This window comes from Zingiber officinale, chromosome 1B (assembly GCF_018446385.1).
Source record: "Zingiber officinale cultivar Zhangliang chromosome 1B, Zo_v1.1, whole genome shotgun sequence".
NCBI classification, from domain to species: domain Eukaryota; kingdom Viridiplantae; phylum Streptophyta; class Magnoliopsida; order Zingiberales; family Zingiberaceae; genus Zingiber; species Zingiber officinale.
The window spans coordinates 78,116,996-78,189,084 of record NC_055986.1 but is presented as its reverse complement, the minus strand read 5'-3'; the positions used below and the strand labels follow the sequence as shown (position 1 = coordinate 78,189,084).

Here is a 72,089-nt window from a genome sequence, read left to right as displayed (position 1 = left end):
TATGTTATGTTACGATATGTCATGATATGCTCTTGACATGATACATTTGTCTTTATGCCTTATGACTTGTGATTTTAATATGCTTTACGGTTTTTGTGAGTAGGAAAGGAACTTACTGAGCCATGAGTGCTCACAGCTTACTTTCTTGTACCACAGATAAAGGCAAGGAATGGTTGTACTAGGGGAGCAGCAGGAGGGCTAGAAGGATGTGTGCGGTAGTGGACTGGCTAAAGGAAAAGACCTGCTTTTTGTTTAATAAGAAATATGCCATGTTGATGTTTTTATTTTATAACTCCATGACCTTAAGTATGTCTTTGGGTATTAAGACTCAAAAAAATTATGATAGGTATGCTATGTGGTTCTTTGATGTCTATGGTGATTTTTAAGTAAGAAAAAGTTTTTAAATTCTCTAAGTAAGACTTCCGCTGTGTTAAGTATGTATGTGTCGCAAGTAACCCCCGTCGCCTTAGTAGGAGGGGTGGGGCGTTACAGCTTCTCACATTTGTACTAATATGCAGGCCCTAAGAAATAGCAGGGCATTGTCAAAGGGTGAGGTGGACCTACGCGTAGGCAATGGAGCACGGGTTGCTGCTATTGCTGTAGGGACTTATTTTCTATCTCTACCCTCTGGGCTTGTATTAGAGTTGGATGATTGTTGTTATGTGCCTGCATTAACTAAGAACATAATTTCAGTTTCTTGTTTAGACAAGAAAGGTTTCTCTTTTATTATAAAGGACAAATGTTGTTCTGTTTATTTAAAAGATATGTTCTATTGTAGTGTACCTCAGATGAACGGACTCTACATTCTAGACCTTAAAAGCCCTATCTATAACATAAATACCAAGAGGTTCAAGTCAAATGACCTGAACCAAACATATCTCTGGCACTGTCGCTTAGGTCATATAAATGACAAGCGCTTATCCCAGCTCCATAAGGATGGTTTGCTGGACTCATTTGATTTTGAATCTTATGAGACGTGCGAGTCATGCCTACTAGGAAAGATGACCAAGACTCCCTTTAGTGGGTACAGCGAAAGAGCGACTGATTTGTTAGGACTTATACATAGTGATGTATGTGGCCCTTTCAATGTCGCTGCTAGAGGCTGTTATAGGTACTTCATCACATTTACTGATGACTTCAGTAGATATGGTTATGTGTACTTGATGACACATAAGTCAGAATCCTTTGAAAAGTTCAAAGAATTCAAGAATAAAGTACAGAACCAGCTTGGCAAGAGTATTAAGATACTTCGATCAGATCGAGGTGGAGAATACCTTAGCCATGAGTTTCGTGACTATCTAGCTGAGTGTGGGATTCTATCCCAACTCACTCCCCCTGGAACACCACAGTGGAATGGTGTATCCGAAAGGAGTAATCGTACCCTATTAGATATGGTACGATCTATGATGAGTTACACAGATCTTCCGACAAACCTTTGGAGCTATGCTCTAGACACGACAGCTTTTATACTCAACCGAGTTCCATCCAAGGCTGTGATAAAGACACCATATAGGATATGGACTGGGAAAGATGCCCAGGTGTCTTTTATGAGGATTTGGGGTTATGAGGCTTACGTTTGACGTCAAGTCTCAGACAAGTTAGGACCCAAATCTGACAAGTGCTACTTTATTGGATATCCCAAGGAAACTAAGGGATATTACTTCTACATTCCCAGTCAGCACAAGGTAGTTGTGGCAAAGACTGGGGACTTTCTAGAAAGGGACTTTGTTTCTAGAAAGACTAGTGGGAGCACGTTCGATCTTGAAGAAGTTCAAGATGCGAACAATAGCACTGAAGCCTCGATGGAAGTTGAACTGGAACCACAAAGTGTTGTGGATGATGTTGTTCCACAAAGAGTTGAGGAACAACAACCGGTTCAAGTAGACATACCTCTTCGCAGGTCTGATAGGGTACGTCGTCAGCCTGAGAGATATTCATTTCTCTTGTCTGACCATGATGACATTGTGCTTATAGAGGATGAGCCTACTACCTATCAGGAAGTTGTGATGAGACCAGATTCCGAGAAATGGCTAGAGGCCATGAGATCCGAGATAGAATCCATGTACACCAACCAAGTATGGACTTTGGTTGATCCACCTGAAGGGGTAAAACCCATTGTGTGTAAGTGGGTGTTTAAGAGAAAGACTGACATGGATGGACTTATCTATAAGGGTCGCTTGGTAGCTAAAGGTTTCAAGCAGATTCATGGTATTGACTATGATGAAACCTTTTCTCCAGTAGCGATGTTTAAGTCCATTCGGATCATGCTTGCTATTGCAGCATACCATGACTATGAGATATGGCATATGGATGTCAAAACCATGTTTCTGAATGGAAACCTGCTCGAGGATGTGTACATGGCACAACCTGAGGGTTTTGTAGATCCACAGCATACTAGCAGAGTATGCAAGCTGCATAGGTCCATTTATGGACTAAAGCAAGCTTTTCGGAGCTGGAATCTTCGATTCAATGATGCAATCAAACAGTTTGGTTTCATCAAGAACGAAGATGAGCCTTGTGTCTACAAGAAGATTGTAGGGGACATAGTTGTCTTCCTCATATTGTATGTGGATGACATACTACTCATTGAGAAGGACATCTCTTTGCTACAGTCTGTCAAGACTTGGCTAGGGACATGTTTCTCAATGAAGGACTTAGGTGAGGTATCCTGCATTCTAGGGATACAGATCTATAGAGATAGATCTAAGAGATTGCTTGGCCTAAGTCAGAGTACATATATTGACAAGGTACTCCTTCGGTTTGCCATGCAGAACTCCAAGAAGGGATTTCTGCCGATGTCACATGGCGTGAGTCTTTCGAAGACTGAAGGTCCCTCTTCTAGAGAGGAGAGAGACCGCATGGATCAGATCCCTTATGCCTCAGCCATAGGATCTATCATTTACGCCATGCTATGTACTCGACCTGATGTCTCGTATGCTTTGAGCATGACGAGCAGATACCAATCAGATCCAGGTGAAAGTCACTGGATAACGGTCAAAAATATTCTTAAGTACTTAAGAAGGACTAAAGAATATTTCTTGATATATAGAGGTAATGATGAGCTAGCTGTAAAGGGTTACACTAATGCCAGCTTCCAGACTGATCAGGATGATTATCGATCGCAGTCAGGGTTCGTATTTGGCATTAATGGTGGTGCTGTGAACTGGAAGAGTTCGAAGCAGGACACAGTCGCTGATTCTACGACAGAGGTCGAGTACATTGCTGCATCAGAGGCAGCAAAGGAGGCAGTTTGGATCCATAAGTTCATCACTGAATTGGGGTGGTTCCCAGTATCGCTGACCATATTGAGCTCTATTGTGACAACAAAGGAGCTATAGCACAGGCGAAGGAACCTCGCTCACACCAGCAGACCAAACACATACTACGGCGCTTCCATCTCATTCGAGAGATTATCGAGAGAGGAGATGTGAAGATATGCAGAGTACCTACAGAGGCTAACATCGCAGATCCCTTGACCAAGGCTTTGGCACAGAGGAAGCATGATGGTCACACTAGGTCATTGGGGCTTAGAGCCTACACTGATTGGCACTAGTGCTAGTGGGAGATTGTTAGTTAGAGCCCTAGAGTCAATCATTTGATGATTGTATTATGGACTTGTTGTATCATATTCTTATATAAATAAAAGGCATTTGTTTTGGTTATTATACTTACTTGTATTGGTGCCAAATAAACTAAGTATAATAGCGTCCTTGAGTAGAAGGTTCTCACCTATATCAATCGGTCAGTTGAACAGATAGTGAGATGATATAGGGAACACTACTCTTAATCATTCCTAGTCGAGTATTAACATTCAGGGACAATGTTAATGCAATAAGACTAGCATGTAGGTCAACTCGATGACTTGATCTCACAAGTCATGGATATAGAGATATCAAGTTGACACATGGGTATGTATTGGAGAATTTATACTGAATGACCCGCCATGAGAAAGTATCATGGATCATTATATGAGTGTCATATACTTTCTCATGTGACTATTAGTATGACTACTAGTCCTAAGACCTGAAGTCACCATGGATCCCTACATAAGGAGTTATGTACTTTGGTTTCGTCAAACGTCGCCCGTAACTGGTGTTGATACAGTCTGACCTGGATGTTGTTTTGATGTTGACACTGATTTAAGTTTGAATCAGATATTAAATTAACTCAGACTAATTACTAATCAAGGTTGACTTGGTTAACCTGATTGACCTGATTAGGAAAAGTCCAAGCGAGGAGCTTGGCACGGGAAAGTCCTGGTGAGTGAAGCCAGGCAGTGGGAAAGTCCTAACTGGGATGTTAGGCATTTGGAAAGTCCTGGTGAGTGAAACCAGGCAATTGGGAAGTCCAAGTGTGGAAGCTTGGCATGTATGGTCGGAGAGGGTTCGGTAGCACGCTCTCTGGACCTTCAGGAGTGAGGACAGCAAGCTTGGAAGCTTGACTCGAGACTCACAGTTTTGGATCGGTCTGCAGACCGATCCGGGCACAATGATCGGTGCAGACCGATCCGCTTCGCATCGGGACCGATCGATAACACTCGAGCACATCGAGTGTATCTTGATCGGTCCGGGACCGATCGATAACACTCGAGCACATCGAGTGTATCTTGATCGGTCCGGGACCGATCGATGATCCTCGATGGCGGTGGATCTTGTCGGTCTTACGGACCGATCGGTGAGTCTGATCGGTCCTGGACCGATCAAAGCGTTACCAGATTTGCGTGAAGGGGTGGATCGGTCTTGGGACCGATCAGAGCAAGCACTGATCGGTCCCAGACCGATCAGATGGGTTAATAGAGCGTGGATCGGTCTGGCGACCGATCCAGTGATACTTGTTTTCTGCGCTTTCTCTTATTGTTTCGATTCGCAATTGCTTTTACCTATTTCGTTTCTAACCATCTGCTGCAAGTTTTCTCGAAGTTTCAGGTTACAGATTACGATGTTGGGTGAATTCAAATTAAGGATCATTAGTAGAAGGCAACAAAAAGCTTTTGCTGTGTCTCGCTGCGGACAAACCAGTTTTGGTAGCAACGTCTCGTTTGCGATCTGCTGGCAGCCGTTTGGTCGAAATCAGCTTGACTTGTGCTGATAGGTTCAAGCTCAGAGGTACCAGTGGAAACGAGGATGCCATTGGTGGGAGCTGAGACAATCAGACAAGGAAGAAGTGTGATTGGCGACGTCGTGGACGGTTGCAGGGATTTGCTGCAGGTTTGGCAGAGATCCGTTACAGAGCAGAGAGGCATATGAAGGTGGAGAGGAGAGGCTCTCGTGACAAGGATTTTGTGTGCTCTTGCTGTGAAAAACTGTGGAGAAAAACTCTCTAGAAGATTGAAGCAGTGTGCTTGTTCTTCGCTGATTGTGGCTGTGAGCTTCCTTTGATCATTTCATTTGAGCCACTACTGTAAGTCTTGTGCTTAATTTCTTACTGCTCTTAAAGACTTTGTGGAGAGGTTACTCCACCGAGAAGGAGAATCCTTTAGCCGGATAGCTTCCGGGGTGTGATCTACCGAAAGATCAAGAGGATTCGTCCACCTTACGGACACGCCGAGGAGTAGGGGCAAGTTATCCCCGAACCTCGTAAATCTCTGAGTTAGTGTGTTGTGCTTTCTTGTTTTAGTTTTCTATTTCCGCTGTGCTAACAAAGTTCTTGAAGAAATTTGTGTTTAGTGTTTTTCAAAGAGGCTATTCACCCCCCTCTAGCCATCTAAGGTCCCAACAAGTGGTATCAGAGCCTGGTGCTCTTCATTTCGGCTTAACAACCCGAAGAGCAAAACAATGGCCATGAAGGAGGGATTTAGCACCAACCGTCCACCTTACTTCGAAGGAGCAGATTTTTAATATTGGAAGGGCCGCATGGAGTACTACCTCAAAACCGACATAGCCATGTGGTTCTCAGTCAAGGAAGGTTTCACACCACCAAAGGATGAAGAAGGTAAGGAACTCGAGTCGTCAAAGTGGTCTACCGAACAACTCCGCAAAGCACAAGCCGATGCCAAGGCTATGGTCACCTTGCAATGTGGAATCGCCAAGGATCAACTCGTCAAGGTAGGTCCGTTCTCAAGTGCAAGAGACCTATGGAACAAACTCATCGAGCTCCAAGAGGGAACTCGAGATTCTCGGATTGCCAAGAGGGACCTATTCTTGAATCAGCTCCAAAATCTAACCATGAAGGACAATGAAACGGTGAGTGAACTTCATGGGAGATTCAAGGAGATCATCAATGGTCTCCACTCCGTGGATGAACGGGTAGAAAACCGTGACCTAGTAAGGTACGCTCTTAAATCTTTTCCTAGGAATGCCTTGTGGTCATCCATGGTAGATGCCTACAAGGTATCCAAGGATCTTTCCATTGTTAAACTAGATGAATTTTTCTGTGAAATGGAACTTCATGAGCTTGCTAACAAAGGTCAAAAAGAGAAGGGTATTGCTTTATTTGCAGGACCAAAGAGCAAGGATGGAAGAAGGAAGAAGGAAAAGAAGAAGGAAAAGGAGATTTCCTCATCCACCTCTTCTTCTGAATCTGATGATGAAAGTGGGTCATCGTCAAGTGAGATGGCAAACTTCGTAAGAAGGATTATGAGAAGAAGCCGAAGATACAAAGGAAAAGGTAAAACTAATGATCAAAATTTTGATAAATCTAATATTACATGTTATGAGTGTAGCAAGAAAGGACACATTCGGAGCGAGTGTCCGAAACTAAAGAGGAAGGAGGAACGAGCCAAAAGGAAGGAGGAAAGAGCCAAGAAGAAGAAGGCTCTCAAGGCCACTTGGGATGAGTCCTCATCAAGCTCATCGGAGGAAGAAGAGAAGATGGAAAAGAGCACTCGGCAATTGGCACTCATGGCAAGGGAAGAGTCCGAATCCGAGAGAGATGACTCAAGCGCTTCAACCACGGCTTCATCATCTTCGGATGATGAAGAGGTAACCTCTTCTCATATAGAAAAGTGTTATAAAACTATCACTCACTTATCTACATTGCTTAAAAAGTCAAAAACAGAAAATAAATTGTTGAAAGAAGAAGTAAAAACCTTAAGGACCCTTAGGGAAGATGAGGTCGATGACCTACATCTAGAAGTCCTTGAGGATGAGAACAAGGCCTTAAAGGGTGAGGTTGAGAAACTCAAGAAAATGCTTGAGAAATTCTCAACTAGCTCTAAGACTCTAGACATGATTCTAAATGCCCAAAGGGCAGTTTACAACAAAGCCGGGTTAGGGTATCAACCCAAGGAGTCGAGTTTCATTTCTCTAATGTCTAGAACTCAAAATAGTAGATCACATGTTTCTAGAGTTCATGGAACTAGGAAAGGTATGACCAAGGCATGGGTTCCTAGGTCTTTCGTTGTAGAAGCATTAGGTCCCAAGATTTGGGTACCTAAAACCTCTATTTTTCGTGTATTGTAGGCATTGGTCGAGGGGAGCATCTATCAACTTGGTTTGTTGATAGTGGATGCTCCAAGCACATGACTGGGAACAAATCACTGTTTACTACCATTCAAAACAAAAGTAGAGGTAATGTGTCTTTTGGTAATAATGGTAGCCTTAAGGTTGTAGGAATTGGAGACATTCAAATATCCGAATGTCTTCATATCAAGAATGTCCTTCTAGTCAAGGGGATGACCTTTAATCTCCTAAGTGTCAGTCAATTGTGTGATACGGGTTACACAATTGAATTTCATTCAAGTCAATGTTTGGTTAAACACATTGACACACTTGACACGGTACTAGTAGGCACAAGGGTTGACAATATTTATCAAATATCATTTAAAAGTGCTACTAATGCTTTGATTAAGTGTTTCATGTCGAAAGAAGAAGAGTCTTGGTTATGGCATAGAAGATTGGCACATGTAAACATGAAGAACATCTGGAAGTTGGCCAACCAAGGATTAGTGCGAGGCTTACCAAGCATCAAGTTCCACAAGACCAAACTATGTGATGCATGTCAAAAGGGTAAGCAAACAAAAGCTGTCCATAAAGGTAAAAGCAATGTAAGTACATCTACTGCTTTAGATTTATTGCACATGGACCTTTTTGATTGCAGTAGTGTAATATCATTGAATGGAAGTAGATATTGTTTGGTAATCGTTGATGATTTTACTAGATACACATGGACTTTCTTCTTGAAACATAAGGACCAAACTATAGATATTTTTATTTCCTTTTGTAGAAGAACTGAAAATGAAAAATCGACAACAATTAAAACCATTAGAAGTGATCATGGTGGGGAATTTCAAAATCATAGGTTTTTAGAGTTTTGTCAAGAAAAGGGATATAGGCATGAGTTCTCTACTCCAAGGACCCCACAGCAAAATGGGGTTGTGGAGAGAAAGAACCGAGTCTTACAAGAGGCTGCACGAAGCATGCTTCATGAGTACTCCCTACCGAGCTACTTATGGGCTGAAGCTGTGAATACAGCTTGCTATGTGCAAAACCGAATTCTGATACATAGGTTTTTAGGAAAGACTCCCCATGAACTTTGGTTTGGGAAACCGCCTACAATTAAACATCTTAGGGTGTTTGGTTGTAAGGTGTTCATTTTAAATACCAAGGACCATCTTGGAAAATTTTCGGCCAAGGCTGATGAGGGGATACTGGTTGGGTACTCGCTCACCAGCAAAGCCTATCGAGTCTACAACAATAGGACTAAATTGATTGAAGAGTCCTCTGATGTAGCTTTTGAAGAAATCCTAACTCAAATGATCAATCAAGGGCTATAGGAGAATTCAATTTGAACTTAGAAATCTAAGTTTGAATGATCAAAATGAAGAACGAGTCGAAGTTGACTCTGATGTTGATGAGCAAAGACAACAAAGAACTCAATCTGATCCTTTGCCAGATATTGAGTCCTTGCCTGTGCCTAGTGAGACCACTCATGAGGCACCATCAACACCAAGACAATCTAGGATAGCCTCTAGTCATCCCCAAGACCAAATTGTGGGAGACATTCAACAAGGGGTTAGGACTAGGTCATTCTTCAGAAATGAGTCTAATGAAGTCGCTTTGATTTCAGAGATTGAACCAAAATTAATTGATGAGGCATTGCACGATCCTGATTGGATCATAGCTATGCAAGACGAGTTAGGTCAATTTGAAAGAAGCCAAGTGTGGGACTTGGTTCCTAGACCTAAGAAGACCACCATTATTGGAACTAAATGGGTCTTCAAAAATAAGTTAAACCAAAAGGGAGAGGTAGTAAGAAACAAGGCAAGACTAGTAGCCAAGGGCTATAGTCAAGTTGAAGGCCTCGATTATGATGAGACCTATGCTCCTGTGGCACGATTGGAGTCCATTCGTTCAATGCTAGCTTTTGCTGCACATAGAGGTTTCAAGCTCTATCAAATGGACGTTAAATCGGCCTTCTTAAATGGTTTCATTAAAGAAGAAGTCTACGTTGAACAACCACCGGGGTTTGTGAATACCGAAGCTCCAAACCACGTGTTCAAGCTCAAGAAAGCTCTTTATGGGCTAAAACAAGCACCTCGAGCTTGGTACGAAAGGTTGTCGACTTATCTATTAGAAAAGGGTTTTGTAAGGGGTCAAATAGACCCAACACTATTTCTTCGTCGAGATGGTGAAAATATTTTTGTAGCCCAAGTATATGTCGATGACATAATTTGTGGCTCAAATAACAAGGGCTATTTAAATGAATTTATCACTCACATGGAAAGTGAGTTTGAAATGAGTCTTGTGGGAGAATTGACATTCTTCCTTGGACTAGAAATCAAACAAACTAGAGATGGCATTTATGTCCATCAAGCAAAATACACTCAAGAGATGCTTAAGAAATTCAAAATGAGTGATTCTAAGGAAGTATACACTCTAATGGCGACGAGCACTCGCCTTGACAATGATGAGAGTGGAAAATCAGTTGATCTAACGCAATATAGAAGCATGATCGGTAGTCTTCTATATCTCACAGCTAGTCGACCGGACATACTCTTTGCTGTGGGCATGTGCGCTAGGTATCAAGTCTGTGCCAAGGAATCTCACTTAATTGCAGTTAAGAGAATTCTGAGATACCTTAAAGGCACAATTAGAGTAGGTCTTTGGTACCCTCGTACTGAATCATTTGACTTGATAGGTTATACCGACTCCGATTATGCTGGGTGCAAATTGGATCGGAAAAGTACGAGTGGGGGTTGCCAATTTTTAGGTTCATGTTTAGTTAGTTGGTCAAGTCGGAAGCAACATTGTGTTGCTCTCTCCACGACCGAGGCTGAATATATTGCCATGGGAGAGAGTGTATCACAGTTGTTGTGGATGATACACACCCTAGAGGATTATGGACTTTCTTATAAGGGTGTACAAGTGCTATGTGACAACATTAGCACGATCAACCTAACTAAAAATCCAGTCCATCATTCTAGGACCAAGCACATTGAAGTGCGTCATCACTTCATTAGAGATCACGTAGCTAGGGGTGACATTGTGCTCACATATGTGGAGTCAAAGTCAAACCTAGCCGATATCTTCACAAAACCCCTTCCGGAGAATGAATTTAGTCATTTAAGGAGGGAGTTGGGAATGTGTTTGGCTCCTTAGGTCATTAGAACTTCACCATGATCAATGAGGACTATTAAAATGACAAGAGTAATTGGGAAACTGATTTGGGCAATTTGGGGACATCTCACACAAACGATAAGGTTTAACAAATTATTTTTGTTTGCTAGAAATGGGGTGAGATGCTAGGAACAACCAATTTATTCAAAATGTACTATGCATCCCTTGAATAAGTAGGTTGGAGAGACATAAATTGAGTATGGGGAAGGTCATTACATAATTCATGTGTATTTGACTCCTAGATCTTACTCATATATTCCAACCAAGGAATCTTGGTTGGACTTTTGTCTAGAAATTATCTAATCATGATTGATGTGTTGATTGATACTTTGGATTGGTATCTTTAATGATAAGATGAGTTGATAATGTAAGAATAGTAATTTAGGATATATTTTGACAAATTTGAAACTAAACATGACAGGGTTGGATATTTCAGGTTTTGAAACTCTGAAATGTCTGAAACTAACTTGTAACTTAATAAAAAAAACTAGAATGTTAGGACTTTCAGAGCTTGCAATTAGGAAATGTTCTTGTTCGTAGATGTTTAGGTTCTGTATTCTGAATTTGAGAAGTTCTGAATTTTCAGAATTCTCGAGAGAAACGACTGCGAAATCAGTTGCTCGAATTCAGATATCAGAAATCTAAATTATCAGACACTGATCGGTCTCACGACCGATCAGGAGACTCTCTGATCGGTCCAGGGACCGATCAGGAGGATCTCACGCGACGATTCACCTCTCTGTTCGATCTCTGATCGGTCCAAGGACCGATCAGCTCTCTATGGTTCGCAGGAAGGCCCCTGATCGATCCGAGCACCGATCAGAGGGTTTCCTGATCGGTCAAGGGGACCGATCAGACCCTTCTTGTGTGCGTTAAAATCGATCCTGATCGGACAGCCGTCCGATCAGATTACACTGTGCGCTACCCCTCATTAAATCCTCCTGATCTCCTCTCTTCCCGATCTACTTCTTTCTCACAACCCTAGCCGACCGACGCCCCGACGCCCCCTTCTTCCTCCCGTATTCTCGACCCATCGTCTTCTAAAAGCCGAAGGTCAAAATGGCACCGAGGAAGAAACCCACTAGTGGTGAGGGTACCTCTAAGGAACCAACCGAGAAATCCAAATCCAAGTCCAAAGCTCCTGCTACCTCCCGACCTCAACCAGCTAGTTCGGGGAGATTCCCCAACCAACAATTTGAAAAATCATTTAAGGAGAGGACTTTCAAATTACTCCCTTGTCGATCTGTTGATAAGAAGTTCATGCAGGAATCTTGTCCCTCTATTTTAGAAACCATTGCCTACTACAAGCTCGATTCTTTGGTTTTTCTAGAAAGGGACATCAACTTTGATCTAGTATCTGAATTCTATAACAACCTTCATCAGACTCCTGATGGTAGTCATAGAACAAGAGTGGCTAAGCAAAACATTGATCTCGACATAATTGCCTTCTTTGGGTATTTAGGTTGTCGTTTGTGTTCGGGGACGGTGTTCTCCATCTATCCTGTTTTGCCTGAACCCGTACCTCATCCTCTTAATGTCTCTTCTGACTCAATCTATGAGTACTTCTTTGGTCATCCGAGACTGGATGGTTTAGATGAGTTAGATGACGACTTTCCTACATTTGCAGCCCTTAGACTCTCTGCTCCTGACTACATTCTTTTCAAAATTGTCACACAATGTCTTCTACCTATCACCTCTAAACCGTTGGCAGAAATTCGACCATATCACTGTCTGATGCTTTATGGGTTACGTCAACATCTAGATTTTGATATTATGTCGAGTGTCTATATGTCTATCATTTCCCATAGCGAACCGAGCGGCGACAACATCTATATGCCTTTTGGGCATATAATTATTGATTGGCTCGAGTCCATGGGTATTGACGTCTCTAGGGGGAGGATAGTGAAGATGGTCAGGCAGGATTGTCGACTTGGGAAACGTGCGTTTTCCAAGTCCGGAATCCTAAGTCAGGATGGGACGGTTAGGTGGAAGGATGGGAGGGCACTGGGTGAGCTACCACTTCCACGACAGGTTGCTCGTCCTCCTGCTGCTGCTGCATATGGCGAGGAGGATCCAGATCTGCGCTGGCAGATCGCTGAGCTGGAGAGCCGGTTTGACCGCCACGAGGAGATGGTGGCTGCAGAGTTCGATGGCCTGCGCCTCCAGATTGATCAGCGCTTCGATACTCTACAGAGACAGCAGTTGGCGACACATCAGGCATTTCTAGGATGGATGGCCGGCCATCCACCTCCTCAGCACTCTGCGGGCGAGCTACCCTCAGGCAGCAGCATGCCTCTTCAGGATTCCACTCTTCCAGCTGATGCTGCAGATGATCCTCTTGATGAGGATGTTGGCTGACATTCTCTATGTTTTGATTGTTTTGTTGATACTATGTCTTTGATACATTTATCTGAACTAGATGTTAGCTGTGTTTCTTATATTCATGCTATTTATGATGCTTCACTATTCATGATACACTTATGATGTTTCATATGCCATTGTTTTTCATATACCATGTTTTTTTTGTGAGGCGTTATTGGTTAAAAGGGGGGGTGCTTGTCAGTCTTATTCATTATTTTACACCTTTTCGGTGTTTGACAAAGGGGGAGAAAATAATTAAGTTTAGAGACGATTTGACCTCTTTGAATCAATAAAGAAAAAAAGAGAAAGTAACTGAGTTATATCCATCTTAGGGGGAGATCTTAATTTCCCTGAAATTATGGATATGAGAATTTTTCTGATCTAAACTTAAATTGTGTTGTCAAACAACAAAAAGGGGAGATTGTTGATACAGTCTGACCTGGATGTTGTTTTGATGTTGACACTGATTTAAGTTTGAATCAGATATTAAATTAACTCAGACTAATTACTAATCAAGGTTGACTTGGTTAACCTGATTGACCTGATTGGGAAAAGTCCAAGCGAGGAGCTTGGCACGGGAAAGTCCTGGTGAGTGAAGCCAGGCAGTGGGAAAGTCCTAACTGGGATGTTAGGCATTTGGAAAGTCCTGGTGAGTGAAACCAGGCAATTGGGAAGTCCAAGTGTGGAAGCTTGGCATGTATGGTCGGAGAGGGTTCGGTAGCACGCTCTCTGGACCGTCAGGGGTGAGGACAGCAAGCTTGGAAGCTTGACTCGAGACTCACAGTTTTGGATCGGTCTGCAGACCGATCCAGTGGCACAATGGCACGGCTGATCGGTCTGCAGACCGATCCAGTTTCCTGATCGGTGGGGACCGATCGCAACACTCGAGCACATCGAGTGTATATCGATGCGGGGACCGATCGATAACACTCGAGCACATCGAGTGTATCGATCGGTCCAGGACCGATCGATAACACTCGAGCACATCGAGTATATCGATCGGTCCGGGACCGATCGATGATCTCGATGCGAGTGGATACTGATCGGTCTTACGGACCGATCCAGTTAATCTGATCGGTCCACGGACCGATCAGGTCGATACCTGATTTGCGTGAAGGGGTGGATCGGTCTTGGGACCGATCGAGAGCACCGATCGGTCCCCGCACCGATCGATCGATAAATACGTGGATCGGTCTGACCGATCCACAGTATGGCTTGTTTTGCATGCGCTTTCTCTTATTGTTTCTGATTCGCAATTGCTTTTACCTATTTCGTTTCTAACCATCTGCTGCAAGTTTTCTCGAAGTTTCAGGTTACAGATTACGATGTTGGGTGAATTCAAATTAAGGATCATTAGTAGAAGGCAACAAAAAGCTTTTGCTGTGTCTCGCTGCGGACAAACCAGTTTTGGTAGCAACGTCTCGTTTGCGATCTGCTGGCAGCCGTTTGGTCGAAATCAGCTTGACTTGTGCTGATAGGTTCAAGCTCAGAGGTACCAGTGGAAACGAGGATGCCATTGGTGGGAGCTGAGACAATCAGACAAGGAAGAAGTGTGATTGGCGACGTCGTGGACGGTTGCAGGGATTTGCAGGGATTTGCTGCAGGTTTGGCAGAGATCCGTTACAGAGCAGAGAGGCATATGAAGGTGGAGAGGAGAGGCTCTCGTGACAAGGATTTTGTGTGCTCTTGCTGTGAAAAACTGTGGAGAAAAACTCTCTGGAAGATTGAAGCAGTGTGCTTGTTCTTCGCTGATTGTGGCTGTGAGCTTCCTTTGATCATTTCATTTGAGCCACTACTGTAAGTCTTGTGCTTAATTTCTTACTGCTGTTAAAGACTTTGTGGAGAGGTTACTCCACCGAGAAGGAGAATCCTTTAGCCGGATAGCTTCCGGGGTGTGATCTACCGAAAGATCAAGAGGATTCGTCCACCTTACGGACACGCCGAGGAGTAGGGGCAAGTTATCCCCGAACCTCGTAAATCTCTGAGTTAGTGTGCTGTGCTTTCTTGTTTTAGTTTTCTATTTCCGCTGTGCTAACAAAGTTCTTGAAGAAATTTGTGTTTAGTGTTTTTCAAAGAGGCTATTCACCCCCCTCTAGCCATCTAAGGTCCCAACAACTGGGTGGACTATAAAGGTGATTACTGGGTATATAATGAATTATGCAGAGGGATGTGAGTGATGTAGATGGGATCTATCCCTCCAATATGAAGGGAGCGACATCGATATTCTTGATAGAGTGAGACCACGAAGTGCATGGCCATGCCCAAATGAGTCAATATGAGATATTGAGCTCATTTGATTTAGTGAGTCTACTTGGAGATCAAGATTTAGATTGGTCAGAGGATGACACGGTCTATGCCTCACATTGATCAATCTAGATGTCTAGGATAGAAGGACACTTGTCATATATTGTGAGGAGTCACAATTAGTAGTCACAAGGTGATGTTGGATCTCAACATTCTTGTAACTTGGGTAGTAATGATGTATTTCTAGATACCGTTCATTACTTATGCTCCTAAATGGATTTAGGGACATTGCCAACGTAACAAGAACCTATAGGGTCACACACTAAGGACAATTAGATGGAGATTAGGTTCATATGATGAACCAAGAGGATTAGATTCATTTGATGAATCAAATTGGATTAAGAGTAATCCTAATTGGGCTAATTGAGTTGGACTCAAGTTGATTCATGTGTTCAATGAGTCTAATTTAGATTATGACTCATTGAATCAATTTAATTAAATGAATTAGATTCATTATATTAAATTGGCTTGAATTAAATGGTTGGATTAGATCAACCAAGAGAGAGATTAAGTCAAGTTTGACTTGACTTGAGAGGAAGATGAAGAGTCAAGTTTGACTTGACTTTATGCCACCTCATTGGTGAGTTGATATTGAGTGGGCCAATGATGATGCTCCACATCATCATGGTTGCTTAAGTGGGATGCCACCTCATGGGAGTTACCAAGAGTTGTGACTCTTGGCATTCCATGGAGGTTACAACTCCTCTTAATGTGGCCGGCCACATCAATTGCAAGATGAGTTTTCATTTTGTGAAGTAACTTTCATCTTCTTCCTCAAGCTCTCCCTCTCATTTCTTGGCCGAACACCATAGGTGCTAGCACACCTTTGTTTGGTCTCCTCCACCTAATTTTGTTCGTGTGGATACTTCTAGAGGGTTGTCTACTTTGACAATCTTGAGATCCGGGAAACCGTTGGACTAGCGGGATAGCGAAGAGCATCGCATCGAGGGTAACGCTCTTATCTAGTGTAGATCTAGACTTTAGAAACTGTACTCGTATTTTGTTTTATTTTTCTTCGCACGGATCCGGTGGCCAGGGGTTTCGGGGTTTCCGCGACGCGAAAAAGCGATTTTCGCAGCCCGAAAAACCCAACAAAGATAATCATCTCACAAAACTACTTAAGATTCCTTGATTGATAACTTAGAACCGGGTGAGATGGATCTAAGTTGAACTTAGTCTAATCTAATTAATCAATTTAATAATTTAATCTAATTAATCAATTTAATAATTTAATTAACTTAATAACTTAATCGATGTAATTAACTTAATAATTTAATCTAATTAATTAACTTAATAATTTAATCTAATTAACCTAAACCAATTAACTTAATAAACCATCTCACAAACACCCATAGGAATACCATGTTTGTTCATCTAGAATGTGTGAGATGGAACATTAAGTTAATTTCAGTCAAACTATCTTCTAAATCCAGTAAATTGACCCAAATCAAATACTTTCTGTAGGAACATAAAGATTTGGATCAATGGATACTCCAGACACATGACTAGAGACAGACTGAAATTCACTAAGTTGAAACTCAAGAACCTAGGGTCTGTCGTGTTCGGTAACGACGAAACCCTTAAGGTAATTAGAATAGGTAATATCCAATTAAATTTTGATTTTTATATTCGAAAAGTGTTATTGGTTGAACAATTTAGTTTCAATTTACTTAGTATTAGCTAATTATGTGACTCAGGTTACTTGGTCACTTTTTCAAAAAAAAAATGAATGCATAATTAAGAATATTAATAATCTTGAAATTACACTTAAGGGAATTAGGAAAAAGAACATTTATACAATAAACCTATCTACCTCTTCACAAGAGTGTCTTTTGACACAACAAGAGGAAACCAAGTTGTGGCACAGGAGACTGGGTCACACTCATACTAGACTCATTTCAAAAATGAGTCAAAATGATTTAGTTAGAGGTCTGCCTAAATTAAAAGTTATTGAAACTTCAACTTGGGATGCTTGTCAACAAGGCAAACAAAACAAGTCAAAACATAAGATAACCAACTTAAATATAACAACTTCTATACTTGAGCTCCTTCACCTAGACTTGTTTGATTCACACGGAGCCAAGTCACTAAGCAAAAAACCAATATTGCTTAGTAATAATTGATGACTACTCAAGATTTACTTGGGTAAAATTCATAAAAACTAAAGATAAAACCTTTGAAGTTTTCAAAATCTTTTGCAAATTAATAGAAAATGAAAAAGATACTCAAATAAAAAAGAATTGGAAGTGACCATGGGGGAGAATTTGAAAACCATAAATTCACTGAATTTTGTGAAATTAACAGGTATAAACACGAATACTCATGCCCTAGGAACCCCCAACAAAATGGTCTAGTAAAACGGAAAAATAGAACCCTACAAAAAGCTGCTAGGACCATGTTGAATGAATACAAACTATCTAACCAATTCTGGGCTGAAGCAATTAATACAGCCTGTTACATACAAAATAGAATTTTACTTAATAAATATCAAAATAAAACACCTTATGAAATATATTATAATAAAGTTCCTAACTTAAACTATTTAAAAGTATTTGGTTGTAAAGTATTTATTTTAAACACCAAAGACTATTTAGGAAAATTCACATCAAAAACAACCCCAGAAATATTTTTAGGGTACTCAACAACTAGTAGGGCATATAGGGTTTACAATAAAAATACCCTAAAAGTTGAAGAAACTACAAATGTAATTTTTGATGAAGAAAATAACTTACATAATGTAGTAAATGAAAATATCAAAATAGAAAATATTGACTTAAGAAATTTAGAAGATAATGAAGAAATTCCACTTGAACCTAGTGAATTACAAGATCCAGTTACTGACCCAACTATAAGACCAACAAGAACAAATACTAATCACCCATCTGATCAAATTTTGGGTGATCCAACTCTAGGAGTCAGGACTAGATCCTCCTATAGGAACATAAGCCAAATAGCCCTGATTTCCAAAATTGAACCCAAAACTGTAGATGAAGCCCTACCCGACCCAGACTGGACACTAGCAATGCAAGAGGAATTAGCCCAATTTGAAAGAAATCATGTCTGGGAATTAGTACCTAAACCCATTAACAAGACCATAATTGATACTAAATGGATTTTTAGGAATAAGTTAAATGATCAGGGTGAAATAGTTAGAAACAAAGCAAGGTTAGTAGCTAAAGGGTTCAACCAAGTAGAAGGGTTAGACTATGATGAGACATATGCCCCTGTAGCCAGACTTGAATCCATTAGAATGTTGCTAGCCTATGCAGCACATAAAGGGTTCAAGTTTTATCAAATGGATGTAAAATTCATTTTCTTAAACGGATTTATCAAAGAAGAAGTATATGTAGGTCAACCCCCAGGATTTGAGGACTTAGAATATCCAAATCATGTCTTTAGGCTAAAAAAGATCCTATACGGACTAGAACAAGCACCTAGGGCTTGGTATGAACATTTGTCTAATTATCTAATATCAAAAGGGTTCAACCAAGGTCAAATAGATTCAACCCTTTTTGTAAAAACCTTAGAAAAAGATATTTTTATAGCCCAAATTTACATAGACGATATAATTTTTGGATCAACCAACTCCAAATTTTTAAAAGAATTCACCATATTAATGGAAAATGAATTTGAAATGAGTCTGGTAGGTGAACTTAACTTTTTCTTAGGTTTAAAAATTAAACAAACCAAAGATGAAATTTACATTTATCAAACTAAATATGCTAAGGAATTAGTTAGGAAATTTGGAATGAAAAACTCAAAAAATATTAATACACCAATGGCTACTAATATTAAAATTGACTCAGACCTAGAAGGTAAATGAGTAGACTTGAAATACTATCAAAGTGCGATAGGGAGTCTACTATACCTAACTGTGAGCTGACCAGACATTCTTTTCGCAGTAGGTATGTGTGCAAGAAACCAATCTTGTGCAAAAGAGTCTCACTTAACCTTTGTTAAAAGAATACTTAGGTATATTAAGGGAACCCTAAATGTAGGATTATGGTACCCTAGATCTTGCACCCTTGATCTAACCGGCTATTCTAACTCAGACTATGTCAGGTGCAAGCTATATAGAAAAAGCACAAGTGGTATCTGTCAATTTCTAGATCAGTGCCTAGTTAGTTGGTCTAGCAGAAAGCAACACTGTGTTGCTTTATCTACCATTGAAGCTGAATATATAACCCTAGGTGAATGTGCATCTCAATTATTATGGATAATACATATCCTAAAAGACTATCAACTAGAATAACATAAAACAAAATTTTCAATTGATAATATAAATTCAATTAATCTAACCAAAAACTCAATTCACCACTCAAGGACTAAACATAAAGAAGTAAAGCACCACTTTGTAAAGGATCACATAGCTAAGGGTGATATTGTACTTAACTATGTTGAGTCAAAATCAAATTTAGCTGACATATTCACAAAACCCTTACCTGAACTTGAATTCAGTTCACTTAGAAGACAAATAGGGATGTACTTAGTAGAATAGAACTCATTTTCTGCTTACTATATTTTCTCAACTTATTTTCAAGATTGGTTTTTAAAATCCTAGGAAAAATATTTTTCAAAATTCTAACTTTTATTAGTTTTTCAAATATCTGGTTTATCCTAGGAACTTGCCCCCTAGAAATCATGTACCCCTAGTTTCAGCCAGAGCATCTCACAAGCACACTAGGTTTAACTTGCTTGTGTTTGAAAATACTTAGAATGGTGTGAGATGCATAGGGTATTGCCTAGACTTAAGAATGATTATGTCAGTGCATCGACATAAGTCTGGGCATTAAATAACAAAAATACATTAATCAAGTTAAGTAATCCTGTCTTAGTCAAATCTAACTGGATCACTAACTTAACTTGACTACCCAAGTGAAATTGTTGCCCTCTAGGTAAACATCTAGTAGCTAATGGTTAGACATGTGGCCAAGAAAATTAAAGTATTGAGTTTACTCATGCTTGGACTATAGGACATTTTGAATGTTTTTTGTGAGGGTGGCCTTAGCTAAAATTATTTCAAGTGAGGGTAAAATTTAAGCTAAATTTAAATCAACTTTTTAACCCCAAAAAGAGTTCTCCTATAGATTTTTTTTTTTTACATTTTATACTTTAAAGTTGTATCATCTCTTTACAAACTGTTTAGCTAAGTTACTTTTCAAATCACAACATTCCCTTAGCTAAACTTATTTCGAAAATTAATTTTTCCTACTAGAAAATTTCCGATTTAAAAGCTAAGGTTGGTAGTTCAAACTCCCCTCTTTTCAAAATTGACTAAGTACCTTTCAAAAAGTTTTTCAATATTGACTAAGTACTTTAAAATTGACTAAGTACTTTTCAAAAAGTTTTCAACATTGCTAAATATCTTTCAAAAGTTTTTTCCAAATTCATCTAAGTACTTTTCAAGCTTTTTTCACTTAGCTAGAAGTATTACAAGGAAATTGATTTTAAAAAGCTAAGTGGTTAACAATATCTTTCTAATTCTCTATTTTAACGTTCTAAAAAGATTTCTCAAAAAAATGATATTCTTAGCTAAGACCATTGCTCACTTTCCTAATTTTTTTCTTTACTTTCTTGCCTATTTTGATATATGGCAAAGGGGGAGAGTAATTCAAAATTCAAAATTGGTAAAAGTAATTCAAAATTCAAAATAAAAGGGGGAGTTTTTGTAAGCAGCTATTAAGGGGGAGTTTTGTATTATGCTTGTGCTATTTTCAGTTATGCATGCACTGTTATCTTTACAACACTTCTTTATTGTGTCTTTTTGCTTAACTTTGAATTTTAGTTATCATAATCAAAAAGGGGGAGATTGTTGGTGCGGGAAGCATCCGACGATCGAACTCAAGTTTTGATAATGGCAAATGATTCAAAGTTAAGATTATGTGTTATCTAACATGTGTGAATGAGGCTTTTCAGGAAAGTCCTAACTGCGGTTAGGCAGGAGGAAAACCCTAGGGGGTAGTAACCCTAGGTACTAGGGGGTAGTAACCCTAGGTCCTAAGGGGTGGTAACCCTAGGTGAAGGAAAATCCTAAGGGGTGGTAACCCTAGGTCCTAGGGGGTGGTAACCCTAGGTGAAGGAAATCCTAAGGGAGGTAACCTTAGGTTTTAGGGGGAGGTAACCCTAGGTGGCGAAAAACCCTAAGGGTGGTAACCCTAGGTCCTAGGTGGTGGTAACCCTAGGTAAAAAGTCTAGCCATTCTGGAGGACCAGACTGCATTAGGTATGCTCTCTAGAGTGGAGTAGGTGAGGACGCGCTCCCCGGAAGAGTGAACAGTAGGCGTCAGTTCGACCTAGGGTTTTCGGTCAAAAATTCGAAGTCAGAACCGGACAGTTCGTGGCTGTCAAACCTTTTTATTATTGTGTGTGCTAACTTTGTTTTGTAGGATATGTGGTTAGTTTGTGGACTAACATGTTTTGCTTGGATAAAGGAGCAAGATTTGCCTCGGATGAACAGTACTCGAGGCGCCCTCATGGAGCTTGAGGTGCCTTAGGTGCAAAGGAGCAGAGGTTGCGTGAAGTGGAGCTGGAGGCACCCTCATGGTGGCTTGAGGCGCCTCAGACAGCAGGTTGGAGGCGCCTTCAAGGCTTATGGAGACGCCTTCAAATGGATCAGTGATGACTTCTTCAGCATCTATCCGCGCGGCTGACTCGGCTCGTTGGAGGCGCCCTCAAGGGGCTTTGAGGCACCTCCAACAACCTTTATATGGGGTATTCAACCAGCACCTCAACCTATCAATTCTAAAGTGATTCATCCTTTGTGTACTGTTCAAGAAATGACCCAATAAAGCTATGACAAGTCCCCGACAACCCGGAGCTTCGAGATTTCGAATTTTGTTATCGATATAACATTTATTGCATTTAATTGTAAACACTTATTGTACTAAATTTGCGATATTATAGCTTTTGTCCACCGAAAGCGATCAACGATCGTGGACCTTGGAGTAGGAGTCGCCCAAGGCTCCGAACCAAGTAAATCTTGGTGTCTTTGTGCCTTGCTTTTATTTTCTATTCCGCTGCTTTACTCTTATTGATTTTCGAATCCGAAACGTGTAAAAGCTACGAGCGCTATTCACCTCCCCCCTCTAGCGCTTCTCGATCCAACATTTACTTCTTCTTTCGAGTTGTATCTTGTTGTTTAAGTTGTACAAGGTTTTTCCACCTCCGGATTATTCCGAGAAGAAGTGTTTTTGATAGTGGAGAGTGTGCTCGTATGTTGATCCTTAGATTAGTCACCTCATCTTGAGGTAGATGCCAAATAAATATTCTTGTTAGCATTGGAAGTTTACTTAGAGTTTATCTGCTGCAAAATCAACATCTACAAAGCAAGCGAGCTATTCACCCCCCACCCCTTCTCGCTCCAAAGTGACCCAACAACCATGAGTTTTGATGTTTGAACAAAGAGTTTAAGTTAGATTTACCCTTATATTTGATATGTGTATTTGAGTTGTGCAGATTTGTATGATACACATATATAACTTAGCTTGATAGCTTCTGATCTAGTGAATGATGGAGCATCTGAGGGATGGTGGACAAGGTAGCAAGGACAAGCTGAGGGAAGCGTACTTCAAGGCATACGCAAAGGATGACATTGGGACAAGTCGCGTGCTTGAATGCATTTGAGGGACAAGAGCCAAAGAAAGGAGCTTGAAGGTAAGAGATCAAGGCTGCAAAGAAGAGTCAAATGAGTCATGAGGGTCAGAGTGAGAGAGAAATGTACTCGGAAAAAGAAATCTTAGGTTTAGGGTTTTATCAATCGACCAATGATGGGACCAGTCAACTGAGGCAGGGCACAGAATGTTTCTGTGCCTAATGGCTGAAAGGATCAGTCGACTGGTGGTGGTATCAATCAACTGATGAAAAGTTGTTGGCAGAATCACAGGTTTTATGGGGTACCTTTGGCCAGCACCAGTTGATTGGTGAAAGCATCAGTTAACTAGTAATGGTTCCCAAACTCTATATAATGGAGCTTAGGATGACTGATCTTGATTGGCATAATTAATAGTAGTTAACCCTAATTAGTAGTTATCAAGTTTTCCAAGTACCTTAGGACCTTCCTTAAAATTTAACCTAATAAATCAATACAAATGTCATGAATAGGAAGACTTGTTGACCCAAAGCACTAACAAAATCAAGAGAAAGGTTTTGAAGAGATAGAGAATCATCTTCTAAAATCTCAATCAAAAGCAACAAGATAAGCCTTCATGTAAACATGCAATTATACATTGGCGCAAGTTCTATGCAACTTACTTAAGAAGGAGACTGTGTCTGTAGTCATACACGAGTTGAACTGCTGTTGATATGGTAAAATCATTGATATAATATTTAAGTTAGATAAAATTTAATTTGTAAATAAAAATTGATTTGTTAAATAAAATTGAAATGTTTAACAAAATCGATATAATGTTCGTACTTATATCAAGTGTGCATTTGTAGTAATTTGGCAATAATTGTAGGTGTAGTTTGACCAATTTAATAAATGATTAACTAAGTCAGATAATATTAAATATGAAATGATTAATTTGGTTTCATAGAAGTTTTTCATCGATTGTCAGGATAATCGAGAAGTACTCATGGCGGATAACTCAGGAGACCAGCAACCTTTTGTTGTGAGTTTCATTTGGAGTAAAATCTCTATAGATATGTTGTATATAAGAATCAAACTATAAATACTTAGGTGATAATTAGACGCCCTTCCAACCTTAGCTCCGGAGGCTAATTTGACCATACTATTGGGTTAAAGTTGAAGAGGTCTTGGCAAACATAAAATTTCAAAGAGTAAGCTTTTAATGGGTGAAATCCACATAAGAGGATCAAACACTTGCAATTTAAAGGCTCAAAAAGTGAGCTCTTGGTAGGTTTGAAAGGTTTGAAGTCTCAGGAGTCTAGGAATCAGATATTTATCATGAAGTCGGAAGAGTAAGCTTCATGAAAGTTGATATGGTATATTGTAAGTGGATCCAGAGGTAATATAGGATTAATGGTCAAGATGATATGCTAGTTAAAGTCAAGATGAAATGGTGGTCAAAGTCAAGGTGAGGTGACAGTCAAAGTCAGAGTATATGCAGCTAAACGAATCACCCTCGCTCAAGCTCAATTCCTCAATCTGCAGCAATAAGCCTTTAATATGAAACTGATCGACCCGAGAGTCAGTCGGACTTAAGGGACTTAGGGCTCCACTTCAATATTAAAGCACTAGCATATAACCGATTAGCCCTAGAACCGACCGGAGTTAAGGGACCCATCTCCCCATTCTCTAAGCATCTCTCAACATACAATCGGTCAATCCCAGAGCCGGTCAGACTTAGGGGACTCATCGCTCCACTCTTCAGTGCCTAGATATATAGAATAAACCTAATCGACCATAATGAACCAGCCGGACATACGGGACTTAGCTCCCCACTCTTCAGAGGTCGTCTCCCAACATATAGCAAAGGCAGTCTCCTAGCATATAGTCAATCGGGCTAAGATCCGGTTGAACTTACAGAGCCAAGGTATTCAGTATACAGTCGGTCAGCCCTACAATATAATTCTCAGCATATAGTCGGTCGGTCCAAGAGTCGGTCGGACCTTCGGGGCTCAGTTCCCCACTTCTCATGTGTCAGTCTCCCTTCGTATAGACGGTCGGATAAAATGCTGGTTGGATTGCCTCCAAGAGATAACAGTTTCAAAGAATCACAACTACCTGTCAGATAATAACAGCTACTCACCAAGGCGTATTCCTTACTCTGACATATGTTTGAAAACTCAATAATACACTAAGATACTTGCCTTTCAAGTGTGTTGTATTAATTTCAATTAATTTTTAAAAATATGTTTGAAAACTCTTCTACATGCACCAAAAGCCCAAAAATAATGTTGAAATTTATCACCATTTCTTTTAATTCAACGTATATATCTGGGTCTTTATATTTTAGCTCACGAAATAGTCTAGAGACATCACCATAATCCTTATTGAAATCACCTACCACCTTATTTATAACTTTCACACATGCATAGTATACCTTCCGATATGATATATTAACTCTGAATCATGATTTTATCTCATTCTGAATGTTAATGGATATATAATATTTTGATGCCACAAAATGACTTTCAATTTGAGAAGCTATAAATGAAGATGAGCATGCAGAATGATTAGTTGTTATCATACTAAGCCTGCACTGATAACACTCTAAATATTTTATAAACATGAACTCAATATCTTCCCTTACAATTATTTTCCATGTGTAATTTTTTATAACAGATTGCTTTAACTCTACTCTTCCCGTTGTCCTTTATTTTGTATGTGAAGCGTCTATTCATAGCATATTTAGCAAGTGCATCTTTAAAATATTTTTACATTGTGTATATCTACAATAAGAATTGATATATATATATATATATATATATATATATATATATATATATATATATATATATATATATATATATATATATATTTATGTTAGTACTATTAAAATTTAGTTTAGTTAACATTATGAAAATTAAAAAAAAAAATATGTTACCTAACCAACGCAAAATTCCTCAACAGAGTCATCTACTTCTTGCGTTAGCAATGGAACAAGTCTTGTGTTCATTTCTTCTATATCTTCAGCTAATGGAAACTACCCTTTAAGGTTACTATATTCGTTAGTGTTGATTGACTCATATAATAAAGAGTGCATATTATTTACTAAGAATTCATCCTCAAAAATATCCATTTGAATTTCTACTTCCATTCTATTCTCGTTATATTCTTGTCCAATCCACGTATCCTCAAAAAGATTTTCCTATCCTATAAATACCAAGTCATCCTCAAAACTAGGAGCTTGTTCATTTAAATTGAAATTATAATTAATAGTCTCTCTAGTATTATCCACAATACTAGAGGAAGTTGAAGGTGTCATATTGCTAGTACTCATATTTATATTTGAAATAATAGATTTATTTTGATTCTCTGTTTGTGAATTTATAGATTGCATCATACTATAACTATGATTACCTCATCATAAATTTGATCTTCCCTGTATTAATACAATAATAAATTAACCATATTGTAAATAAAAATTCTATTAAGATTATGAATATTTAAAAAATATAATAATCAAGGAGAGGAAGACAATAGATTATTAAATGTACATGTTACTAAAACTGTATTATAAATCTTTTAGAATTTATCATTTTAGAAATAATTATCTTTTAGATAAAAAGGTAATTATGGTTTTGATTTAAAGAGTTAAATCATCTAAAAATTTAAAATGTTAATCTTCCTATAAATTGATAATGCTAATCTATAAAATAGGAAAAAAGTAAAATCTAGTAGATGAAAATATATATCTCTATTGATCATGGTAAAAAACTTTGTCCTCGGTAGGATTTTAAATGCTACCGGTGCTTTAGAGTTTTTCTTGAATACTTGCAATTGTCATAACAATGTTGAAAGTTTTGGAGCTACTAGAACAATGATTTACACCAAACTAAAGCGCAAAACTTTCAATTCTAAGGATACTTTGCCCTACAAGAAGATTTGAGTACTGACCCAAAAAAAGAACATACCTAAGTTTCGCTCGACTGTTGCAATCAAAGATGGCCAGGAGGAAAGTTGCCTTTCGTTGGTTTGGACTTTGGTGGTTGGGGAGGGTTATTTGTTTTCGTTAAATTGCTGCAGCGTGCTGTAAATTGTCGGAAACACGTCGATGTTGGAAATGGTGTTGTGCCAGGTTTAGATTTAGATTTGACGAAGAAGTTGCACTGCTACCGGCCGTCGATGTTAGTTCAGACGCCCGTTGTGAAGAGAAATCGAACATGATTCAGATTTTTCTTTTGGTTTGGATGTATGTGACAGCCATGAGAGAAAATGTGAAGGGTTAAATTGGTATCTTATACATGATTTAATAATTTTTAAAGTAATGTAAGAGAAATGGATATTTGCTAAATTTAGTTGCGTAGTATATAAGAATAAATAAAAAAATTAAAATTTGAATTTTAACATGTTCTGAAAGTGAACTTTTAAATAGGTATAAACTGTATTTTAAATTTATTCAATAAATAATTTAAAAAAAAATTGTTTTTTTACATAATTAATTGACTAAAATTTAAACACTGAAAAATAATAAAGATCGTCCAATTTAAAAATCCGCTATCGTGGTCGTGATTCATCCCATATACTCTTTACAATTTATCAATTACAATTTATCAATTTACCATCAATCGATTATAAAGTGGGAGGATTTTTTTTTTTTTTTTTCGTCGTCGTCGTCGGCAGAAGACGTAGCAAATCTGTAACTAAAAAATACTATCAACCTTAGCACCTGCCGCCTGCGGTTGACACCAATCAGAACGCGTGGAATCAATTCCTAATAAGAGTATTCGTCCCGTATGATTAATTTTAAAAAGTATCGTCAGATCATTTAATGTTTTCTAAATTTATTTTCGTGGAAAAAATTGAGTGAGGCCACGTAAATTAGAGTTTAAAAAATTAAATACCTAATTTTAAAAATAAAATAAACTTCCACCAGCTTTTGTTCCCATCATTCCCAAGCCACTTTCCTTCGACTTAGCACACCTAGGTCCTAGACTTTACCTAAACGGCTAAACGCACCTTACAGAACAACTATTATAATTAAATAATCATCTCATCTCAATTTTTTAATAATATCTTTAAAATTCAAAATAAATTATCTACTTTATTAAATTTAAATAATTATTTTATATTATAATTATTAACTTAAAATTTATATTCTATGTTTTTATTATCTTTTTCTCTCTATATAATATCTATTTATTATATTAAAGACATGATATATATCCGATGTAATGTCGGAAGTTGTTACTAGAGGAGTTGTTAAGATAGTAAATTTATTTTTTTTATTATCTGATTTATAAATAATATTTTAACAAATAAATTTTATATATATAAAAAAATTATATAAAATATAAAATAAATTTGTCGAGCTCTTTTTCTCAAATGGTAATTAAATGATGTTAAATTTTTGAATGGTCCGAATCGATCACCTGATAGTCTAATAACTGAGATTATCATTTTCCTTTGTTTATGATAAAGTGCAGCACTCCGCCTTGCCTACCCCGCCCGGGATCGCTCATCGCTCTCTGTCTCTTCTTCTTCTGCTTCTTCTCTATAAAATAATCCAAAATCCAACAATGAGGAAGCTCCAACATTCCCCCATTACTCCTCGCCCCTTCCTCCTACTCACCATGGCCGCACTACTCTCCATCCCCCTCCTCTTCTTCCTCCTCCCCGCCTCCCTCCCCTTCCCCGCCGCCGCCCAGTCCTCTGCCATCTCCCTCGCATGCCGCGCCACGCGCTTCGACTCCTCCTGCCTCGACGCCCTTTCACGTTCCTCCGACCTCCCTCCCTCCCCCTCCTCCCTCGACTTACTCAAGGCAACATTGCTCGCCCCCCTCGACGCCCTCCCCTCCGCCCGTTCCCAGGCCGCCTCCATCCTCGCCTCTTCTACAGCCGCCCGCGCCTCCGCTGCTAGGAACTGCATCGACCATCTCGCCCTCTCCCAACGCCGCCTCTCAGACGCCTCCAATTCCCTCTCCGAAGGCCGCACTGCCGACGCCCGCACCTGGGCCGGTGCCGCCCTGCTTTACCAGTACGACTGCTGGTCGGCCCTCAAGTACGTCAATTCCTCCCGCCGCGTGGCAGATGCTATGGCCGCGCTACTCGATCTGACAGCCCTCACCAGCAACGCCCTTTCCATGATCGCCGCCCTTCAGCGATTCGGCCACGATGTATCCCTTTGGGCGCCGCCGCAAACCGAGCGCGACGGATACTGGGGCGACGCCCCAGCCTCCTCCGCCCTCCGATCCGGCGGTGGCGCTAGCTCCCTCATTTCCACCTTCCCCATCGACCGCCCACCCAATGCCACCGTCTGCAAGACCGGATCTTGCGACTACCGAACAGTCCAGGAAGCGGTCGACGCCGCGCCTGATTTGTCATCGGACCGATTCGTGATCCGCATCGAAGCAGGCGTTTACGAGGAGACGGTTCGCATTCCCTTCGAGAAGACCAATCTGGTGTTCATAGGGGACGGGATGGGGGTCACCGTCGTTACCAGCTCACTAAGCGTTGGTCAAAACCAGGGCGTCCTCACTACCTACGACTCCGCCACCGTTGCTGTCTTCGGCGACAATTTCGCCGCTCGCGACCTCACCTTTGAGAACAGCGCTGGCGTCGGCGCCCACCAGGCGGTCGCCTTCCGCTGCGACAGCGACCGCTCCGTGCTCGAATCGGTGGAGTTCAGGGGACATCAGGACACACTGTACGCCCGTTCTCTGCGCCAGCTCTATCGCAGATGCCGCATTACTGGAACGTTGGACTTCATCTTTGGGAACTCGGCGGCGGTGTTCGATCGTTGTAGCATCGAGGTGGTGCCGCGCGCTGAAGGGCTGACGAAAGCCGGAAGCAACCCGGTAGCGGCCCATGGGCGGACCGATCCGGCTCAAGCCACGGGGTTCGTGTTCAATAGGTGCTCGATCAATGGGAGCGCGGACTACCTGGCGGCGTACGAGAGGAAGCCAGGGGCGCATCGGGCGTACCTTGGGCGGCCGTGGAAGGAGTACTCAAGGACGGTGTATGTGAATTGCTATATGGGCGAGGTTGTGATGCCCGAGGGGTGGTTGCCATGGAAGGGAAACTTTGCGTTGAGCACGCTGTTCTACGGGGAGTATGGGAGTTGGGGACCGAGGGCTAGTGCGGCAACCAGGGTGAACTGGAGCTCCCAAGTACCGGAGGAGCATGTGGGTGTTTACTCTCTAGACAATTTCATTCAAGGGAATGAATGGGTTCCATCTGAGCAGTAAAGGATTTATGGATTGGGAACTGCTGGTGAGCAACTTGTGATGGTTTCTAGATTTCAGGTATTGTTCTACAGGCTCAATGATGCACACTGATATATAAGCCTACTAATTCCATTTCCATTTCCATTTCTTAGGGAATTTGATGAGATGAACACTGGGTCCGTTCTGTACTGACAAAGATTGATTGGGTTGTATACTGAGTGAGTTCTCTTTAAACTCCATGATTAATGCCTTTGAGGAGAATTAGTGGAGAATTTTAGGTAAATGAGATATGGTTGTCATGCAATGGTTATATCAATATGGTTACTGGGAATGCTCTTCCTGCCTTTTATAGCACTGATATTGAATTTAATTTTCTTTTATACCTCTTTTCTAGTGCAGAATCCTTGACCTATTTCTCATGATGAAGTATGACAAGCCAAAAGGAAAGATAGTGTTTCATTTTCATGACTTTTTTGTTCATTGGATGTACTGGAGCTACTTTTTTTAAGCCAAATTTCCTACCCAAAGTTTCATTTCTTGTTAAAGGGTGCACTTCCTTTTACCTCTCCATCATGTACCTGAAATATATTTATTGTTATGAACATTAATTTATTTTCTTTTTGAATTATTTTGAGGGCCTAAACTTTAAATATTATTCGATGGTTAGAACTTAACCTGATCAACAACATAAGTTACTTCAACAACAACAACAACAACAACAACAACAACAACAACCAAGCCTTTTCCCACTAAGTGGGGTCGGCTGTATGAATCCTTTTACGCCATTGAGCTCTATCTCCTATTATATCATCATCTATATTTAAATAAATTTTATCTTGTTTTATTGTTGCTAACCAAGTCTTTTTTGGTCTTCCTCTTCCTCGTTTTATATGCATGTTTATCATAGTTTCACATCGCCTAACTGGAGCATTTATTGGTCGTCTAAGTACATGTCCGTACCATCTTAAACGTGTCTCTCTGAGTTTTTTTATCACTAAGTAACTTTTTATTAAGATAGTAAATTTATCACTAATAGTAAATTTATCAAGACATAAAATTCTACAAATGTCACAAGCAAGTAACTTTTTTTTATCACTAATAGTTCCTTTGCCACTTCTCTTATCTTGCAATTTTTAGGTTAAAGCAATTGTCCAATTCCTATTGTTTAAGATAACAAACTTGCTAGTTGTTGTTGATGGATCTAGAAATTTTTTGAATATTTTTTTCTTTCTCTTTGTTAGGATTGTGCTTGAGAGTTTTGGAATGTATCTTGGTGGTCTTTGAGCACCGTGTTTGACCCTTATCCTAGGGTATTTATTGGTGTAGAGTTGTTAGGACAAGTAAGTTACTGGGTACCTCAGATGTCACTTTTAAGCAACAACACATGTGAAGCGAATTCTAGAGGAACCTGAGTTTTCAAGAAAATCTTTAAGATGTTTGTATTCTTCTCAACTCTGGAAACAACCTCTTGCAAAAAAAAACAGGATAAGGTTGCGTACAATGGATCTTGACCCCACATAGCGGGAGCTTCGTGCACCAGACTTCCGAGTATTCTTCTTAACTCTTGGTAACAATAGAGGATATTGGAGATGAGTTAATAAGGTGATAGCATATTAGCAATTTTTGTAGTAAAGTGGCACTCAAACTTCTGCCAACATTTGTTAAATGGTTTGTGTGACACCATAGTGGACAATGTGTGGCTAAAAGTTTTGTCAGCAATCACAACCCCAGCCACATTCATCCATAGGAAACAACCTTTGAAGAAGTGGATGGTGGCTTCCACCATCTATTATGTTGACCGATATTACCATATCATATAGTGAAGATCCATGCGATGGTGGATTATGGAGTTCCAAGTAGCAACTTGAAGTTACTATGAATGTGATTATATATACGTATATAATTAAAAACTCTTGAGACTGGCTATATTGAATAATAACAAGTGCATCTGTCTTTCCCATGTCTATAACATGTATGTACATACCATATTGAAAGATCTTGCAGTTGTTTGTAATATGTCAAATAAATTTATATCTATTTATAACATCTTGTAAGATTGAATATGAATCTCTTATACAAAATCTGAATAAGGTTTAGCAAAACCTAATTTTCATGGGAGATTTGAAATATGATAATAAATGATTGTGGTTCATTTCAAACAGTATTTAAAATTCAATATAGGAGAATATCAATTCAAATATTCCCTAATACTTGGGCATTAACCTGATCAACAACATATTTAAACTTCAATACATGGAATTAAATTAAATAAACATTTCAAACAATTTCATTTTATTTATTTTTTATCAATAACCACTAGCAACTAGTAGATTGAAACAATTTTTAATGAATCCAGAATGTTTTTTGCCTGTAATATTGCACATCTTATCTTCTTTGCTGGCGTGCTCAAAATTTTAGTTTTAATCATATTTTGACAATTTTTAGCACCTTTTTTCACCCTTATCCTACGGAAATGATATAAATTTGTTACAGAAGAAGAGGCTTGATGCTGGGTGATTGAGATATCGCTAGATGCATGAGAAATAAATAAACTGGATCCCCAAATGTCATTTTGCAAGCAATAACATGAGTAAAGGGGTACCTACTAAATTAGAGAAACCTGGGTTTTCTAGAAAACCTTCAAAATGTTAGTATTCTTCTAGACAGTCGTTAAAAAAAGAGAGCATTGGAGCTGGATCAAAAGGTGGTGCATAGTTGCACTAGATATAGTAAAGTGACACTCAAACTTCTCCCAACATCACTCTGTTGGATGGTTGGTGTGACACCATTGTAGACAAATGTGGTAAAGTGTTTGCTTAGTGATCACAAGCAGGATTGCACTCTCATCCAACTGTAAAGAATAGAACCTTTGCTGTAGTGGATGGTGGCTTCCACCATCTTTTCCTTTTCTTTGTTTTTGTGAGAACTCATTACTAGATTGAATGATAGCTAATAGAGAGACCATGAGGAAAGAGACCTCCTTGGCAATCCACTAAGTCCATCTGTTATGTTGACCACATTTGGTACAGCGAGGGTAGATAGTGAAGATTCAGTGTGAGGGTGGATTATGCTGTTAGGGTCCAAATAGCAGCTTCAAGTTAACATGAGTAACAGATTATCTTTTTTTTGTTGTTGAAAACTCTTGTTACTAGGTTGAATGATAGCTAACAAAGAGGAAACCAGACCTACTTGACAAAAGCACAAAGCAGCACAAAGTGCAAAAAGATGAGCCATGAGGATGAAGCCCACCAAGCATGTAATTTAGAGAGGCTATGGTTGTGTCATTCTTGATGCAAAAGGTGAATACGTTCGCCTCCAACGTTCCCGCCAATCCATCTTAGGATCAATACGGAGGAGGTAAATCACGGACGACTACTAGTTTTTGAAATAGTGACTAGCACATAAGGGAGATATTTATCTCGGTTTTGTCGAGATTCGAACCCCAGATCTCATGATGACAACATCTTATGTGCTAACCACTAAACCGTCTCGAAAGGACTATGGTTGTATCATTCTTAAAAGCAAACCAGGTGCAGGATGAAGTTTGAAATGCATCAAACTTTGAAATGCATCAAACTGCAAGGAAAATCAATAATTTGCTTGAACTTTTATTATCATTATTGTTTTGTTTTGTTTTGCTATTAATATTGTTCCTTGAATGCAAGGACGTAGATGATGATGATGCAGATGGACAAGAGGAAGATTGCTACGTCGATGGTGAGTGCGGTCATGGCCTGGTCGGTAAGCTCAATGTTCTTGCTGCTGAGGTGGTCGACGGTGAGACGGAGACGATGGCATTTGGTTCGTGCTTGCTTTGACACGAAGAGACTTGCAGGTTTAGTTGGGGGGTTTAGTTGGGGTCCGAGTCATTCAGCTCGCATGGATCAACATAACCCAAGCACTATGGATGGTATTGGTAAGGATATGTCAATGTGGCCAGCTCGGGTCTCTAAATGAATATGGTGTTCATGAATAAACTACTCGGTTGTCTATTCGATGTTTTAAAATAAATTAAAGAAGTTTAAACACTGTTAAATTGACTTTATTAGCATTTATAAATATTAATTGTGAATGATTCATAAAATTAATAATAATTTTATTATTTTGTATAAAATTTAATTATAATCTTTTTTACTTTTTTTATTGAAATATATAAAATATGATAATGTTTACATAGTTTTATAATTTTATAAAATTATTAAAAGAATAAAAAGAATATGTTTTGTGAATAAATTATAAATGTAATAAAATCTGAATTAATAAAATTATTAATAAAATAAATTAATATAAATATAATTTGATTTGCCTACCATTTGTATTTGGTCTGAGCCTCTCATAAATAGAAAGGTAAGAGAGTATTCTTAATCTTCGTCTAAAAGTAGCTTGAATTTACCGATGAGATAAATTTAAAATATAATTTATACATATTCAAAAGTTAACAAATGAAATATTCATTCCATTTTAAATTCAAATCCTAATTTTCTTTCGAGTGTTATATCATTGCACCATACTTGTGGGAACAATTAACTATCCTTTTTAGTTCGTTAACCTACGCTCGATGGTCCAAAATAAATTATTTTAATAGGTTTTTTCTCTCACAAATCCAAAGCTACTTTTATTTGTGGAACATAATAAATTTTTAATTTTAAAGAATGGTGAAATTTTCACTCTCAGTGAATTTGGGCCAAACCAACTTAATGGATGTGAGAGCATGATTAAGTTTCTAGAAGCATAAAAAATATAATGATAGCCCAACCTCCATTTAGACATTCATAGCTCAATCAAGATGGAACTCAAACTAATTTCATAGACCTGAAACTGTGTCATATGGTTGTGTTGAGGTCAATGCACTCAAACCACCATGAGTTCATTTAGCAGTCTTACCTTTTTGTCTCTCTGTTTTTTTAATTTATTTTTATTTTCAAAGCCTTTGGTCTAACTAATCTTAAGGTGGATTGTTCAATCCCACAAGTAAGCTACCAAGTAAATTCAGAAAATACAAATAGGTCTTTTTATGGTATTCCAACGTCATCAGTGGTTCAAACTTTGTGGACATTCGAAAATGTTCAACGCGAGATTGAAATCCTCACTGCATGGGAATCATTCTTATCGCTTATCACCATATCGTGCCCCTAAGGGTGTTTTACCTTACTATATATATAGATCTTACAACTCGACTAATTCTGGAGTAGATGAGATGATCCAATCTTATATTCCACCCACTAAGTAAATTCAGAAAATTCAATGGCTCTTGACATGATGTCCCAACTTCACTAGTAGTTCAATTATCATAGGTATATTGTACATAAGAATTGGACTTTGGTTGCTTGAGAAATGCACTATACTTTTTTCCATCACACCAAATATTTAGGTATTTTACCTTACTATCTTTGTTGACAAAGGTAAAATTATCACCTTAACAGTTCGAAACCTTAATCGAACGGCCTTCCATTTTACCTTGTCATCTTGATCTTTAACTTACTTTAGTGACTCGAGATAACTAGATCATATGCTATTTTAACTTCTTGGAATGATAATATTAAAAATAGTAGATCTGTAAGAGGTGCAATATTTGGGGAAAAGAAGTCATTTGAAAACTTCTCAACTTTAAATGCATCTATTAAGAAATTTGCCAATTATATATTTACCTTCTATTTATATTACCATTATTTCAGTTTTATATATTTGAAAAATAAACATCATAGGTTAAAATTCCCCTTCATGAAAGTGATGAGAGCGACTCACACAATAGATAATATATTTTAATTTCCTCAATTTCTTATCCACACTCGATTCACTCCCATCTACTTGCACTTTACCTAGGAAGAGAACTCGAGCCTTAAAATACCTCACAATCTCAATACATTTAAGTTTGCTTTCGTACCAACAGTGGTGAGGACGAACCAGTAACCAACGATCTTCACAAACACTAAAAGGCTCAAAATAACACTTGTGTTCGTATATCAAACAGGAGGTACATTTGATCTAACTCAGACTAAATAGCGTTTTACCAAATTCCAAAGAGTTCCAACACAAGTTTTCATCATGGATGCAAGAGTAATTATACTTATTTACAGTGTACATTGAATGAATACAATGTATTCCTTTGGACAAGGTCAAACCTGTTGATGAAGAGCGTTTGTGCATTGTGAAGGATCGAGACTGGTCAGTATAAATGTGTCCTAAGAGCGCTTGGATTTTCCTGCACTTTGTAGTTCCTTGTGGAGATAAAATGCTTCCCCTTGGTCCTCGTTCATCGCTCTTTTCTCTAGACTGCACAGCGTGAGTTGCTTCAGCAGCTTCTCCAGGCACGAGTGCATGCACCTATTTGGATCCTTAAAGGCAGGATTTGTGGATAAAACTGCAGCATTTACTGCATCCGCTACAAACTCACGCTGCGGCAAATCAAGTAGATATCCAAGGCTCGATTCTTCAGGAACTTTATAGGCGAGCAATCCAACGATGTCCTACCCATACATGAAAAGAGACACCGGTGGCACAAAGCATTAAGGATATAAACAAACAACCAAAAGTGAAGAGCAAATGCTACAGCAGATCAAGTTGTATTTCTGCTCTTCACATCACAGTATAAATATCTATAGAATGTTAACTTGAGATGCATGACCACACCACTGATCTTAAGGTGACAATTTATAACTGTCATAGTGATAAAAACTAATGTTAAGAGTGTTAGGTTAATAGAATATTATTTAGTGAGTTTAGACTCGCACACTTTAGATAAGAGTTACCATATAGAGTGTTATATTAAGATTCAAAATCTCAAGTTATATTGGTGTTTCGGTCTTTAATTAGAACCATATATTTTCGGTATCGTGCCAAACAATATTGTTTCGGTATCATGCTCAATGATACTGTTTTGGTATTATGCTGACATTCCGATGTATAGTGTCGGTGACGAATTGAAGGTGGAAGGAGATGAAGAAGCAAAAGTAGAAGATAGGACAACCATGTACCTTAGTTCAAATTTGTTTTTCATCCAAAATGGTATATGGTATGATTTTGACATTATCTTATACAAAGACAAACTATAACAAAATAATATTATCTCAATTTATCTTTAGTTATGCATTAGAAAATTAAGAAGTGTCGAATGTTGACGTGAGCAATTAACGACATGATTGATACAACACAGGACACACGGTCTATGTTGATTAGTATCGAATTTTGATAATTTATCAAACCAATATGTTGACCATTTTGTCCATAACACTATATGAGATTTCAAACCATGTGCTATGTATGGATAAGATAATAGTGTCTCTTATGAGATTGCAGTAGATTATTTTCCTGGCAGGATTAAGATTATTTCCCCATAAGGCCACCACCAATGGCCTTCTCTCATCTCTTGATTCATTCTCCCCTCATCATTTCTCATCTCTTTGAAGCAATTCTCAATCCTTGATACCTTCCAAGGCAAGAACCTTCTCCATTGGCTCATCATGGACGAGTGTCTACCATTCATCTTGCTTCAAATCTCTCAATTTTAAATTCACTACTGTCACTTCCAGATTCTCTTCATTTCTCTTGATTGGATCATCTCCACGTGAGAAGTTTCACAGGAAGTTAGGCTTCTTTCACTCCTGTTCAGGATAATCAGTACCAAATTTCATTCAGCTCATGAGTGCCTCGCTTCCATCTCGCTCTTTGCCCACTCATTTTCTTCTATACAAGTGGGCTGCATCACACAAGCTTCCTTAGTCATCTTCTCCTAAACAAATGCCACCTACAAGACCTCTTCTGCCAAATCTAGTCTTCAGAAGAGTTTGTACTACCTCCACAGGCCAGTAGGAGGCCATGCCCTTGTCACATGACCTTCCTGATACTTGACATCAATCTGTCAAGTTTCCTTTTCTACTCTGCTTGGTCTGTTTTTAGCTGCTCTTATACAGGCAAGGAACGGTTTACCTCTCATACTTGTCTTGAAGTTTATATTTAACTTTTAACTCTCAATCTCTCATCTATTTCCTATCCTTGTGCACATCTCTCTTGTTTTTACATACCACACCCAGACACAAATATTGTCTTGAAGTTTTCTAATTCCATTTTCATCATCTTCATTCAAAGACAATGGTCCCTCTCTAATCTCCTAGTGTTCTTTCTGTGATCTTCCCATCCTTCAAAATCTCCTTGCCTCCCTTACACTCGACTGCTATGTTCATGTACTGCTGAATGCACCACTCCTCTCCTTTATTCAGTTAATTGATTGCTGCTATATGCAATGGTTGTTCTTTCTTCAATATATTGCAAAGTGCTGTATACATCCGCCTCTCACCATTCTTCAGTTGATTGTGTTGTATGCACCACCTCTCTTCTTTTTCTGCAGCCCACTCGTGTTGTAGGCACCACCACGCTTCTTTCATCAATCTATTGTGTTTCTTTATGTGTCACTTAGGGAAAAGTTCACTTGAGAAACTTCCTTTTGGAGTCTCTTCTTTTGATCTCTATCAACGAACCAATGCTTAGATGCTGCACAAAACCTTTGTTTGCCTATGTGAGTATTATGTTTTCATTTGATTATGGTCATATTATAGTCTACATTTTCCAGTTCACATAACAAACTGGGCATATACAGTGTCTATGCTTCAACTTGTGGAGTGCTAAGAGTATTAGGTTAATAAAATATTAAATCATGGATTTAATTGCACATAGGTATTTATGGGTGTCTGTGTGTGCATGCAGTGTCTCTTATGAGAATGCAATACATCATTTCCTTTCATCACATCAAACTTATTAACTTAAATGTTATTCTATGACTCCAACTCTGATACAAAAATTGAGCACACTCTCTTATAAAAATGCAATAGATTATTTCCTTTCACCAAACTTAACAACTTAAATGTTATTCTACGAATTTATCAACACTGATCCAGAAATAAAAATAAATGTACAAATGGCATAAATATACTGAAACTATGAAAAGAATTAACAAATGAAAGCAATCATCAACATTATCAAATAATAAGTAGATACCTCAAGCAGGTCAGCATAACTCTTTACTTTGTAAAACTTAGTTATCTCAGTGCTACCATAACTTACTGCATCTTCTGACTGCCCTACCTACAAAGCAAAGCATGTTAGTATCGTAAGCAGCATAACCATGTAAGATTAAAACAATAAGAGGTACAAGAAAAGAACCACTGCCAATAGAGGTAGTTAAGAAAAGACAAAGCGTTACTTGAACATACTGTTACTATTATATACTCATGTGATTTAGGGTTTATTAAGGATTCAAGAAGTTAAATATGAAAATGTGCTGCAATTAGGGTTTTTAGGGCTGAAACAGGCTGTCTCTGTGCAGTTTTTGACTGGATTTGGGTTCAATTTGGGTTTAGTAAGGTCATTCAATGGTTGGCAATCATCTTGAATTTGATTTGGGCACAAATATAACTCAGATTCAATTTAATTTCACCGTTTTATGGTTAACCGGTGTTGAGCAGAATGGATCAGCTGGTTAGGGTCATGCATCAAATGACCCCTCTCCCTCTCTCTCATGCACCTTCTCTCATCCCTCTTTCAAGAAACCCATTGCAGTGTTAAGGTTACTCTCAGTCTATCAAGTCTGAGTAGACCAATCATCTATGTGAGCCAATCACGATGATTGAGCTAGGCAGGCATAGTTGACCAAGCAAGCTAGCTAACTTGAGTGTGTCAATCAAGATAAACAAGCCAAGTGGACTAGATGGGCCAATTTAGTTAATTGAACCGGTGGGACCATAAAGGTTAATTGAGCTAGCAGATTAAACAAGTCACACAAGCAAGTGGGATGGGGGACTAGTCGAGTCGATTGACTGGGGTGAGCTAGTACCATTGATCGAGTTAGGTGGTTGAGTAGGATGGGCAAACCAGGTGAGTTGTGCTTGTCATGCTGACTGCATATGTGATGAGGTAGACTGGTGACATGCAAAGATACTAGATAAACAAGTAAAATCGATTGAAAAATTAGATGAGAAAAAAGGTTAAACATAGCGTGTTTAACCAAATATACAAGAGAATAGAACAAAATATTGCTCTTTTATTCCATTTCATTTTATTTCATTTATATGTCTATATGTGCCAAATGAACCCTTAATCGCAATGCACCCTATGGCATGAGATGGTGCCTTTCAAAAATTGCTTTCAGTTCTATATTGATAATGAAAAATATTTTAAATAAATCATCATACTTTAATATTCAATGTTATACATAACACAAATAGATAATAACTAAAATGGTATGTTGAATAAAAATAACTATATGTACTAATAATAACAAATGCCATGATGCAAATAACATTTGAAAAAACTCCCAATGTAATAAATAATTAATTTGTATCATTATAAACAAAGAGCTTAATATAGAAGATACTTCAAAAAAAACTATATGCAGCTTATGTTAGTAAATTATATTAATAAGATGCACTAATTCAATTCAACATATTAAGTAAAAGATAAAGATAATATTTGCACAATTGAATAACCCATGGTTTTCTGAAGAGACATCACTGATACCAGATTCTACAATGAAAGTTATTCAAAGAAAAAAAACCTATAGTAGAAGATCCAGTATGAACTTACCTTAATATACTCAATAAACCTTTGAGAGCAGAGTATAAAACAGATAACAGACATCTCATCCTGCAAAAAACAAGTTGGCAAGTTTCATTTGCAAACTCTCGCACTCAAGTTACACAGCTGATATATTCTACACCGAGATATGGAAAAACATGATAAATAACTCCAGAAGATTAATTGAGAACACACAAAAGTCTTTTATGGGCTTTATGTCATGGGATGATGGCAGGGCCCATTTGTAAATATGTAATGCAGGTTTAAAATCTCAAGTCGTACCAAGTTTCAATCACTAGAATAATACAGTAGTAAGTACCATATCATGCTGTTATAACATGGTTTCAATACTTATTATTAATAATAACATGATTAATTTTACTTGATATAAATTGTAACATTAAATTAATAATAACATGCTGTTATAACATGGTTTCATTATAGTTGAACTAGGTTTCGGGCTCACATGACAAATGGTTGATGAAGTAAGTGGAATAGATGAAAATCTACAACCCCGAAAAAGCTATAGAGTGAGAGAACTTCACGAGAATGATTTTACATCAGAAGAAGAAGATGAGGATCACAATAATGATATTGAGTTGATGTCCGATGAAGAACAAGTTGTTGAAAATTACGGAAAAATAGAATAAATGTGATATTTTATTAGTTGTGTAATTTTGAACTGATTTTAAATTTGATGTTGGATTTATAGTATATGATTTATTATGTAATTTATATTGATACCGTGGAATCCGCCTTGTGGTGCCTAATCCCTGCCTAAGTGGCCTAGGTGCTACGCGTTGATCTGGCACCTGCTAGCGGTAGCGAATTTTAGAACCTTGCTTTCATGTATATTGCCCATTAATCTTCACAATGAATCTCTTTATAGATGATTTTATTGGCAGTATATGTCAATCTACAGTTTTTCTCAATCTCTTCATTTATATTCTATCCATGTATGGATGAATATCCAACTTCTCTATCATACAAAAGGTTATTCTTTTGCACTCTCGATCTGCAAGATGTTCACAACTGATTTGATTTATCTTTCAAACATGTTCCATGTCAATTGTCATGATTATTTTCCATCCCTTTAAATCTTGTAAAAGCCCAGGGTGGTTTAATCTAGTTTCATTTATTTGATAACCATTAATCCCCTATTGTGGCAACTTCAATAGTGTCACACACAGCCATGGACCATTTCTCTCCTAACGACTGTTTGGCACATTTGTTCTTATTTGTTCTCTCCTGTATCATCAGTGTGCCAGTAGAAACAACCAAACAATGAACCAGTCCACAAGCCACTTCATGAACTGGAATATTTAAAAATGTTGATGCTAGCATAGTTAAGTGTACCAGACCAACTTTGTGATGTAATAAAATGCAAGGAATAGAAACATATACCAAATGATTTTAATATGATTATACAAATACAAAATACAAACCTACTTCATGACCAGGGACCCAGTAATGATCTTGAGGTTGTCAGGGCTAATAATTGTAACATTGCTTCTATTGAATCGGTAAAGAATTTTAGGGCTAAAATTCTGAATAATGCCACTATCAGATGGTGACAAGATTGTCAATTTTAAAAATAAAAATATTAGCAATGGCAGATTGGTAAAATTGTAATAATAGTTACACATCATAATCATAATAATCATATTCTTAATAATAATTAATACCAGATCATATTAATAATAGATTATTATAATAATGAGAAAAATATAATAATAAATTATAGAAAATTTTACATAAATATTGATTTTTAAATCAATCAACAATGACTACAACATCAAATAATATTTAATTCTGTGATGGAAAGAAGCAATGAAGAAGAATCTGCATCTCAAATATTTGTCCGAACAATTGTGTCGCCCATATTGGGCAATGCAAAATGATATTTTTGATCCTTGATCCAAATAGTCGGTAAAGACTGCTAACTTTTTCATATGTAATCGACAAGCAAAAAGAAAAGATGAGAGGGAAATAGAAAAATTATGGAACTTGCAAAGATCTTAAATTCATATGATATTTAGAAGTATCAACAGTATACCTGCACAACCTGTGGATACCATTCTCGAAGCTTTCGAAATGCAGAATCAATATTTCCATTCTTGATTAGCTTCATAATCATAAGTCAAAAGAAACAAGAGAGAATATCATTCAGTACTTAGAAACATAGATACACACTCCTCAAAATAAACAAGAGAGCATAGATACACACTGCTCAAAAGAAATAAGATAGCATATCATGCGACCCTGAGTAGTTCTTTCTTGTAAAGAAATGAAACATTGAATTTGAAGATCTGTCTCCTCCATGAAAATTTAAAAAAGGCAGTACCCTAAAGATAAAATTTGCTTCCACAACCTTTGGGAACGATAAAAGAATCTAAATTGGAGTTGTAATTGATGACCTAATATGTATTTAGTAGCATTACGTCATTTGAAAGGTTTTGAAGTTCCCCATTATTCCTGAGTTTTACTACAAGATTACTTGTGTAGAAAAATGTAAGGCATCTATAGCCTTGTTGGCATCAGTAAAACTTCTATAAAATCATGTTTAAAAGACCAATGCGGCAAATACTGTTAAGAGCTTACAGTGCATAGAATCAGAAAGCGTGGTGAGGATGATGAGGTAGATATGGGTGATATTTTATCATCACAGAATTGCCAGAGATGAATAATAATGTGATCAAAATGGGAATAGAATACATCCTTCATGGGAGTACATTGATCGAAAGTATTTAAATATTGGTCAGATAAAAATAAAGTCCATAGGTCAAGACAGCACTGTACTGAAACTAATATCAAAAAGGTCAAAAAAAAAACAAAAAATGCAATCGGACATTACAAAGATGTTCAAATAAGGTGCTTCATTGAAAAGGTAAATAACAATATCATGTAGCATTTTGATTGATGCTCTGATCCATAGAGTGTTAAATCCTAAAGATCACTTTCCAGTAAGAAACTAACAAGCAACAAAATTCAAAGCCAATAAATGAAAACATAGAATATAATATTTTCCCATAACAATGCTCCTACCTGACGGAGTATATGTCTATGATTAAGAGCATAGACATCGTCTTGATCACTAAAGCCATTTTCTGTAGCTGAGGACACTGAAGGATAGGTACTTTCACTCGCAAGGTCAAATGACTTCAATGTTTCTTGATACCCGTAGTGTAACAAATAGGAACGAACAATCCTGACAGAGATCTACGATAATTAGAATTGTGTTTAATGATGCAGCTCAGTGTAAAAAGTCTATAATATCCCTATTGCGTAAATGACAATTGAAGATAATGTTTGGGGGTATATTTTTGACATGTCAATAGCTAACCTATTAAAAAAAAAAATTCAGGAGATGAACAATGAGCCTATGAGTTACCAAACTACACATGTAATGTTTATAGGTGTACTGCACTTCATTTTCTTGAATATTTTACACTAGGTTAATGGAAGTGTGTGCCACATCAGTATTGAGTGTCCGTCACAGTAACAAGTAGTCAACTTTCAGTTATGGAAACTGCATTAAGAACTTGAGTAAATAAGCATGGAATTAGATGCCAGAAATATGGATTTACATGGCTTTCTTAAGGGGGAGATCAGTAAACCTAGGCATTCATAAACGACTACACCAGAGACAGTGACTTTAAAAATTATCAATGGATGACTTCATCAGGTTCATGTTGCCAAATTGAAATGTGTAGTTACTTTTGATGCCATGGTGAATGCATCAGGACAGGCATGGCAAAGAATCTGAAAAAGTCAAAGTGTGTTTACAATGACATAGATAGATGTTATGTAGGATCATACCATTTTCATTAAAACAAGGTAATAATAATGGAGCCTTGGATTTGTTACATGGCCGTAAGTATTTTAGGCTAAACAACTATGAGAGCTATTGGACAAAGAACCTTTTACTTGCTAGGCAGTTTAGTTCCCATCGGGGTCCATTCAAATTGTCGTACGACTTCAACTACAGTTTAGTGGTGCCAAATTCCCAGAACCCCATGCTAATGCAGAAGCATGTTGAACATTTTAATTATTCAACGGACAGTCACATGAACTGCCTATGTTACCTAAGAGGGTGAATCTTATACAGTTACCTACTGGGACTTCAAAGAGATTTATGTAAAGGAAACAAGACTCCTTGTGCAACGGTAAGGTGTATTGTAATATTCAAACTCCATGATGCAATGAGTTGAACTCAAAACCCCATTCAGGTATGCAGGCAGTTCATGTGGAAGAACTTCTAAAAATTTTGTGCTTGTGATTGATTGTACCAAGACTGGACTTCAAATTACAAACAAAAAGTTGTGATTTCATTCAAACTTGGAACATTCACTATCCTAATCTACTTTTTGCTTATCATTCTATGCTACAACAAACAAAATTTTACAAAATATACAGAAAGACCATTTATACATACATCCCATTGAGGAACCACAGAAGAATTTTAAAGTGTCTAAATCAAACATCAGATTAATTTAACCTGGTGTTAAGTGATGAATTTAAACATATAAGCAAATAAATTCACAAAGTAAGATCAAGGATATGAATGCAGAAGGAACCACAGAAGAATTTTAAAGTGTCTAAATCAAACATCAGATTAATTTAACCTGGTGTTAAGTGATGAATTTAAACATATAAGCAAATAAATTCACAAAGTAAGATCAAGGATATGAATGCAGAAGTAAAAGGAGAGCAAGAAAAACAAATAGCAGAATGACTACTGAAACCAGAATAGCAGAGACAATTCTATGGAGCTTCTAGGGCATAAAGTAAGATATTTCTGAGACTGTAATGACTAATTCAAAGTTCACTGGCAAAAGTTTTGCACAATTGCAAGTAAATGTCACCCAATTCCCTCCACAAGCAACTTCTTCAGAATGATTTGTGTTAAACTAACATACCGATGGCTAATATTTGGCTGCAAGGAAAGCTTTTCAACCACTGACTGCTGTTTCAATCTCTCTTCCATAATATAGCCCTGTCCAGGGAAAAGAAAAAAAAATAATCAAACTTAAGAAGATAAAGGCACAAGGCACAACAAATTGAATGAAGAAGATGATCATTGCTATAACAAGACAGGACTCCAACATAAACGATTTAGTCATAAAAAAAAAATTCGGAAAACAAGATTGCAAAATAAATTGCCACTTGTAACCTCACATGCACATTCCAAAAAAAACTATTTAAGATAAGATTACATGAAAGAACCAGAATACTTGGATTTCTGACCAAGTTATCATCCACAAGCAAGAACTAAAATCTAAGTTCAAATTCAAACATGTTCTTGTGCTTGAACACCCTTTACCTAGTAAAACCAACCCAAAGCAACAGTAACAATCACAGTAAAGACAGGAAGCAACAGCACCCGTCACACTACAGACAGGAACATCATGTTGCCAAAAACATTGACCATAGTTAGCAAACTCAGTCATAATCCAGATCGACCAAGTTAGATCAGGAAGCAACAGCCAATTGATCTTGGCAGATTTCTCAGGCACCTATCTGAGGGTCACTGAAATGCAGAAATAGATTACATCTCCCAAGAAATAGATGAAACTGTATTAAGGTTGAAAGGCAACTGTAGGTTTGAACTACACTTTCTAGACAGACCAACTTTCCATCTTTTCAATCTATCCGGATGGACAAATTGGCAAACAAACACAAAAGGAGCACAAAGATGATAGAAAAATAGGAAGAAAAGCAAGAACTTTGTCTTTTAATGAGATCAAAACTGGATTTGGAGGAGAAGTGAGAGGGAAATTATTGTAGGAAGCGAGAGTACAATGAGATTTTGATCCTGCAATAGACTTCAATCTCTATGCAATAAACCACAATGAATCAATGATTTATGGAGGAAGAAGAGCTCAAAGACTCAGACACAGAGCTCAATGGGCATGATTCACAGTCACTGCCAAAGGCTTGGGCAAATGAGATTTGATTCCAGAGAAGAAAGAGAACTGGCTGATCATCCCCTCATTAATTGATGAAGGTCCATGATTATCAAGTGGGGAAGGAGTGGATTTCAGAGCAGGCACTCGAGCTCTCTGGAGGAGGAGCTTTGCATGGTTTATGATAAGTAATTGAATTTCCAAAATTAAGACATAATGAGATATAATAGTTATTTAATATATTAATAATCTGTTAATGACTAACAACAGGCAGTATATTAACACAACTTGGTAAAATAATAACGATAATGTAAAATAATTAGTGAAAGGTTAATTTAAAATATTAAGTAATAACAGATCAATATTATTAACAATACTATGCACTTTTTATATCATCTTAGTATAATGTTGCATTTTGTTTAGTAAGATGAAGAAAATCATCTCTTTATGATAAAATAATACATCAGAAGTCGAAAGCGCAGTACAAAATATGTATTTTCACTTTGTAATATGATTTTGTGCAATATTGGATAGACTTGGTGGCAACCTTGTAATCCTTACAATCAATTGCAGCATTACTTGGGTAGATGATGTGCTCACATCTATTCTAAATAGGTGGTTTTGGGTGTTTACATAATATTATTATTTATTATAACATCATCACGATCATCATATTATGTAATTGATTTGAGTTTAGTTTCAAATGGTAAATATATAGCTATTAATCTGGCAATATGATATCAGATTATTTAAAATAATAATTGGTTTGAGTTTAATTTGTGTTATATTATTAAATTAGATTAATTTATGAAATCAAATTAGTCATTTAAAACAATGTTAATAATTTATACTTATTTATTATTTTTATTATTAGATATAATTATTTTATTAATAATTTGAAGTTATTAGTATGTATTTATAGAATTGCATTAGAATTGGACTTTATTAATTATGTTTTTTTTGTTTTCATTGATATTGCTGTTAATTACTAATCATCTGGTTATACAATATGTAATTATCTATCAATTAATCACTGCTAATTTATATAAAATGCAAAATTAATATTCTAAAACAAAATTCACTTCAACTGTATTGATATATGTTAATTGTTCTTAGGTTCTTCGAATATCTTTCGTTACATCAATCATTGAACAAACTTATCTTGTTTCATTTTTTTCATTAAATGACCTTTTTATTTTTTTTACTCACCAACTCCAATCTCACCAATCTTACTGATCTAATACAAATTATACAATTGATTCCTAAGTTTCTAGAATGCCCAATACCAATAACTGATATTGAAAACCATGATATTGACTAATTTTCTTTACCAGTTATATTCAAAGTCATAAGACATTTGTAGTCATTGTGTCCACTTGGTTGTCTGAAGCTATTGAACACATATTCAGATCCTCTTTCCTTTGATCCCTTTCATAGTGGAGTGGTTGATCTTCTCATTGATGAGGAAGATGCTGGAGATACAACCACTTGGGCCAGTTGCCCTCCAATTTCAGTGTTCAATTGAACAGACAGTACATCCTGAAAGAGAAACCTATAAAACTCAGGCTCAAACTTCTTCTTTTACCCACAGCTACATCTATCCAATCTCAACCATCATTCTGATGTTAGCACATAAATTAGCAGTACATACAACCAAAAATTCACCCTAATTTTTTTATTACGAGGCGAGCAAAGGTGCTTTAATATTTCAGAAATGATTGAATCACTTTGTCGAATCCACCCTTGAAGAATTCCACAATTTCCTGCCAACACAATCTCTACTATTAATTACCTTTAGGGGAACTGCCAATTAAAGGATTTGAATGATTGCTAATGAAAATAGGTGTTATTTATTATATGACATGCATTGTACCCACATATAAATCAAATATGAAAATCAAACATATATTATATGGATAAAATATATACTTCAGATCAAAGTTTAAACTCTCGACCCGTGCCGAGATTTGGATCGGAAAAATACGATTTTGATTTCGTATCGTGCCAATATAATTTCGGTATTTTTTAAATGTAAAATATATTAATTAAGAATAAAAATTAATCTAAATATTTAAAATACAATATATATATATATATATATATAATTTTATTAGGGTTTAGTTAAACCTATTAAAATATCCCTAATATAGCTAGAAATTAATTGAAATTATTAATATGAGTTTATTTAATTTTACTATTCGTTGAACTGTTGCACCTGTTGTGCGACAAATCCGCCATGTGGAGCTCACAACGAGTCTGCCACGGCCGCTGGGCTCTCGCGACGAGTCTGCTGCAAGCCACGCGCAACGAGTGCACTGCGACATCAAGAGACGAGTCCTCGACAAGTCGCTGGGCTCACGCAACACCTCCGCGGCCACAAGGCTCGTGCAACGAGTTTGCCTCCGCCATGGGGCTTGTGTGACACCTCTAAGGCTGGTTGTGGGCCTCGAAACCTTTGGAGTATCGGTGCAGGTTTCAGGCCACAAGCGGAAGGGTAAGTTTCGCCCCGCACAGAATGGTATTTTAAACCATGCTTCATATCAAAGGTTACTTTATTTGCCTTATAGCTTGTGGATAACAGAGAGATTTTCCAACCATCCAATTTGTTAAGACTTGCAATTAATATGACAATATGACAGACTCATGAACAGTTATTAGGGGATCATGGTATTTTTCATTCATTCATCACACATATAGTAAAATAGTATTAGTAATGTTGAATTTTTTAGCATGAAGACTGAAATTTAAAAGTCCATCAATGACAATTTTATGGCTGTCTATTTGGGTGGAGAAAGACAGCAAAGAAAGGATCAGAAATGGGAAGAGGGAAAAAAAGAAATTTCCATTTTTTATTTGCTAAAATAGACAATAATAGCTATATGGATTCTTCTATGTCATTAAACTTTATCTACTACTATATCATCATCTATATTTAAATAAATTTTATTCTATTTAATTATTGTCAACCAAATCTTCTTTGACATTCCTCGTTTAATGTGCATATTTATCATAATTTCACATTGCCTAAGGACATGTCTATCATCTTAAACGTGGTCTCCAGAATTTTTTTCTCAATAAGTGCAACTATAACTCTCTCTAATGTTCTCTATTGAGTCCATCCTCGTATATCCACAGAAAAAAAAAATAATCTTTCAATGTTGTCATTCCCATGTACATGCAGGGTTAAACCAATTCTTTTCAACATTGTTCCCCACTTTCATCCACTCTAAAATCACAAGAGAAGGAAGGAACGCCAAATTGATCCCTTTCTCCCTCTTGCTTTTTCTTCCTCTAATGAAGTAGACAAGGGAACTCAGTGATTTGATTTGGTTTATAAATAATCAATTCAAATTTAATTATGCTTCAAACCTTTGGTCAACCTGAAACAAATAGATTTAGGAAGGAAACCAAACAATCAAAATTTGACCAACTTTGCTTTGATTTTTCAATCTGAACTAAATAATGGGTACCCCTATCTTTATTCGCATCATCCACTTATCTATATATATCTTCAGTGTACTTATCCACCTTCTCATCTTATAATGGAATCTATAGATGTCATAGGCCACGACCAAGATGCTTGACAAGGCCTCATATAGGTCGTGCTAGACATAATCTAGAGTGGTGCCAACTAACCTAGGGACTAGTGCTCTTGGACAAAGCCTAGGCCCTTTGGACCTAAATTTAATACAACAACAACCAAGCCTTATCCCACTAGATGGGGTCGCTATATGGATCCTTTTATACCATTGAACTCTATCTCCTACTATATTATCATCTATACTTAAATAAATTTTAACTTATTTTATTGTTGTTAACCAAGTCTTCTTTTTTTTTCTTTCTCTTTCTCGTTTGATATGTGTGTTTGTCATAATTTCATATCGTCTAACTGGAGCATTTATTAGTGTCTACGTACATGCATGTACCATCTTAAAAGCATCTCTCGGAGTTTTCCCTCAATAAATACAACTCACTTTCTCTCTAATGCTCTCATTTCTTATTCTATCCACACATTCATTTTAACATCCTCATCTTTTGCTCATGCGCACTAGTTATAGCCCAACATTCAATTCCATATAACATAACAGGTCTAATTGTAGTTTTGTAGAATTCTTTTTTAAGTTTTAGAGGTATTTTACGATCACATAAAATACAATCACATAAAACACCCGACACTCTTTCATTTCAACCATCCTGCTTGTATTTTATGTAAGACATCTCTCTCAATCCTTCTATCATTTTGTAAAAATGATCCTAAATATCTAAGCTCTCAATTTCAGACAACTCGTCATCTCCTATCATAACAATTGCATATTTATTTCTAATATTACTAAACTTAAATTCCATATATTCTGTCTTTATTTTACTAAGCCTAAAACTTTTCCCTTCGAGTGTTTCCCGTCAAGATTCTAGTTTAGCATTTACTTCTTGACGTGTTTCATTTACCAAAATAATATCATCTGCAAACAACATACACCACGATACTGTGTCTTGAATATCTGCAATAAGCTCATCCATAATTAATGTAAAAAGATAGGGACTTAGAGCTTATCTTTGATGTAACTCTATCTTTATTGGAAATACTTCAGTTACTCTGCCTAAAGTTTTTTCCTCTAGTCGTTACATCCGCGTACATATCCTTAATTAGTTCAATATATGTTACGCTAACACGTCCATTTTTTAGAATTCTCCATATAATTTCTCTTGAGATTCTATCATAAGTTTTTTCTAAGCCAATGAATATCATGTGTAGATATTGCTTTTGCTTCAGATATTTTTTTAATTAATTGTCGAAGATATATAGCTTTTATTATCGTCCTCCCAGACATGATCCAAATTGATTTTCAATCACCGTAGTCTCCTTTCTTAATCTTTTTTCTATCATTTTTTCCAAAGTTTCATGGTATGACTTATTAGTTTAATACCCCTATAGTTTGCACAATTTTGTACGTGTTCTTTGTTCTTATACAAGAGAACTAATACTTATCTTCCGTTGATCAAGTATTTTTTTTATTATCAATATCATGTTAAATAATTTTATAAGTCATTCAATACTTTGTTTTCCTAAGCACTTCCATACCTTTATCGAAATATCCATCCAACGGCTTTTTCATTATGCATCCTATTTAAAATTTATTCTACTTCTGAAGTTTGAATTCTACGATAAAAATTTAAATTTCTATGCACATTTGACCTACTTAAATTATCTAAATTAAGTTGGTCACCTAAACCTTCATTAAAAAGTTGATAAAATACTACTTCCACCGCTTTTTTATTTCTTCATAGTTTACTAGTACCCTATTACATTTATCTTTAATACATTTTATTTGGATAAGATCTCTTGTCTTCCTTTCTCTCACTTTAGCTATTCTATAAATATCTCTTTCCCCTTCTTTTGTATCCAATTTTTGATATAATCATTCAAAAGTCTCATTTTTTACTTCATTTACTACTCTCTTAGCTTCTTTCTTGGCTATTGTATATTTTTTTAAGTTTTCCTCGTTCTGACAAATATATAATTCTTTATAAGCTATTCGTTTTTCCTTCACTTTCTCTTGTACTTTCTCATTCCACCACCAAGATTCATTACTTGGTGCAGTCCCTTTAACTCACCGAGTACACTCTAAGATACTATTTTCAACTTTGATACCATCTTATCCCATATTATATTAGAATCACCGTATATTTCACCTAATGCTTCGACTCCTACCTTCTCCTTAAATATATTTTGATTCCCATCTTTTAACTTCCACCACTTAATTCCAGGAGTCGTATATATTTTCTTTCTATTGATATTATGTTTGAGACGTATATCCAACAATACTAACCTATATTGGGTAGTTAAGCTTTCTTAAAGGATGACCTTGCAATTTTTATAAATCTTTCTATCGTTTTTCCTAACCATAAGAAAGTCAATTTACGATTTATTATTCTCACTTTTGAATGTGACTAAGTGTTCTTCTCTTTTCTTAAAAAACGTATTAGCTAATATAAGGTCATATGATATCGCAAAATCTAATATAGTTTTTCATTCCTTATTTCTCGTTCCAAACCCATAACCCCCATGTACCCTCTCATATTCCTCATTTTTCACTCCAACATGCTCATTTAGATCACCTCCTATTAAAATCATTTCACTCCGAAATATTTGGTAATGTTTGGCCTAAATTTAATGATAAAAGAAAATTTAAAATAAGAAAAAAAAAGTTTAATCATGGTTGCGTTGATTTGCATTGTAGAGATCTACTTTTTTCGTTGTTGTAGCACATAACACAACCTCAAAACCATGACACAACTATAATGACGAGTGAAGGTCGTGCGACAACACCTACAAAGTTGGCAAGGATCGAGTGAGCGTTTAATGATATTAGTAAGGTTCATGTAAGGGTTGCCTGCATTATGAAGTGTACGTGCGAGGGTTCTAGTGTCACAATGTTCATGCAAGGGTTTTAAGCATCGTGAAGTGTTCACCAAAGCAATTTGAGAACTTCCTAATCTACCTTCAATGCTATGTACTACATGGGCTAAAAAATTATGCCTTTGCATGTTTGCTCATCAACATATAAGAATATAAGGCTTGAAACTCCCATCTCATGATGCACTTCTTTCATCTTTCATTTTTGTTATTGTTGGTTGACCTTCTTCTACCATTCTTTCCTCTTCCTCCTTCATTCACCGACACAACATGTCAACATGCACAAGATGGAGCCAAAATAGTTTTGTTTCCACTTAGACCAAAACCCCACTCGGAAAAATTTTCAAGCCTTCATTGTAATACAAAAATGTAATTCCGATTTATTAGATGTTTAAATTACAACAGCGTAAAAGTTTCCTATAAATATAAGGTTACATCAAGGATCAATTAAGTCCATACATTTTTACACTACTTATTGATGAACTCAACGAACACATTCAAAATTCATTATCATGATACATGTTGTTTGCAGATAATATTATTTTGGTATGAAAAAATAAATACTAAGCTTGAATCTTTATGGAAAATACTGAATTAAAAGGTTTTAGGTATAGTAAAATAAAGATATAATATATGAAATTTAAATTTAATACTAGACACAAGGCAATTGTTAAGTTTGGAGATGACAAGTTACCTATAACTAAAAGTTTTAAGTATCTAAGATCGTTTTTTTTTAATTGAGAGGTTGACAGAAATGTTTTACATACGATACAAACATAATGGTTGAAGTAGAGAAGGGTGTCAAGTATTCTTTATAATCATAAAGTACCTCTAAAAGTGAAAGGAGAATTTTGTAAAATAATAGTTAAACTGGTTATGTTATATAGAGCTAAATGTTGAGTTATGAAGCGAACAATAAAAGATAAAAGTTGTAGAAATGTGGATGTTAAAATGGATGTACAAACATACAAAGATGGACAGGATAATAAATGAAAACATTAGATAGAAAGTTGAGATTATGATAAATATGCACATTAACAGAGGACGAGGGAGATAAAAAAAAGACTTGGTTAACAATGACAAAACAATAGAGGATCCAGCTTAATGGCGTAGGAGGATTTATATAACCCACCCATTTAGTAGCATAAAGGATTGGTTGTTGTTGTGTTCGGTCCACAAGTCATTCTCAACAAGAAGCTAGGTTAAGCATAGTTTGCAACCCAAGACTTGGGCATGGCTAGCCACCTAAGAGAGTTGATCATGGAAAAAGCTCACAGACCAATGAGTACAACCAAAATTCTTACAGAACAAGCCTAGTCTACTAGCTGAGAAACATGAGCATGGAATAAGGTTCATGCCCCTTACTTGACTTGGCCTTGTTGGCACATCTAATTATATCTTCTCCATGATTGTCTCTAAAATCTTCTCCATGTGAAGGTGAATCCTAGTCACAAGATCCTCTTCCAAGCAATGCCCACTACATAAGTTGTCCATGTAATGTGATTTCTATTGTTGGCATCTCCAAACAATGGCTCTCCAACCAATATGATCTTGGGCTTCTTCACTGTTGCTTTTATCTTTGTCCGCAAAGCACTTGCCTCTTTGTGGCGTGATACTTGCACTTCTTCACAATAGAGTTTTGATCTCATCACAGATCTTGAACATCGTCTATTATCATGATGCTCTCCCAGCATCAGCCCAATCAATAGTGCAGCTTCACTTACTTCCAAATCTATCTTTGCTCTACCTGCTCTACCGCATCGTCCTAGATTGGATCTGCTAGATTTGCCTATCCTCGTCTCCATGAAATCACTTTCTCGCTAGCTCTTCCTGGCTAAATTTGTAAAGAAGATTTACTTCCAGCATCCTTCATCAACTTCTGTTCTGTTTTGATATTTTCCCTGCTAACAATCTGGTGAGTGTTCTGTTCTGTCATTGCAGCAGACCTCTTTTATTTCGAACTGCCTGTACAAATTTAATGTGTTTCCTTCAAGGGAAGAACATGCGGACAGAAATAAGGAGACAGATTTCACTAATAGCAAGAGATTAACAGGATAGTTCAAGGAAACAAGATATCATCTTCAACAAGTTTTCAAATAAAGAATGGTATGATTAAGCATTAGATTTGACAAAAACTGCAGAGCAATATTTTTCTTGTACCTCGATGTCAAAATAGAACGGTTTCCTCCCCAAGTTCACAGTTACCCTGCACCATGAAGGTAATATAGTAGTAAAATTAAAATGAAACTGACATACATTACACAGCAAGTTAAACAAAAGAACTGGATATCAGACTAAAATAAGATGACAAGTAGTCATATAAAAGAAAATCAAAACTAAATATTTCCTAAAGTTATGGTTATCGGCAATTAATTCTTCTGGACTAAGACAAAATAATCAGTTATAGAAGTGTCATATGAGCTGTCAAACATTTTAAAAGTAAAGCACTCAAATAATTTGAAGTTGCTTGGTACATAACATATCCTTTTCCTTCATTATGGATTTGTAATTGTAATTCAACCAAGTAAGCCCTCTTCACAAGCTCATTCATGGGACTAGAAGCTTTTGTAAACCAAGAACCAAAAGATCGTCATAATATAATTTGAGCTAATCTTTTCAATATGTGGCAAAAATCTTAGCATTAAGAATTCTTTTGAAAAAAAGAAAGAAGATATTCCCTTTTTCCTGTTCGTATTCCTGAATCTAATTCATACAGTACACACAATATATATATCCAATTTTTATCAAGTGGTCTAGCTCAATCTTATTTATACCAAAAAAAAGGAGAAATCCCAAATCATGTTCTAAAAAGTAGTCATGGTAGACACGTTTGCTGCCACCTATGAATTTGTGGCATGAGACCACATCCATATAAGAAATGTTGTTGTCTTTAGTAGATTGATCATGCAATCTATGTAGCCCCATACATTAACACCAAATAAACCAAGATTCAGATGATTTGGACCAATTTTGATTGAACTAAATCAAATAAAAGTCTAACTTGCACTGGTACCTTCTTAAACAATAACTTTTATGATGTTTATACACAGAAGGATTGGTTCTTGTGATTATGAATCACATATAAACTATCTTTTTGGTGTGATTACTTGTAAATGTTATATAAACACTTCTTTTGTAAAAGTACAACCCCAATAGATCTACCTTTTAAAAAAAAGAGGTCTAGGTGATCATAAACCATGTTAGTATTCCCTGACTCTTATTAATACCAGAATAGGTAAGCTCCAAATATGTTCAATGTTCTAAAAAGAAATATATACAGCCACCTATGGATATGTGACTGCAAACTACATCACATATAACATATATGTCTGTCTTTAGTCAATGGTATCAGGTTATCTATAAGGCCACATACGAGAATACCAAAAAACCTTAAATTGGAATTGATTCAAACAAATTTTGATCGAACCAAATCAAATAAAAGTCTAATTCTTACTGGTATTGGTCCCTTCAAATAATGTCTTCTATGATGCTTTTACTCATCATAGGATTATATATTGTAATTGTGAAACACTTGTATAAATTAAATTGTTGGTGTGGTACTTGTATATATGTAAATCTATTATATATATGCTCTACGTTATTGGTTGATAAAGATTGTTATAAAATTGTTGGATATTATGTATTTTACATTTTATGTTATACATATTTGATGTTAAATTTATGGATTAGAAAGGTTGAGAAAAATACATTGTTGTACATATGTTTAGCATTTTTTGGTGGGATAAATATGGCTTGATGATGGTGATGAGATGTGCTAAGCATTTTATCAGTATGATTTTCCTTTTACATTTATAGCATGGAATGTAGATGCCCCGCATATGCAGTAATTCACTAGAGTAAGTTGGCGCATATACAACCTGAGCATCTACTCTTTTAAACCCTTAGAAATTTAAAGGAATTCTAATCCACCTATTGGCTTATATATTGTACTCTATGAACATCTCATAAAGGTACATGGATCAAGATTGAGACCTTATCTTGGCTAACTTATAAATCTGCCAGCGTCAGCTGTGTTTTTGAAGAGTATTGAAAACACTCTCAAATGAAATCATCCATATAGTGAAATCTTCCAAATCTGAATCTCTATTAATATAGGTTGATCAAATATAATTTAGAGAAATCTTTTGACAATCTCCTGAGATGGTTTGCTATATTGACCCTATGATTTCTTGTCAATTTATCAAATGAATTCAAGCATGTTATTCTCTTCTCTGGTTTTCTTGCAAGACTAATGGAGAGAAATCACAAAGGTTTTCTAGCTAAAAGCCTAAAACAGAATTTGAAAAGGAGATTCCATGTCTCCTACATGTTCATCATAATGCAGCAATTCCTTTCATTCCTCTTTAACTTCGTTACTACTCAGAGAGTTTAGCCTTTCCATTTTAGAGGTTGCTCAATGGGGAATTTTATTCAAAGAGATTAGAGTCACAAAGGTTTTCAAGCTAAAACAGAATTTGAAAAGGAGATTCCATGTCTCCTACATGTTCATCATAATACAGCAATTCCTTTCATTCCTCTTTAACTTCGTTACTACTCAGAGAGTTTAGCCTTTCCATTTTAAAGGTTGCTCAATGGGGAATTTTATTCAAAGAGATTAGAGTGGTTCTTCTCTAGTAGAGAAAATATAAATGCATTTGTTGTAAAATTATTGCGATGCAAATTATTCCAGTTCGGAAACTGTAGTCCAAAGATAATGACTTTGATACAATTAACTGTAGTCCAAGGATTATTCCAGGTCAAACTGATCACAATATGAATTAACTGAGTTGGATCGGGATCAGCGAGATCATCCAATTCTTGCCAATGCCTCAGACATGTGATGGCGTTGGAAAAAAAAATTGAAAATGGTCAAAAAAATCTCAGTGAATATTGTGCAAATCAAGAGAGAACAGCGGGAGATTCATAACATTTTCAAAATCAACTGATTTCTAATTTATCACAATTATGGAGCAAGGAGAGAAGGAGAAGAACTTGGAAAAATGAGGGAGGCATTCTGCTATGGATCGCAATGGTGAATTCCAAAACAAGGAGATCCTCTTCTCTTCATATTGCCCCTTGCCGGAACCATTGGATTGCATGAAGAAACAGGCTTTGAGTAAAGCAAAAATAAGAGAGAGTAAATACTTCATGTGCATGAGAGGGAAGAAATCACTCTGGCATTATTGCCTCAAGACAAGAGGGAGACATGAAGATTCATCAAGGAGGAAGGCATTAAATGGAGTCTAGAGTGGAGAAAGGCTTTCAAGGGTGTGATTTGTGAGGTAAAGATATTAAATATGGTTAATATCAACAAAAAGTATTAGGTAACTAATAGATGCATAAACAAATACGAAGGCTACTTGGTAAACAAGTAATAGATATAATCTTGTTGCACTAACGTAATTGGTAATACATAGTAATGGTATTATATTATTATTATCTAATAGGCAATATTAACTCTGCCCATGGTGAATAAACTTAGCCATGGTCAATCCCAAGTCCGAGTAAAAGAGGGTGACGTTAGGTTGTCAAGTAAAACATAGGCAAATGTTATATATGGAACCATTAAACTATTGCGTTAATACATAGTTGTTTTACAAAGAGAAAACGTTTCAAGGTCCAACTGCAACATTTCGACAAGAATCACTATATCTCCGTAAGAACTTGCATGTAATATTAAATATACAAGAATTCTCACACTCTAGATTGGATAAACATAGACAATATAGGAATTCTGATTATCTTAGATTTAGAGCATACACTCACAGGCAAAGCAATAAAGGTAGGTAGTAGATTGAATGATTAAAAGAAGAATTAATATTTTATGTTTACAAGAGATAAAATGGGTAGGGGAGACTTATAAAAAAAAGTCATGTTTTAAGTTATGATAGACAGGAAAGAGTAAAACGAGAAATAGAAAGAAATAAAATATTTATTATTATAAATAGTTCATTAAGGGGTGAAATAGTAGTATTTAGGAAAGGATATAGGATTATAGTTCTTAAGATAGTGGAAGCAAAAGAAATTATTAATATAATTAGTATATATGCACTTGAAGTAGAATTAGATGAAAATATCAAACATAAGTTTTGGGAGGACCAATATGAGATAGTCAAAAATATTCCGATAAAAGAGATAATTTTAATAGGAGGAGGTATAAATGGGTATAGAGTACGAAATGAGGAATATAATAAGGTGCATTAGGGCTATGATTTTGGAACAAGAAATGAAGGAAAAAAATTATATTGAATTTCGCGATAATATATAAACTTATAATAATTAATACATTTTTTAAGAAAAGAGAACAACTATTTACGTTCAAAACTAAGAAATTGAGTTTCTTATGGTGAAGAGGATAGAAAAAATTGTAACAATTACAAGGTCATGCTTGAAGAAAACTTGACCACCCAATATAAGTTAATGGTTTAAATACACGTCTCAAACATAGTATCAATATAAGAAAAATGTACATGACTCTAAAGATCGATTGGTGGAAGTTAAAAGATAAAAGCAAAGCATCTTTAAGGAGAGGGTAGAAGCACATGTATTAGGAGAAATACATAGCAACTCCATTACGACATGCGATAAAGTGACATAAAATTTGAAAACAATGGCTACAAACCTTCTCAGAAAGTCAATATGACAAATGCCACCAAATAAAAAGTTTTGGTGGTGAAATGATGAAGCTCAGGGAAAAGTGACAAAACATTGAATAACTGATAAGTTATTGTACACTTGTAATAATGAAAAGAACTTTAAAAAGTATGTGGTAGCTAAAAAAGTGTCAAGAAAATAGTGAGTGAAGTCATTCGAACGTTTGTATCAATATCTTAATACAAAAAAAGGGAAAGGGGCATCCATAGAATAGCTAAAGCGATGAGGAAAACAAAGAGTCTTACCCAAATAAGATGTATTAAAAATGAATCCGATAGAGTATTAATGAAGGGAAGAAATGAAGGAGCAATAAAAGAGATACATACATCAACATTTTAATAAAAGTTTAGGTGACCAACTAAGCTTAAAAAATTTAAGCTAGGAGTATAAAAATTTAAATTTAATCAGAGTATTTAAATTTCATAAGTACAACCGACATTAAATGATATAAAAATGAAAAAGCAATTGGATCGGATGACATTCTAATTGAGGTATGGAAGTGCCAAGGTAAGCAAGGTATTATTCGATCTCATATTAAAAACGAAGAAAATACATGATAAGTGTAGGGTAAATACTCTAGCCCCTTGTATAAAAGACAAAAAAACATATACAATTGTGCAAAGTATAAGGGGCATTAAGCTGATGAGAGAAATTTTAAGAAAAAATGATGGGAAAAAATTAAAGGAGATCAAAGTGATCAAAAAATCAGTTTGGATTTATGCTTGAAAAGTTGATGATAGAAATTATACATATTCTCAAACAACTAATTGAGAAGTATCATGAAAGAAACAAAAGAAGCAAGACTTATACATGGTATCATCAACCTCAAAAAAACTTATGAAAGAGTCATGAGGAAAATTTTATGGAGAAGTCTAGAAAGAAGAAAAAAAAAAAGTGTTAGTGTAATGTTAGTTGAAATAGTTAAGGATATAACAATGAGAGTGAAGACTCAAGTGGATTAACTAAAGTGTTTCCTATAAAGATAAGATTTCATCAACAAAACTCTAAATTTGTATTTTTTACACTAGTCATCAATGAACTCACTGAATACATCTAAAACGCATTACCATGGTGGATGTTTGCAGATAACATTGTTTTGATTGATGAGACACATGAAGAAGTAAATGCTAAGTTCGAATTTGGCAAAAGAAATATAATTTTAGACTTTGTAAAGATAAAATATGAAATTTAAGTTTGGTATAGTAGACATAGCAATGCAATTGTTAAAATAAGAGATAAGTATCTAAATTCATTTTTACAAAAGGATGGAGTTGATAGAAATGTTTTGCATATGATACAAGCAAGATGGTTACAATAAAGGGGGCATCAAATGTTCTTTATGATCATAAGATACCTCTAATGTTTAAAGGGAAGTTTTACAAAATAGCGACTAAACGTGCTATGTTATATGGAGCTAAATATTGAGTTATGAATCAAACACACAAGAAGAAGATGAGAGTCTTAGTGATGAGGATATTAAGGTGGATGTATGGAGCATACGAGAATAGACATATAAGAAATGAGAGCATTAGAGAAAAAGTCAAAAATTATGTCAATTGAAGGAAACCTCGCAATTAAGATAGTATGGATATATACTTAGATGACCAATGAATATTTTAGTTAGGCAGTATGAGACCGTGACAAATACACATTAATCAAGGAAGAGAAAGACCTAATTGAAAGAGGGAAACCAAAGAAAATTTGGTTAATAACAATAAAGCAAGATAAAGTTCATTTAAAAATAAATGATGATGTAGTATGTGATCAAGTCCAAGTCCAATGACATAGAAGGATCCATATAGACAACCACACTTAGTAGGATAAAGGCTTTGTTGTTATTGTTGTGGTAGTATCATAAGCAAAGTTAAAATATTTAATTAGTAACAGTAAAAATAAATTAATTAATAGTATTTGTTAATATTCTAAATAATAATATTATCATTGCCAATAAATAATTATAAACAATAATGATAACTAAATGCACATAATCATAGATGAAGAATAATTATAAATAATAATGACATTAACTAAATTTTATTTAATATATGATTAATGATCAATTGTTTAGTTAATTAATATTACAAAAATCTTATAATTGTTTATTTATTATAATAAAAATAAGAATAAATATAATTAAGTTATTTACTTAATTTAAAAATATATATTATATCATTTGTGATGTATAATTTATCAACTAAATATTCAGTCCAATTATGTATTGAATTGTATTTCTTATTTTTAATTCAGTTGTATTTATTTGATGACAGTCAATACCTATGTTTTTGAAACATCCATACTGATGCCAATAGTGATGACCATGCTTTCATAAATTAGAAGGTAATTAGAAAGTTTTGCTTGCTTATCTCACTATTACTAAAATAGACTATCCTTTGGTGTGTAACAGCTCGTGAGATGGAAGTGTTACATTCACTCTTAAGAGGGACTCTGATTCAACCAATGCAGATCCAACAACTCACTCTTTCATGAGTGAACAAAGCACACTCAAGTAGTCATTAAAGAAGATGTTGTGATCATTAAGATGTCCACTCCTAGTTCTGGAGAGTAACTTCAGTCTCCACTATAACAATTCAGATGTTTCTCTATTTGGATTTCCAAAATAGGAATGGTCATCATTCATGATGTTAATAAGATAATAATGGTCCCACATAAACTATTTTATTTTGTTTTGTTTTCATGTATTGCACTGGACTATGTAAGGTGCAGCATAGCACCTACTATCAATTGAGAAAATTAGTCTTTTTCCTAGGGAAGGAAATATAGTAGGAGAAAACAGGGAATTGACTTCCCATTCTCGCCTCGCCTAAAATTGAAGCAAGAAGAGGCTAAAAATTGAAGTGGCACAAGGTCACTTATGAGGTAGCCTAAATCATTCCCTTCCGCTGTCCCTTTGTGTGAGCATGCTCAAGACATGTTAGGATACCAACAACAAATATAATATAAACCATAACTTTAAAAAAATTAAAAAGAAAAAAAAAACATTCTTTATTAGAATTCATGCAGAACAAGTGAGGAAAAATAAATTTTAAGGTATAAGAATTTGTTTCATCCCACTCTGACTACCTGTGGGTTTCATTTATGTATCTCATTGAGAGTTGAGAACATCGATGTTAAGGGACGGGCAGAATGAATGATGCAAATTTCATCAGAGTTGGTTGAATTGTCATCTTTATATTTTCCTTACTTTTAATTGATGTAATTCATTTTGTTTTCTCTTGAATAAACTTCCTCTGTTATTTTCAACAGTAATAGCCTCAATGCACTTACCTTAAAAAATGTAAAATAAATTGAAATCAAAACATATATATATATATATATATATATATATATATAATATTCATGATGTTTTCTCGAAGTCATTGTCTATGAATCTACACATCATACATTTTTAATTTGAGGATGCCTTGTTGGTAAAGATAACTGATGCTGATGTTTCAAGGATAATAAAAATTCAGAACTCCTCGGGGAAAAAATGAATACAGGAATGAACTATATGCTACAGGAAAATGAAGATAAATATAGAATCATTAATTAGTCTGCAGATTTCATACAAATGTAATTGGATTAGGTACATAGCTAGGAAGATCTAGATGGTACTGAAAACAAAGAAGCAACAAATAACATCTATATTCATGATATAAAATGAGAGTGCACCATACTCTTCATTCTGGCTGTGAACAGCTATTGTTGGATAAAGGGGTCCTTTTATATCCTTTGTAACAGTTCCAACAAGTTTTGCATTCTTCCTGCACAAAAAGCAAGGTTGTCATCATCATCATATACAAAACATGACCAAGCTACTAATCACCAAGAAGGTAGATTTAAAACTGGCATAATGGATGACAAACTAGATGGGCAAACTGTGCTATAGGATCACAGTTGAAATTGACTCTGGCATGTCAAGTATCTCTACAGCTATTTGCAAAACTTGTTAAAGATCCTATGTATTTGGATAAATGCATGAAAATCAGGGAAACATAAATAAAATAAAAGCTGAAAGAGGAATTTGCAAATCAGAAACTTTGTATTGGATAAGGAAATAAATTTCCATGCACTAAACAACTCATTGGCTCACGTGAAAAAGAACTCCTGTGTTGCATAATTAATGCCAGCACCAACAATATCATTTGTAGTAAATGTTGGCCCAAAAGACTCCCCTTTTCCCTGTCCATGGTAGAGATATCCATCATCGCCATGATAACCACAACTATTGGCTTCCCAGCTGCAGATGAAGTAATGGTTTATGAGAATCCAACATATGCAATGGATATCACAAAAGAACTTAGTTTCAGCGATATTAAACAAACAAGAATTTCAATCAAACCACCCAAAGATAAAGTAAGAGTTCAATGCTAGAATAGTAAGAAAGAATAGGAGATCATATTAAACATAGATGAATATCAATAAGAATATGATTGCAACTTTAACCTATACAAGATTGATTACTACAAGAATATTATGACTTATATGTTACAACCCCAATTCATATTTGCCACCTTGAACAATATTTTAGCTATCTTCTTTGAATCCTCGCTTACACACTGTTTCACAAATTGGGTTCCTTTACTGGTAACTAAGAAGAAGATTAGTGAATAAATCAGTAAAACAAGGGGAGAGTAGTCGAATTGATTAAATAAATACATGGGATTTCCACAAGCCACAGCATATGACCAAAACATTTAGACTCCAAGATGAACCAAGGGTTCAACATGTAGCTGGGATAACAATAACTTTTTAGCCTTTTGTACAGTTGTCAGGCTCAGTATCTGGTCCAGATGATGCTTTTTCATCTTTCATAGCTAAAGCTAACTCAACAACTATGAGAACAAGTAGATGCATCTTAAACATTGTTGATCCATAATTGAATGCAATATTTATCTAGTAAGTTACTAAAAAGCTCGACATACATTGCTATATTTCTAACTTCAAGATGAAAGAAGTAATTTTAAATTATTAAGTTTCAATTTGCAAGTCAAAGATGCTTGTTTAAAGCCAATTCACTATAAAACTTATAAAATTGAATAAAGACTATGGCATCCCAAATCAAGCTTTTCTCCTACACAAAGTTTCAACTTTATTCTGTTAACATTCTCATCAATTAGCATTATATCATTACAAATAATGTGCACCAAAAATATTTATCTTGGATATGATGAGTGAATTAAACTAGTAGTAACGCAGAAAAAAGAGTGAATCTTAAATCAGACATGGGTCTGATTACTCAGATAGAAGACATGAGGGAGAAGAGTGAAAGCATCGTAAAATTACATTTGGAGTTCCCTCATTCATGTACATCTTTTGGTCACTTTCCATCCTCTCCCTCATATTTTTGATACAAGTAATCAAACTCATAGTGTAAACTAAAAGTTAAAAGCATTCATTACACTCTCAGTAACTCACACTAGCAACGATCTAGCTCACATGTCTATTCTCACATACACAAAATTATTACATTATTTTTCCTCTGTACAATTTAGTGTGGTCAAGGGATTTTATCAAGTCTTTACAAAGTCAATAGAAATCATAGATAACTCATCCTTTTTCTCTATATTTTCACACTAATTGTTGTATTGAGTAGACATCATTTGTAATATATCAGCTGGGTAAGAAACCAATTTGATTTTCAAAATATTTTGTTTTATATCTTACTCTTCTCTTAACCACCATTTCCCAGGCAGTATTAAATACTAGTAGGCTTAACGTCTTTCTTCTATAGTAGAAAGATTTTAAGGAGAATAAAAAAATTGGTTTGATGCAAGAAACTCATAAAGAAAGTAATTTTAGAAATCATAGTTAGTCCTAGATATGTTTTAGAAAATTTCAAGAATCAAGCATCTTGCTTCACCCAGACATGTGTCAAGTGTCTAGCAATATAAAATTTTAGTGCTTGGAGAACATAACATAATAAAATTAATGAGAGGTGTAAGTTATAGTTCATTTACTTGACATAAAATGTGGCCATGAACTCATTTTATCTTTTTCTTTTATGAAACAACCCTGGCATCCTTTTGACTTTTGGAATTTGCTTCCAAGCACATCGAATGCACCTGATGTGTGAAGACTTATTTAAGGTCTTGACTAGATGACTACAAAAGATCCTACAAGTGTAGTCTTCAGTGCCACTTAAATTTCCATTGAATCTCTAGATGTTTTGACCCTGTTGCACTACCGGAATGAATTTTCACTGAAATAAATAAAGTCGACTTGAAAAGATGAAAAAAGGAAGTTGGAGAATGTTTCAAATCTATAATTGCTTTGTCATGTACATAAAAAAAAATTTGATATGTTGGGGAATATAAAAGTCAAAGACAAACTATCATTGGTAAAATTAAGCAAAATAACAGTGTTTGATAAAGTTAATGTCAGTACCCAGGCTGTCGGCGCATCTTGAAGTGCTGCATCGTGAAGCCAATAGCGACCTGCCCTTTCTGCCCGGCATTCTTCACCGTCATCTCAAAATAGTAAGCCAACCTCCTGGTGGGCGCCGGACAGTCAGCCTGCACGACACCAACGTCATGCCCGTGCTGCGGGGTCCCGTTGTAATGGACGGACATCTTGTCGGTGGATACAATATGGAACAGACCAGAGCTGTTGGTGGTGTTCAAATGCGATGGCATCGGCTCCGAATCCATCTCCTGGATCATCTTCCTCCACTCATCTCTCGAGCGCCAGCGGGACGCCAAGCGAGAGAGATCGATTGGATTATTCGCCGGCTCTTGATTGATCAACATCGGAGCTTCTCCAACACTCAAGGATTCGGCGCTTCCGACCAAATTTTTCTGGAAATCCAGCGCCACAAACAAGTGGTCACACGCGAATGGAAAACCCTAGTGCAAATTTGGTTTTCAATTGCTGTCCTGAGGCCGAGATGGATCGCAGTCTTCTCCAGTGGCGCAGGAAACCCTAATCATCACTGGGAGAATGAGGAAGGTAGATGTTTAGGGGAGGACGCTGCCTTGAGATAATTGAAATAATTGCTCGACTACATTAAAGATAATCAAACGGAGCGTTCGCCTCTAGTAAACTATAGATTTTACGATATTAAAAAAGACTCCTAAAATATTTTTGAAAAACTCATTTTTAATACATCTTTTAGATATTTAAGTGTTTTAAAGGAAGAAAAAGTATTTTTAATATACATAGAATATTTATTTAGCACCCATATTATCATCCCTTATCCCACCCCATTTTTAAAATATATATATAATAAGATTTTATTTATAATTTTATTTTAATCAAAAATACTACAAAGATTAGAATAAATTTAGTTAAAAGCAAGCAACTTTATTAAAATTATTTGGTTGAGCTGGAGCATATAAAAGTATTTTAGAGAAAATTATAAAATGGATTGTTATTTTAATGAATTTCTTTAAAAGTGAGATGCTTTTTATGATAATTATAATAAAAAAGGACCTTTTCATTTGTTTTTGTTGTCAACTATTTTTCCCATAGTTAAATAGAAATGGATTTGATTATTTTTAGATTTAATTTTCATTAATATCTCAAACTTCTATACTTATCATACAAGTCGAGTTTTAATTTATAAAACATCCTTTTAATTATTAATATGACCATATAATCATTCGTGTCTTTACTATGACATGGTTACCCAATCAAAATATCAAGTAGATGCATATATAATGCTTTTTCGTATGATTCAATTAAATCAAGAAAATAATACAAAATCTAATGTCAATATTCTTTATTAGAAAAAGATGAAGCGTATTTTAGCGGTATTTTCAGGATGCGCACTCTAAAAAAACCCAATGAAATGAGAACTTATTCAGCCTTAACTGAGTCATATTACTAAAAGGCCATCAATAATCTAAAATAGAGTCTTGTTACATGTAATGAAATATCAATGGGCCTGGGCCTTTTTGATAGAAATGGGCTGTCTGTTGACCATTATCTATCTCCTAGATTTTGTGTGAATACTCATCTCCTTCAATCATGTTAACACTAGTAAGGATGTAAATGAGCCCGTGATTAAGTTGTATGATGTTTAAATTTATTTATTAAGGTAATTGAGTTAAATCAAGTAAAATAAAATGAATCATCAAATAGTTAAGGGGTGAGAGTTTTTCTTTTTTTCTATGAGGACATGTGTCATTGTAATAAGTTTGTCATCCTATAACAATTGGTATTCGATGGGACTATAAATTTTTTATTAATGAATATTATTCAAATTTCATAGTTGAAAAATAAAAGAGATTGTTGATTTTTTACATACCAAGCTTTTGTCCGAGTAACAATTTTTTTTAATAAATTATTAATACAATTAAGAATATAATTAAAAAAGGAAATCATATATTAAAATAATTAATGATAGTTTTTAAGTATGTTAATATGATTATTTAGCACCAACAAATTAAATTTATAGAGGTAAAATTTTCAAATTAAATAAATATTTGATTATGAAATTTTAGAGAGTAAAAAAGAAAATAATAAACAATTATAAGAATAAATGACTAATATACAAAGAAAAACCTTCATAATCTATCTTCTATACAAAGTGAAAATTTATGATAGCTGGTGGACCACTCTCATAAATTCTCTATATATACTTCTCTTTCTTGGAGAAATCTTTTACAATATTTATAGATCAAATATAAGAGGAAATTAAATATTACAAGTAATAATGAAAATAATATAAGAAATAAAAATTACAACAATGAGATTTATATTTCGCTTGCTCTTGCTTTGGATTGATCAAGAAGTTCAAAAACAAAATGACACTTATCCAAGAATTAACTAACCACGAGCATTAACCAAAAAACCCAAGTCTTATTCTATTTATAAGCTTCCTATTAATGTCGGATTCTGTTAAGCAATCTTTATGCTCTATCATTTTGATTATTAATAGCGTCTTTATTCATTCAATGGCTCGTTTTATAGCTTCCACATGTAGCACTAGTCTTCAAACAAAAATATTTTATTTATTAGTATTTCAACCTGAGTTGATTACTCAGTCAACAACTTCATCAATCGATTATTATCCTCATCATCAGTTGACTGCTCCAATTCCTGAATTTAACCAAATCATAATTTTATAATTCTATGTCATTAGTCGATTGTTTTACCTTATAAGTCGATTAAGACCTGACTATAATCACTCATGGTTGAATTTGTGCCAAGAGACTTTACTTAGTACAAATTAATTTTAACTTATACTATCACTTCATCCTTGCATAGTGTTTGTTGGTTCTATAGCTTTGTTAGTGAGTAAAGATAAGTGCATAAATTATCACTTAAGATAGTGTGGAACATTTGACAGACTAAAAATTTAAAGTGAGGCATATTCTAGGTTAGGGGCGAAACCGAATTGAATCGAATCGAATAATATGAAAATATTGATATTTGAGCTTGAAAAATATATATGAGATTCAAATTCAATTCAAAGCTTGAAAATATAAATAATTTTGGCTCAAGCTCGGTTCAAAATAAAATTTGAGCTCAAGTTTAGTTCAAAATAAATTGTTCGAACTTTGATTCAAACAGAATCGTCAAAATGATTTAAATTCGAGTTCAGTTCGAGTTATTAGATTTTAATTTAAACATATTTAAATTAAAATTATGTAAAAATAATCAAAATTTGATTCAACTTTGGCTCGCGAACAATCAAATAAAAAAATATTATGGATTCGAATTTAGCTCGAAAGATGATACAATAGAGCAAGCTTAGAGAATTTGGTGCTTACCAAGGGTCCAACTCAAGATGACATTAAAGGCAATGTAAAGCATGGATAAGGTTGAAAACTTAAAGGTAAAAGTGCCATAAAAGATCTATAAAGAAAAAGAGGAAGCAAATGACAAGTAAAAACACACACAAAAAAAAAGGCATGTAATAGAACTTCTGCCGATTTCAAAGTAGAGCCCTAGAGAGTCACTGCACTGCATGAGTTTAAAGCTCATATTCCTCCTCTTTTCCCAAGTTCAGTGTGATTGAAATGATGACCAACATGGTGTTTTTTGGGTAACAAAGGAGGTGGTGCACTCAGCCTCCATGATGACGCTCTGAGGCCTTTGTCACCCCTTTGGATGTGCGCGATCGGATATGTTCAAACCTTTATCGAATACATTGTGAAGTTATCAGCTCAGTTCAACAGAGACTAAGCTTATAGAAGTCTGCTTTTATTTCTTTCTTCCAAGTCCTGTTTTCCTTCCTCCAAACATGTAAAGTGAAACATGCAATACTTTGCATTTAGCCTTTAATTATGAGTGACTTCAATTTGTCCCTTCACTCTTTACTTTTGTCTAGTGCCTTTATCCACCATCCGTGTAGCTTTCTTCCCCTCCGGGGGAGAAAAAGACTGGAGAAAAAAAGACCAAGCACTGGATCATTACAACAACTACTGTGTTTTGAATGCATGTCTCACTTAATTCTAAGCTTTCTGCCTTGTTTTTATAGTTATGTCAGATTTATGTCCATTATTCTGTTCATTAAAATTTGTAATGAAGAGTACTAGTAACATGTCTTTGGTTTGTTCTAGCCAAGAGAGCCGGGGCCATTGAAATGAAGAAAAAAATGAAGGAAAATTTCACAATATTAAAATTTTGAGGATACTTGGAAAAGTAGCTAAACATTAATTAAGCGCATTTTAATATTTTCTTTCTTGATTTACAATTGATTTAATATTTGAACTTCCAAATATCTTAAATGTTTGAATTTACCTTTTCACAGTTGTTTAGTATGGAATATATATATATATATATATATATATATATATATATATATATATATCATATTTAAGAATCACACATTTGCGCCTTTATTAGTTGTAAGAGACTATTTACGCATTTATTTTATAATTTTAAAACAGCATATTTCTAAAATATGTAACTTTATTTCTAAATTTGGATATAAGTTCATTTGCATTCTAAATTTCGATGGAATTATAGCATGCATGGGGTTTCTTATAGAAACAAACAAAAAACGAAAATAAGAAATCAAGAGTTGTGTTATGATAATCGTATTACATAAGATCCTTATGTGATCAAATCCTTTGTCCCCAAATTTCTCTGTCCCCGTGTCTTCTTGCCGATCGGATGGATCAGATTACATCTCAAGGATGCTTTGCACATCACGAGGATATTGCACACATCTTAAAGATGTCATGATACCTTAAGATGTAATCTGGTCCGTCCGATCGGCAGGGGACACGAGGACAGAGAAATTTGGGGACAGAGGATTTGATCTGTTCCTATATGGCTATATCTCAATGATGTTTTTTTAATAATTAAAGATATTTTTCGTTGTGTATGAAATTAGTAAGGTAGAGATTTAATTACACTCATGTATGAAAATCTTAGTAAGAGTGTAATTCTTTTCCGCCCGTGCAATGGTAAAACACTTGGAGAATAAATAAAAAGGGTCAAAGTTAGAATTTTAATAAAGATGAATATTTTGGAAATCAACCTCTAAGTGATATGGATTTATCCAATAGACAAATTAGGAAAAAGATTATCTATATCCAGATTATTGGATTAAATTTGGACACTTGAATTATTAAAAAAAAAATTTAAAAGTGACGTGCATGCATGGGGGCCTTGCTAAACTAAAAGGTTGGGGTGTGGTGTTGTTGTAGGGCAATTTAGATAGCACTCCCCATTGGCGGGTGATCATGACTCTCATCACCTTTGCACTTTACCACTTTTACCTCCTCATCATCATCATCATCATCATCACCTTCAATCTCATCTCTGATGATATATCCATACAGCAAGGAATCTCTTTCCATTTTACTTCAAGTGATTCATTCATTAGTTTTGTTATATCAGTTTACATGACAAGTCGAAGATAAAAGGGAAAAAAAACGAAGAAGAAAGAAACTTGATCTTGTATGCATTACATCATTCATGTATCATGAACTTATGGGGTTTTGTTTCAAGAGCTATCTTGAAATTGTGTTGACCAAATCAAATTATGTTTGGCATGAGCCGAGTTGTAAGTAAAAATTCAAGCTTAGGCTTGGGTGAAGTTGTGTTAGGCTTGATTTTTTAATATTTGCATTTTTAGTTTTATTTTTTGTATTTATTTTAAAGTTACAAATAAATTAATAAAAATTTAAAAATTAGAATAAGTGTTATTAAAATGATATACTTTATTTAAAAATATTTAATATTAATATCTTCCTATAAATATATGGTGAGTTATATTGACTAGCTAGTGGAGCATATTAAAGAACATATCTCTAGTTTGTATAATATGATCGAAGGTTATGTTTGAATTGTTCTATTTCCTTAATATATAAAATATTAGTATATTGAGACAAATGTGAAAATAGTTGGTATGGTTAGTACTAACGGTCTAATTCAAATTTTGATAAATAACAAAGTAAGTTAAGTTAGTTTCATATTGATCTAACACTTCTACGAAGTGTATAGGAGAAGCTCAGACGGGTCTACGAGTTGACTTGACGTTTGACACGAAATCCAGCTAGGTCGATGGGCTGATTTGATAGCTGGCACGAAGCCCAGATGGGTCGACGGGCTGACATGACATCTGGCACGAAGTCCAGCT

General features: G+C 35.8%; 2 protein-coding genes across 14 annotated transcripts; one reads left to right on the top strand and one right to left on the bottom strand.

Moving 5' to 3' along the window:
- Positions 1–28,202: 28,202 nt before the first annotated feature.
- Positions 28,203–34,094, top strand: LOC121968061 (probable pectinesterase/pectinesterase inhibitor 64). 13 transcript variants are annotated; one of them, XR_006107924.1, is made up of 4 exons: positions 28,208–30,088; positions 30,163–30,228; positions 31,252–33,367; positions 33,676–34,094. XR_006107924.1 is itself a non-coding variant. In XM_042518596.1 (2 exons), the coding sequence occupies exon 1, from the start codon at positions 28,364–28,366 to the stop codon at positions 30,029–30,031; it is 1,668 nt and encodes a 555-aa protein (XP_042374530.1). In that variant the 5' UTR covers positions 28,203–28,363; the 3' UTR covers positions 30,032–30,056; positions 30,163–30,635. The 13 variants fall into 13 exon arrangements, 1 of the variants encoding a protein (XP_042374530.1); XR_006107937.1 differs by lacking the exon at positions 31,252–33,367 and having other exon boundaries at positions 28,203–30,056; positions 33,683–34,094; XR_006107932.1 differs by lacking the exon at positions 31,252–33,367 and having other exon boundaries at positions 28,203–30,056.
- Positions 34,095–35,948: 1,854 nt separating this feature from the next.
- On the bottom strand, positions 35,949–66,574 carry LOC121968049 (ran-binding protein M homolog). Its single transcript, XM_042518573.1, has 10 exons — positions 65,939–66,574; positions 63,645–63,791; positions 63,229–63,315; positions 55,058–55,103; positions 45,496–45,572; positions 43,622–43,784; positions 42,633–42,701; positions 40,586–40,645; positions 39,002–39,088; positions 35,949–36,477 (listed from the first exon to the last, which is right to left on the bottom strand). Exons 1-10 carry the CDS (start codon positions 66,298–66,300, stop codon positions 36,193–36,195), a joined length of 1,383 nt encoding a protein of 460 aa, XP_042374507.1. The 5' UTR covers positions 66,301–66,574; the 3' UTR covers positions 35,949–36,192.
- Between the last annotated feature and the right edge of the window lie 5,515 nt (positions 66,575–72,089).

Excerpts from the sequence above, each read along its gene's own strand:
- LOC121968061 (XM_042518596.1), top strand. The coding sequence starts at position 28,364 with ATGAGGAAGCTCCAACATTCCCCCATTACTCCTCGCCCCTTCCTCCTA.
- LOC121968049 (XM_042518573.1), bottom strand. The coding sequence starts at position 66,300 with ATGTTGATCAATCAAGAGCCGGCGAATAATCCAATCGATCTCTCTCGC. Across the intron at positions 45,573-55,057 it reads CGTTCTATTTTGACATCGAG|GGCTATATTATGGAAGAGAG; the intron begins GTACAAGAAAAA and ends TTCCCTGGACAG. Across the intron at positions 42,702-43,621 it reads ATAGACATATACTCCGTCAG|CTAATCAAGAATGGAAATAT; the intron begins GTAGGAGCATTG and ends ATGATTATGAAG.